The sequence below is a fragment of the Pan paniscus genome, chromosome 14 (assembly GCF_029289425.2).
Source record: "Pan paniscus chromosome 14, NHGRI_mPanPan1-v2.0_pri, whole genome shotgun sequence".
In the NCBI taxonomy this organism is placed as follows: domain Eukaryota; kingdom Metazoa; phylum Chordata; class Mammalia; order Primates; family Hominidae; genus Pan; species Pan paniscus.
In genome coordinates, this window is record NC_073263.2 from 788,596 (window position 1) to 860,684 (window position 72,089).

Genomic DNA, 72,089 nt, shown 5'->3' on the forward strand with positions numbered 1-72,089 from the left:
AGTTCTGATGTCACAATGCCCCCTTAGGCAGATCACAGACAAGGGCCTGTCACCTGGGTGAACAGTGCAGAGTTATGATGTCAGAATACACCCTTAGGCAGATCTCAGTCAAAGGCCTCTCATCTGGGTGCCGAGTGCAGAGTTATGATGTCACAATGCCCCTTACGCAGATCACAGACAAGGGCCTGTCTCCTCGCCGACGAGTGCAGACTTATGATGTCACAATGCCCCCTTACGCAGATCATAGACAAGGGCCTGTCACCTGAGTGCCCAGTACAGAGTTATGATGTCACATAACCCACTAAGGCAGATCACAGACAAGTGCCTTTCACATGGGTGACTAGTGCAGACTTATGATGTCACAATGCCCCCTTAGGCAGATCACAGACAAGGGCCTGTCACCTGGGTGACCAATGCAGAGTTATGATGTCACAATGCCCTGTTACGCAGATTACAGGCATGGGCCTGTCACCTGGGTTACCAGTGCAGAGTTATGATGTCACAATGCCCCTTACGCAGAAAACAGACAAGGGCCTGTCACCTGGGTGACTGGTGCAGAATTATGATGTCACAATGCCCCCTTAGGCAGATCACAGACAAGGGTCTGTCACCTGGGTGACCAGTGCAGAGTTATGATGTCACTATACCCCCTTAGTCAGATCACAGACAAGGGACTGTCACCTGGGTGCCCAGTGTAGGGTTATGATGTCACAATGCCCCCTTAGGCAGATCACAGATAAGGACCTGTCACCTGGGTGCCCAGTGCAGAGTTATCTTGTCACAATGACCCATTAGGCAGATCACAGATAAGGGCCTGTCACCTGGTTGACCAGTACAGTGTTATGATGCCACAATGCCCCCTTAGGCAGATCACAGACAAGGTTCTGTCACCTGGGTGCCTAATGCATAGTTATGGTGTCACAATGACCCGTTATGCAAATCACAGACAAGGTCCTGTCACGTCGGTAACCAGTGCAGACTTATGATGTCACAATGCCCCCTTTGGGAGATCGCAGACAAGGGCCTGTCACCTGGGAGACCAGTGCAGGATTATGATGTCACAATGCACCCTCAGGCAGATCACAGACAAAGGCCTGTCACCTTGGTGACCTGTGCAGAGTTATGATGTCACACTGCCCCTAAGGCAGATCAAAGGCAAGTGTCTGACACCTGGGTGACCAGTGCAGAGTTCTGATGTCACAATTCACCGTTAGGGAGATCAAAGGCAAGCGCTGGTCACCTGGCTCCCCAGTGCAGAGTTATAATGCCACAATAACCCCTTAGGCAGATCACAGACAAGGGCCTCTCACCTGGGTGCCCAGTGAAGAGTTATAATGTCAAAATGCCCCCTTAGGCAGATCACAGACAAGGGCCTGTCACCTGGGTGACCAGTGCAGAGTTATGATGTCGGAATACACCCTTAGGCAGATCTCAGTCAAAGGCCTCTCATCTGGATGCCGAGTGCAGAGTTATGATGTCACAATGCCCCTTACGCAGATCACAGACAAGGGCCTGTCTCCTCGCTGACTAGTGCAGACTTATGATGTCACATTGCCCCCTTATGCAGATCACAGACAAGGGCCTGTCACCTGAGTGCCCAGTACAGAGTTATGATGTCACAATACCCACTAAGGCAGATCACAGACAAGTGCCTTTCACATGGGTGACTAGTGCAGACTTATGATGTCACAATGCCCCCTTAGGCAGATCACAGACAAGGGCCTGTCACCTGGGTGACCAATGCAGGGTTATGATGTCACAATGCCCCGTTACGCAGATTACAGGCATGGGCCTGTCACCTGGGTTACCAGTGCAGAGTTATGATGTCACAATGCCCCTTACGCAGATAACAGACAAGGGCCTGTCACCTGGGTGACTGGTGCAGAATTATGATGTCACAATGCCCCCTTAGGCAGATCACAGACAAGGGTCTGTCACCTGGGTGACCAGTGCAGAGGTATGATGTCACTATACCCCCTTAGTCAGATCACAGACAAGGGACTGTCACCTGGGTGCCCAGTGTAGGGTTATGATGTCACAATGCCCCCTTAGGCAGATCACAGATAAGGACCTGTCACCTGGGTGCCCAGTGCAGAGTTATCTTGTCACAATGACCCATTAGGCAGATCACAGATATGTGCCTGTCACCTGAGTGACCAGTACAGTGTTATGATGCCACAATGCCCCCTTAGGCAGATCACAGACAAGGGTCTGTCACCTGGGTGCCTAATGCAGAGTTATGGTGTCTCAATGACCCCTTATGCAAATCACAGACAAGGTCCTCTCACGTCGGTAACCAGTGCAGACTTATGATGTCACAATGCCCCCTTTGGGAGATTGCAGACAAGGGCCTGTCACCTGGGAGACCAGTGCAGGGTTATGATGTCACAATGCACCCTCACGCAGATCACAGACAAATGCCTGTCACCTTGGGGACCTGTGCAGAGTTATGATGTCACACTGCCCCTAAGGCAGATCAAAGGCAAGTGTCTGACACCTGGGTGACCAGTGCAGAGTTCTGATGTCACAATTCACCGTTACGGAGATCAAAGGCAAGCGCTGGTCACCTGGCTCCCCAGTGCAGAATTATAATGCCACAATAACCCCTTAGGCAGATCACAGACAAAGGCCTCTCACCTGGGTGCCCAGTGAAGAGTTATAATGTCACATTGCCCCCTTAGGCAGATCACAGACAAGGGCCTGTCACTGGGTGACCAGTGCAGAGTTACAATGTCACAATGCCCCTTAGGCAGATCACAGAAATGGTCCTGTCACCTGGGTGACTAGTGCAGACTTATGATGTCACAATGCCCCCTTAGGCAGATAACAGACACGGGCCTGTCACCTGGGTTACCAGTGCAGAGACATGATGTCACAATGCCCACTCAGGCAGATTAAACACAAGGGCCTGTCACCTGTGTGACCAGTGCAGAGCTACGATGTCACAAAGCCCCCTTAGGCAGATCACAGTCAAAGGCCTGTCACCCGGGTGACCAGTGCAAAGTTATGATGTCACAATGTCCCCTTACGCAGATCACAGACAGTGGTCTGTCACAATGGTGACGAGTGCAGAATTATGATGTCACAATACCCCCTTAGGCAGATCACAGACAAGGGCCTGTCACCTGGGTGACCATTGCAGAATTATAATGTCACAACGCCCCCTTAGGCAGATCACAGGCAACGGTCTGTCACCTCGGTGACCAGTGCAGAGTTATGATCTCACAATGCACCGTTAGGCAGGTCTAAGACAAGGGCCGGTCACCTGGCCGCCCAGTACAGAGTTATGATGTCACAATACCCCCTTAGGCAGATCACAGACAAGGGACTGTCACCTAGGTGCCCAGAGCAGAGTTATGATGTCATAATGCCCCTTACGCAGATTACAGACAAGGGCCTGTAACCTGGGTGACTAGTGCAGACTTATGATGTCATAATGACCCCTTAGGCAGATGACAGACAAGGGTCTGTCACCTGGGTGACCAGTGGATAGTTATGATGTCACAATAACCACTTAGGCATATCACAGACAAGGGACTCTCACCTGGGTGCCCAGTGCACAGTGATGATGTCACAATGAACCCATAGGCAGATCACAGATAAGGGCCTGTCACCTGGGTGTCCAGTACAGAGTTATGATGTCACAATGCCCCCTTATGCAGATCACAGACAAGGGCCTGTTACCTGGGAGACCTGGGCAGAGTTATGATGTCACAATGCCCCCTTAGGCAGATCAGAGACAAAGGCCTGTCACCTGGGTGACCAGTGCAGAGTTATGATGTCGCAATGGCCACTCACGCAGGTAGCACACAAAGGCCTGACACCTGTGTGACCAGTGCAGGGTTATGATGTCACAGTGCCCCCTTAGGCAGATCATAGTCAAGGGTCTGTCACCTGGGTGACCAGTGCAGAATTATGATGTCACAATGCACCGTTAGGCAGAACAAAGACAAGGGCCGGTCACTTGGCTGCCTAGTGCAGAGTTATGATGTCACATTACCCCCTTAGGCAGATGACTGACAAGGTACTGTCACCTGGCTGCCCAGTGCAGGGTTATGATATCACAATGCCCCCTTAGGCAGATAACAGACAAGGGCCTGTCACCTGGGTTACCAGTGCAGAGACATGATGTCACAATGCGCACTCAGGCAGATTACACACAAGGGCCTGTCACCTGTGTGACCAGTGCAGAGCTACGATGTCACAAAGCCCCCTTAGGCAGATCACAGTCAAAGGCCTGTCACCCGGGTGACCAGTGCAAAGTTATGATGTCACAATGTCCCCTTACGCAGATCATAGACAGTGGTCTGTCACAAGGGTGACGAGTGCAGAATTATGATGTCACAATACCCCCTTAGGCAGATCACAGACAAGGGCCTGTCACCTGGGTGACCATTGCAGAATTATAATGTCACAACGCCCCCTTAGGCAGTTCACAGGCAACGGTCTGTCACCTCGGTGACCAGTGCAGAGTTATGATCTCACAATGCACCGTTAGGCAGGTCTAAGACAAGGGGCGGTCACCTGGCCGCCCAGTACAGAGTTATGATGTCACAATACCCCCTTAGGCAGATCACAGACAAGGGACTGTCACCTAGGTGCCCAGAGCAGAGTTATGATGTCATAATGCCCCTTACGCAGATTACAGACAAGGGCCTGTAACCTGGGTGACTAGTGCAGACTCTTGATGTCATAATGACGCCTTAGGCAGATGACAGACAAGGGTCTGTCATCTGGGTGACCAGTGGAAACTTATGATGTCACAATAACCACTTAGGCAGATCACAGACAAGGGACTCTCACCTGGGTGCCCAGTGCACAGTGATGATGTCACAATGAACCCATAGGCAGATCACAGATAAGGGCCTGTCACCTGGGTGTCCAGTACAGAGATATGATGTCACAATGCCCCCTTATGCAGATCACAGACAAGGGCCTGTTACCTGGGTGACCGGGGCAGAGTTATGATGTCACAATGCCCCCTTAGGCAGATCAGAGACAAAGGCCTGTCACCTGGGTGACCAGTGCAGAGTTATGATGTCACAATGCCCACTCACGCAGGTAGCACACAAAGGCCTGACACCTGTGTGACCAGTGCAGGGTTATGATGTCACAGTGCCCCCTTAGGCAGATTATAGGCAAGGGTCTGTCACCTGGGTGACCAGTGCAGAATTATGATGTCACAATGCACCGTTAGGCAGAACAAAGACAAGGGCCGGTCACCTGGCTGCCTAGTGCAGAGTTATGATGTCACATTACCCCCTTAGGCAGATGACTGAGGAGGTACTGTCACCTGGGTGCCCAGTGCAGGGTTATGATATCACAATGCCCCCTTAGGCAGATCAGAGACAAAGGCCTGTCACCTGGGTGACCAGTGCAGAGTTATGATGTCACAATGCCCACTCACACAGGTAGCACACAAAGGCCTGACACCTGTGTGACCAGTGCAGGGTTATGATGTCACAATGCCCCCTCAAGCAGATCACACACAAGGGCCTGTCACCTGTGAGACCAGTGCAGGGTTATAATGTCACAATGCCCCCTTAGGCAGATCACAGACAAAGGCCTGTCACCAGGGTGACCAGTGCAGGGTTATGATGTCACAATACACCCATAGGCAGATCACAGACAAGAACCTCTCACCTGGGGGCCCAATGCAGAGTTATGATATCACAATGCCCCTTTGGCAGATCACAGACAAGTGCCTGTCACCTGGGTGACTAGTGCAGACTTATGATGTCACAATGCCCCCTTACGCAGATCACAGACAAAGGCCTCTGACCTGGGTGCCCAGTGCAGAGTTATAGTGTAACAATGCCCCTTAGGCAGATCACTGACAAGGGTCTGTCAACTGGGAGACTAGTGCAGACTTATGATGTCACAATGCCCCCTTACGCAGATCACTGACAAAGGCCGCACACCTGGGTACCCTGTGCAGAGTTATGATGTAACAATGCCCCTTAGGCAGATCACAGACAAAGGTTTGTCACCTGGGTGACTAGTGCAGACTTATGATGTCACAATGCACCTTAGACAGATCACCGACATGGGCCTGTGACCTGGGGGACCGGTGCAGAGTTAGGATGTGACAGTGCCCCCTGAGGCAGATCACACCAAGGGCCTGTCACCTGTGTGAACAGTGCAGGGTTATGATGTCACAGTGCACTCTTAGGCAGATCACAGCAGTGGCCTGTCACCTGGGTGACTAATGCAGAGTCATGATGTCACAATACCCCATTAGGCAGATCACAGACAGTGGCCTGTCACCTGGCTGACCAGTGCAGAGTTATGATGTCACAGTGCCCCCTGAGGCAGATCACACCAAGGGCCTGTCACCTGTGTGAACAGTGCAGGGTTATGATGTCACAGTGCACTCTTAGGCAGATCACAGCAATGGCCTGTCACCTGGGTGACTAATGCAGAGTCATGATGTCACAATACCCCATTAGGCAGATCACGGACAGTGGCCTGTCACCTGGGTGACCAGTGCAGAGTTATGATGTCACAATGCCCCTTAGGCAGACAACAGGCAAGGACCTGTCACCTGGGAGACCATTAAAGGATTATGATGTCACAATGCCCCCTTAGGCAGATGACAGACAAGGGCCTGTCACCAGACTTACGAGTGCAGAGTTAAGATGTTACAATGCACTCTCAGGCAGATCACAGCCAAGGGCCTGTCACCTGAGTGACTAGTGCAGAGTTATGATGTCAAAATGCCCCCTAAGGCAGACCACACACGAGGGCCTGTCACCTGTGGGACCAGTGCAGGGTTATGGTGTCACAATGCCCCCTAAGGCAGATCACAGACAAAGGCCTGTCATCAGGGTGAACAGTGCAGAGTTATGATGTCACAATGTGCCCTTGGGCAGATCACAGACAGTGGCCTGTCACCTGGGTGACCAATACAGAGTTATGATGTCACAATGCCCCTTAAGAAGATCACAGGCAGGGGTCTGTCACCGGGGTGAGCATTGCAGAGTTATGATGTCACAATGCACCGTTAGGCAGATCAAAGACAAGGGCCAGTCACGTGGTGGCCCAGTGCTGAGTTATGATGTCACAATACCCCCTTAGGCACATCACAGACAAGGGACTGTCACCTGGGTGCCCAGTGGAGAGTTATGATGTCACAATGACACCTTAGGCAGATCCCAGTTAAGGGCCTGTAACCTGGGTGACCAGTACAGAGTTATGATGACACAATGCCGCCTTAGGCACATCACAGACAAGGGCCTGTCTCCTGGGAGCCAAATGCAGAGTTATGATGTCACAATGCCCCCTTAGGCAGATCACAGACAAGGTCATGTGGCCTGGGTTACCAGTGCAGTTATGATGTCACAATGCCCCTTATGCAGATCACAGACAAGTGCCTGTCACCTGGGTGACTAGTGCAGACTTATGATGTCACAATGCCCCCTTACGCAGATCACAGACAAAGGCCTCTGACCTGGGTGCCCAGTGCAGAGTTATAGTGTAACAATGCCCCTTAGGCAGATCACTGACAAGGGTCTGTCAACTGGGAGACTAGTGCAGACTTATGATGTCACAATGCCCCCTTACGCAGATCACTGACAAGGTCCTGTCACCTGGGTAACCAGTGCAGAGTTATGATATCTCAATTCCCCTTAGGCAGATCACAGACAAGGGCCTGTCACCTGGGTGACTAGTGCAGTCTTATGATTTCACAATGTCCCCTTCGGCAGATCGCACACAAGGGACTGTCACCTGGGTGACCAGTGCAGAGTTATGATATCACAATACCCACTTAGGCAGATCACAGACAAAGGCCCCTCACCTGGTTGCCCAGTACAGAGTTATGATGTCACAATGCTACTTAGGCAGATCACTGACAAGGGCCTGTCACCTGGGTGACTAGTGCTCACTTATGATGTCACAAAGCCCCCTTAGGCAGCTCAAAGACAAGGGCCTCTCACCTGGGTTGTCCACTGCAGAGTTATGATGTCAAAATGCCCCCTTAGGCAGATCACAGTCAGTGGCTTGTCACCTGGGTGACCAGTGTAGAATTATGATGTCACAATACACTCTTAGATAGATCACAGAGAAGCGACCCTCACCTGGGTGCCCAGTGTGGAGTTATGATGTCACAATGCCCCCTTAGGCAGATCACAGACAAGGGCCTGTCACCTGGGTGCCTAATGCATAGTTATGATGTCACAATGGCCCCTTAGGAAAATCACAGAGAAGGTCCTGTCACTTGGGTAACCAGTTCAGAGTTAGGATGTCAGAATGCCCCTTAGGCAGATCACAGACAAGGGCCTGTCACCTGGTTGTCTAGTGCAGATTTATGATGTCACAATGGCCCCTTAGGCAAATCACAGACAAGAGCTTGTCACCTGGGTGACCAGTGCAGAGTTATGATGTCACAATGCCCCTTAGGCAGATCAAAGGCAAGGGTCTGTCACCTGGGTGACCAGTGCAGAGTTCTGATGTCACAATTCACCGTTAGGCCAATCAAAGACAAGGGCCAGTCACCTGGATGCCCAGTGCAGAGTTATGAAGTCACAATATCCCTTTCGGCAGATAACAGAAAAGGAACAGTCACCTGGGTGTCCAGTGCAGAGTTACGATGTCACGGTGTCCCCTTAGGAAGATCACAGTCAAGGGCCTGTCAACTTGGTGTCCAGTGCAGAGTTATGGAAACACAATGTCGACCTAGGAAGATCACAGACAAGGGCCTGTCACCTGGGTGACTAGTGCAGACTAATGATGTCACAATGCCCACTTACGAAGATCACAGACAAGGGCCTGTCACCGGGGTGAACAGTACAGAGTTATGATGTCACAATGCCCCCTTAGGCAGATCACAGACAAAGGTCTCTCACCTGGGTGACCAGTGCAGTGTTATGACGTCACAATGCCCCCTCAGGCAGATCACACACAAGGGCCTGTCACTGTGTGACCAATGCTGGGTTATGATGTCACTATGCCCCCTTATTGAGATCACAGAAAAAGGCCTGTCACCAGGGTGATCAGTCCAGAGTTATGATGTCCCAATACCCCCTTATGCAGATCACAGACATTGGCCTTTCACCTGGGTGACCAGTGCAGAATTATTGTTTCACAATGCACCCTTACGCAGATAACAGACAAGGGCCTGTCACCTGGGTGCCCAGTGCAGAGTTATGATATCACAATGCCCCCTTAGGCAGATCACAGACAAGGGCCGGTCACCTGGGTGCCCAATGCAGAGTTTTGATGTCACAATGCCCCATTAGGGAGATCACAGACAAGGGCCTGTCACTCTGTGACCAATGCAGGGTTTTGATGTCACTATGCCCCCTTAGGGAGATCACAGACAAAGGGCTGTCACCAGGGTTACCAGTGTAGAGTTATGAGGTCACAATGCCCCTTACGCAGATCACAGACAAGGGCCTGTCACCTGGGTGACTAGTGCAGAATTACGATGTCACAAAGCCCCCTTACGCAGACCACAGAAAAGGGCCTGACACCTGGGTGACCAGTGCAGGGTTATGATGTCACAATGCCCCCTTAGGCAGATCACAGAAAAGGGACTGTCACCTATTTGCCCAATGCAGAGTTATGATGTCACAATGCCACCTTAGGCCGATCACAGACAAAGTCCTGTCACCTGGGTAACCATTGTAGAGTTATGATGTCACAATGCCCCTTAGGCAGATCACAGACAAGGGCCTGTCCCCTGGGTGACTAGTGCAGACTTATGAAATCACAATGTCCCCTTCGGCAGATAACAGAAAAGGACCTGTCACCTGGGTGTCCAGTGCAGAGTTACGATGTCACAGTGTCCCCTTAGGTAGATCACAGTCAAGGGCCTGTCACCTGGGTGTCCAGTGCAGAGTTACGGAGACACAATGTCCACCTAGGAAGATCACAGACAAGGGCCTGTCACCTGGGTGACTAGTGCAGACTAATGTTGTCACAATGCCCACTTACGAAGATCACAGAGAAGGGCCTGTCACCTGGGTGACCAGTACAGAGTTATGATGTCACAATGCCCCCTTAGGAAGATCACAGACAAAGATCTCTCACCTGGGTGACCAGAGCAGTGGTATGATGTCACAATGCCCCCTCAGGCAGGTCACACACAAGGGCCTGTCACTGTGTGACCAATGCTGGGTTATGATGTCATTATGCCCCCTTATTGAGATCACTGAAAAAGGCCTGTCACCAGGGTGTCCAGTCCAGAGTTATGATGTCCCAATACCCCCTTATGCAGATCACAGACATTGGCCTTTCACCTGGGTGACCAGTGCAGAATTATTGTGTCACAATACCCCCTTACGCAGATAACAGAGAAGGGCCTGTCACCTGGGTGACCAGTGCAGAGTTATGATATCACAATGCCCCCTTGGGCAGATCAGAGACAAGGGCCGGTCACCTGGGTGCCCAATGCAGAGTTTTGATGTCACAATGCCCCCTTAGGGAGATCACAGACAAGGGCCTGTCACTCTGTGACCAATGCAGGGTTTTGAAGTCACTATGCCCCCTTAGGGAGATCACAGACAAAGGCCTGTCACCTGGGTTACCAGTGCAGAGTTATGAGGTCACAATGCCCCTTACGCAGATCACAGACAAGGGCCTGTCACCTGGAAGACTAGTGCAGACTTATGATGTCACAATGCCCCCTTAGGCAGATCACAGACAAGGGCCTGTCACCTGGGTGCCCAGTGCAGAATTATGATGTCACAATGCCCCCTTAGGCAGATCACAGACAAGGGCCTGTCATCTGGGAGCCAAATGCAGAGTTATGATGGCACAATGCCCCTTTAGGCAGATCACAGACAACGTCATGTGGCCTGGGTTACCAGTGCAGTTATGATGTCACAATGCCCCTTACGCAGATCACACACAAGGGCCTGTCACCGGGGTGACTATTGCAGGGTTATGATGTCTCAATGCCCACTTAGATAGATCACAGACCAACGGCTGTCACCCGGGTGACCAGTGCAGTTATGATGTCACAATGCCCCCTTAGCGAGATCACAGTCAGTTGCTGTCACCTGGGTGACCAGTGCAGAGTTATGATGTCACAATGCCCCCTTAGGCAGGTCACAGACAAGGGACTGTCACCTGGGTGCCCAGTGCAGAGTTATGATGTCACAATGCACTCTTAGACAAATCACAGCCAAGGGCCTGTCACATGGTTGACCAGCACAGAGTTATGATGTCACAATGCCCCCTTAGGCAGACCAAAGGCAGGGGCCGGTCACCTGTATGCCCAGTGCAGAGTTATGATGTCAAAATACCCCTTTAGGCAGATCACAGAGAAGGGATTCTCACCTTGGTGCCCAGTACAGAGTTATGATGTAACACTGCACCCTTAGACAGATCGCAGATAAAGGCCTGTCACCTGTGTGGCCAGTACAGATTTATGATGTCCCAATGCCCTCTGAGGAAGATCACAGACAAAGGCCTGTCACCTGGGTGACCAGTGCAGAGTTATGATGTCACAATACACCCTTAGCCAGATCACAGACAAAGGCCTCTCACCTGGGTGCCCAGTGCAGAGTTATGATGTCACAATACACCCTTAGGCAGATCACAGACAAGGGCCTGTCACCTGCGTGCCCTGTGAAGAGTTATGATGTACCCATGCCCTCTTAGGCAAATCACAGACAAGGGCCTGTCACCTGGTTGACCAGTACAGACTTATGATGTCACAATGCCCCATTAGGCAGACCACAGAAAAGGGACTATCACCTAGGTGACCATGGCAGACTTACGATGTCACAATGCCCCCTTAGCAGGTCACAGACAAGGCCCTGTCACCTGGATGACCAGTGCAGGGTTATGATGTCACAATGCCCCCTTATGCAGATCACAGACAGTGGTCTGTCACCTGGGTTACCAGTGAACAATTATCAAGTCACAATGACCCCTTTGGGAGATCACAGGCAATGGTCTGTCACCTGGGTAACCAGTGCAGAGTTATGGTGTCACGATGCCTCTTTAGGCAGATCACAGACAAGGGACTGTCACCTGGGTGACCAGTGCAGACTTATGATGTCACAATGCCCCCTCAGCAGATCACGCACAATGGCCTGTCACCGGTGTGACCAGTGCATGGTTATGATGTCACAATGACCCCTTAGGCAGATCACAGACATGGGTCTGCCACCTGGGTGACCAGTGCAGAGTTATGATGTCACAATGGCCCCTTAGGCAGATCAAAGACAAGTGTCTTTCACCTGGGTGACAAGTACACGGTTATGATGTCACAATGCCCCATTACGCAGATCACAGACAGTGGTCTGTCACCTGGGTGACCAGTGCAGACTTATCACGTCACAATGACCCCTTACGCAGATCGCAGACAGTGGTCTGTCACCTGGGTGACCAGTGCAGAATTATGATGTCACAATGCCCCCTTAGGCAGATAACAAAAAAGGGCATGTCACCTGTGTGACCAATGCAGGGTTATGATTTCACAAGGTCCCCTTAGGCAGATCACAGACAAGGGTCTGTCACCTGGGTGACCAGTGCACAGTTACGTTGTCACAATGGCCCCTTAGGCAGATCAAAGACAAGGGTCTTTCACCTGGGTGACCAGTGCAGGGTTATTATGTCACAATGCCCCCTTACGCAGATCACAGACAGTGGTCTGTCACCTGGGTGACCAGTGCAGAGTTATCATGTCACAGTGGCCCCTTAGGCAGATCACAGACAATGGTCTGTCACCTGGGTGACGAGTGCACAGTTATTATGTCACGATGCCCCATTAGGCAGATCACAGACAAGGGACTGTCACCTGGGTGGCCAGTGCAGACTTATGATGTCACTATGCCCCCTTAGCAGATCACAGAAAAGGCCTGGTCTCCTGGGTGACCAGTGCAGGGTTATGATGTCCCAATGCCCCTTTAGGCAGATCACAAAAAAGGGCATGTCACCTGGGTGACCATTGCAGAGTTATGATGTCACAATTCCCCCTTAGGCAGATCACAGACAAGGGTCTGACACCTGGGTGTCCAGTGCACAGTTATGATGTCACAATGGCCCCTTAGGCAAATCACAGACAAGGGGCTGTGACCTGGGTGACCAGTGCAGTGTTACGATGTCACAATGCATCCACAGGCAGATCACAGACAAGGGCCTGTCACCTGGTTGACCAGTGCAGACTTATGTTATAACAATGCCCCCTCAGGCAGATCAAACACAAGGGCCTGTCACCTGTGTGACCAGTGCAGGGTTATGATGTCACAATGCCCCCTTAGGCAGATCACAGACAAGGGTCCGTCACCTGGGTGACCACTGCAGAGTGATGATGTCAAAATGGCCCCTTAGACAGATGAAAGACAAGGGCCTTTCACCTGGGTTTCCAGTGCAGAGTTATCTTCTCACAATGCCCCCTTAGGCAGATCACAGACAATGGTCTGTCACCTGGGTGACCAGTGCTTAGTTATGATGTCACAATGCCCCCTTAGGCAGATAACAAAAAAGGGCATGTCACCTGTGTTACCATGGCAGGGTTACGATTTCACAATGCCCCCGCAGGCAGATCACTGACAAGGGTCTGTCACCTGGGTGACCAGAGCAGAGTTATGATTTCATGATTGCCAATTAGGCAGATGACATACAAGGGATTGTCACCTGGGTGACAAGTGCAGACTTATGATGTCACAAGGCCCCCTCAGCAGATCACAGAGAAGGTCCTGTCACCTGGGTGACCAGTGCAGGGTTATGATGTCCCAATGCCTCCTTAGGCAGATCACAAAAAAGGGCATGTCACCTGTGTGACCAGTGCAGGGTTATGATGTCACAATGCCCCCTTAGGCAGATCACAGACAAGAGTCTGTCACCTGGGTAACCAGTGCTTAGTTATGATGTCACAATGGCCCCTTAGGCAGACCACAGACATGGGACTGTCACCTGGGTGACCAGTGCAGACTTACGATGTCACAATGCCCCCTTAGCAGATCACAGACAAGGTCCTGTCACCTGGATGACCAGTGCAGGGTTGTGATGTCCCAATGCCCCCTTAGGCAGATCACAAGAAAGGGCATGTCAGCTGGGTCACCACTGCAGTGTTATGATGTCACAAGGTCCCCTTAGGCACATCACAGACAAGGGACTGTCACCTGGGTGCCCAGTGCAGAGTTATGATGTCACAATGCACCCTTAAGCAGATCACAGACAAGGGTCTGTCACCTGCGAGCCCAGTGCAGAGTTATGATGTAACAATGCCTCCTGAGGCAAATCACAGACAAGGGCCTGTCACATGGTTGACCAGTACTGACTTATGATGTCACAATGCCCCATTAGGCAGATCACAGACAAGGGCCTGTCACCTGGGTTACCAGTGCAGACTTACCATATCACAATGCCCCCTTAGCAGATCACAGACAAGGCCCTGTCACCTGGATGACCAGTGCAGGGTTAAGATGTCCCAACGCCCCCGTAGGCAGATCACAAAAATGGGCATGTCTGCTGGGTGACCAGAGCACTGTTATGATGTCAAAGTGTCCCCTTAGTTAGATCACAGACAAGGGACTGTCACCTTAGTGCCCTGTGCAGAGTTATGATGTCACAATCCACCCCTAGGCAGATCACAGACAAGGGCCTGTCACCTGCATGCCCAGTGCTTTGTTATGATGTAACAATGCCCCTTAGGCATACCACAGACAAGGGCCTGTCACCTGGTTGACCAGTACAGAGTTATGACGTCACAATGCCCCATTAGGCAGATCACAGACAAGGGACTGTCACCTGCGTGACCAGTGCAGACTTATGATGTCACAATGCCCCCTTAGCAGACCACAGACAAGGCCCTGTCACCTGGGTGACCAGTGCAGTTTTATGATGTCCCAATGCTCCCTTAGGCAGATAACAAAAAAGGGCATGTCAGCTCTGTGACCAGTGCAGGGTTATGATTTCACAATGCCCCCTTAGGCAGATCACAGACAAGGGTCTCTCTCCTGAGTGACCAGTGCATAGTTACTTTGTCACAATGGCCCCTTAGGAAGATCAAAGACAAGGGTCTTTCACCTGGGTTACCAGTGCCGGGTTATCATGTCACAATTCCCCCTTAGGCAGATCACACACAATGGTCTGCCACCTGGGTGACTAGTAAAGAGTTCTGATGTCTCAATGCCCCCTTATGCAGATCACAGACAAGGGCCTGTCACCTGAGTGACCAGTGCAGAGTTATGATGTCACAATGCAACCTCAGGCAGATCACCGACAAGGGCCTGTAACCTGGGTGACCAGTGCAGACTTATGATCTAACAATGCCCCTTCAGGCAGATCACACACAAGGGCCTGTCACCTGTGTGACCAGTGCGTGGTAATGATGTCACAATGCCCTCTTAGGCAGATCACAGACAAGGGTCTCTCACCTGGGTGACCAGTGCAGAGTTATATTGTCACAATGCACCCTCAGGCAGATCACAGACAAGGGCCTGTCACATGAGTGACCAGTGCAGACTTATGATGTCACAATGCCCCATTTGGCAGATCACAGACAAGGGACTGTCACCTGGGTGAGCAGCGCAGACTTATGATGTCACAATGCCCCCTTAGCAGATCACAGACAAGGCCCTGTCAAATGGGTGACCAGTGCAGGGTTATCATGTCTCAATGCCCCCTTAGGTAGATCACAAAAAAGGGCGTGTCACCTAGGTGACCAGTGCAGTGTTATGATATCACGATGCCCCTTAGGCAGATCACAGACAAGGGCCTATAACCTGGGAGTTCAGTGCAGAGTTATGATGTCACAATAGCCCCCTCAGGCAGATAACACACAGGGTCCTGTCACCTGTGTCACCAGTGCATGGATATGATGTCACAATGCCCCCTTAGGCAGATCACAGACAAAGGCCTGTCACCAGGGTGACCAGTGCAGTTATGATATCACAATGCCCCCAAAGCCAGATCACAAACAGTTGCCTGTCACCTGGGTGTCCAGTGCAGAATTGTGATGTCACAATACCCCCTTAAGCAGATCACAGACAAGGACCTCTCACCTGGGTGCCCAGCGCAGAGTTATGATGACACAATGCCCCCTTGTGCATATCACAGAAAAGGGCCTGTCACCTGGGTGACCAGTGCAGACTTATGATGTCACAATGTCCCCTTAGCAGACCACAGACAATGCCCTGTCACCTGGGTGACCAGTGCAGGCTTATGATGTCCCAATGACCCCTTAGGCAGATAACAAAAAAGGGCATGTTACCTGTGTGACCAGTGCAGGTTTATGGTGTCACAATGCCCCCTTACGCAGATCACAGACAAGGGTCTTTCACCTGGGTGACCAGTGCAGTGTTATCATGTCATAATGCCCCCTTAGGCAAATCACAGACATGGGTCTGTGACCTGGGTGACCAGTGCAGTGTTATGATGTCACAATGCATCCTCAGGCAGATCACAGACAGAGGCCTTTCACCTGAGTGACCAGTGCAGACTTATATTTTAACAATACCCCCTCAGGCAGATCACAGACAAGGGCCTGTCACCTGTGTGACCAGTGCAGCGTTATGATGGCACAATGCCCCCTTAGGCAGATCATAGACAACAGTCTGTCACCTGGGTGACCAGTGCAGAGTTATGATGTCAAAATGGCCCCTTAGGCAGATGAAAGACAAGGGTCTTTCACTTGGGTGACCAGTGCAGGGTTATCATGTAACAATGCCCCCTTAGGCAGATCACAGAAAATGTTCTGTCACCTGGGTGACCAGTAGAGAGTTATGATGTCACAATGCCCCCTTATGCAGATCACAGACAAGGGCCTGTCACCTGGGTGACCACTGCAGAGTTATGATGTCACAATGCACCCTCAGGCAGATCACAGACAAGGGACTGTAACCTGGGTGACCAGTGCAGATTTATGATGTAACAACGCCCCCTCAGGCTGATCACACACTAGGGCCTGTCACCTATGTGACCAATGCATGGTTATGATGTCACAATGCATCCCCAGGCAGATCACAGACAAGGGCCTGTCACCTGGGTGACCAGTGCTGACTTATGTTGTAACAATGCCCACTCAGGCACATCACACACAGGGGCCTGTCACCAGGGTGGCCAGTGCAGTTATGATATCACAATGCCCCCGTAGCCAGATCACAGTCAGTTGCCTGTCACCTGGGTGACCAGTGCAGAATTGTAATGTCACAATACCCCCTTAGGCAGATCACAGAAAAGGGCCTCTCACCTGGGTGCCCAGTGCAGAGTTATGATGACACAATGCCTCCTTAAGCAGATCAGAGAAAAGGGCCTGTCACCTGGGTGCCCAGTGCAGAGTTATGATGTAACAATGCCCCCTTAGGCATATCACAGACAAGGGTCTGTCACCTGGTTGACCAGTACAGAGTTATTATGTCACAATGCCCCATTAGGCAGATCACAGACAAGGGATTTTCACCTGGGTGACCAGTGCAGACTTATGATGTCACAATACCCCCTTTGGAGACCACAGACAAGGCCCTGTCACCTGTATGACCAGTGTAGGTTTATGATGTCCCAATGCCCCCTTAGGCAGATAACAGAAGAGGGCATGTCCCCTGTGTGACCAGTGCAGGGTTATGATTTCACAATGCCCCCTTAGGCAGATCACAGACAAGGTTCTGTCACCTGGGTGACCAGTGCATAGTTACGATGTCACAATGACCCCATAGGCAGATCAAAGACAAGGGTCTTTCAACTGGGTGACCAGTGCAGGGTTATGATGTCACAGTACCCCCTTACGCAGATCACAGACAATGGTCTGTCACCTGGCTGCCCAGTGCAGAGTTATCATGTCAAAATGCCCCCTTAGGCAGATCACAGACAAGGGACTCTCACCTGGGTGACCAGTGCAGTGTTATGATGTCAGGATGCCCCATTAGGCCGATCACAGACAAGGGACTCTCACCTGGGTGGCCAGTGCAGACTTATGATGTCACAATGGCCCCTTAGCAGATCACAGAAAAGGCCCTGTCACCTGGGTAACCATTGCAGAGTTATGATGTCACAGTTCCCCCTTAGGCAGATCACAGACAAGGGTCTGACACCTGGATGTCCAGTGCAGAGTTATGATGTCACAATGGCCCCTAAGGCAGATCAAAGACAAGGGTCTTTCTCCTGGGTGACCAGTGCAGGTTTATGATGTCCCAATGCCCCCTTACGCAGATCACAGACAAGGGTATGTCACCTTGGTGACCAGTGCAGTGTTATGATGTCACAGAGCCCCCTTAGGCAAATCACAGACAAGGGTCTGTGACCTGGGTGACCACTGCAGTGTTATGATGTCAGAATGCATCCTCTGGCAGATCACAGACAAGGGCCTGTCACCTAGGTGACCAGTGAAGAGCTATGATGTCACAATGCCCCCTCAGGCACATGACACACAAGGGCCTGTCACCTGTGTGACCAGTGCATGGTTATGAAGTCACAATGACCCCTTAGGCAGATCACAGGCAAGGGTCTGTCGCCAGGGTGACCAGTGCAGAGTTATGATGTCACAATGGACCCTTAGGCAGATCAAAGACAATGGTCTTTCACCTGGGTGACCAGTGCAGGGTTATGATGTCACAATGCCCCTTTATGCAGATCACAGTCAGCGGCCTATCACCTGGGTGACCAGTGCAGACTTATCACGTCACAATGACGCCTTAGGCAGATCACAGACAATGATCTGTCACCTAGGTGACCAGTGCAGAGTTATGATGTCACAATGGCCCCTTAGGCAGATCACAGACAAGGGACTGTCACCTGGGTGACCAGCGCAGACTTATGATGTCACAATGCTCCCTTAGCAGATCACAGACAAGGCCCTGTCACCTGGGTCACCAGTGCAGGGTTATGATGTCCCAATGCCCCCATAGGCAGATCACAAAAAAGGGCATGTCACCTGGGGGACCATTGCAGAATAATGATGTCACAATTCCCCCTTAGGTAGATCACAGACAAGGGTCTGACACCTGGGTGTCCAGTGTAGAGTTATGAAGTCACAATGGACCCTTAGGCAGATCAAAGACAAGGGTCTTTCACCTGGGTGACCAGTGTAGGTTTATGATGTCAAAATGCCCCCTTATGCGGATCACAGACAAGGGTCTGTCACCTGGGTGACCAGTGCAGAGTTATCATGTCACAATGCCCCCTTAGGCAAATCACAGACATGGGTCTGTGACCTGGGTGACCAGTGCAGTGTTATGATATCACAATGCATCCTCAGGCAGATCACAGAAAAGGGCCTGTCACCTGGGTGACCAGTGCAGACTTATATTTTAACAATGCCCCCTCAGGCAGATCACACACAAGGGCCTGTCAACTGTGTGACCAGTGCAGTGTTATGATGTCACAATGCCCCCTTAGGCAGATCACAGACAAGGGTCTGTCACCTGGGTGACCAGTGCAGAGTTATGATGTCAAAATGGCCCCTAAGGCAGATGAAAGACAAGGGTCTTTCACCTGGGTGACCAGTGCAGGGTTATCATGTCACAATGCCCCCTTAGGCAGATCACAGACAATGGTCTGTCACCTGGGTGACCAGTAGAGGGTTATGATGTCACAATGCCCCCTTATGCAGATCACGGACAAGGGCCTGTCACCTGGGTGACCAGTGCAGAGTTATAACGTCACAATGCACCCTCAGGCAGATCACAGACACGGGCCTGTAACCTGGGTGACCAGGGCAGACTTATGATGTAACAACGCCCCCTCAGGCATATCACCCACAAGGGCCTGTCACCTGTGTGACCAGTGCAGGGTTATGATCTCACAATGCCCCCTTACGCAGATCACAGACAACGGTCTGTCAGCTGGGTGACCAGTGCAGAGTTATCATGTCACAATGCCCCCTTAGGCAAATCACAGACATGGGTCTGTGACCTGGGTGACCAGTGCAGTGTTATGATGTCACAATGCATCCTCAGGCAGATCACAGACAGTGGCCTGTCACCTGGGTGACCAGTGCAGATTTATGATGTCAAAATGCTCCTTACGCAGATCACTTACAAGGGCTTGTCACCTGGGTGACTAGTGCAGACTTATGATGTCACAAAGCCCCCTTAGGCAGATCACACACAAGGGCCTGTCACCTGGGTCACCAATACAGAGTTATGATGTCACAATCCCCCTTAGGCAGATCACAAACAAAGCCCTGTCACCAGGGGGACCAGTGCAGATTTATGATGTCACAATGCCCCCTTACGCAGATGACTAACAGTGGCCTGTCACCTGGGTGACCAGTGCAGAATTATGATGTCACACTACCCGCTTAGGCAAATCACAGACAAGGGCCTTACACCTGGGTGTCCAGTGCAGAGTTATTATATCACAATGCCCCTTTAGGCAGATAACAGACAAAGGCCTGCCACCTGGGTGACCACTGCAGAATTATGATGTCACAATGCACCCTTAGGCAGATAACAGAAAAGGGCCTGTCACCTGTGTGACCAGTGGAGGGTTATGATGTCACAATGCCCCCATAGGAAGATCACACAGAAGGGCCTGTCACCTGGTGAACTAGTGCAGGTTTATGATGTCACAATGCCCCCTTAGGCCGAACACAGACAAAGGCCTCCCACCTGGGTGCCCAGTGCAGAGTTATAATGTCACAATGCCCTTTAGGCAGATAACAGAAAAGGGCCTGTAACCTGGGTGACCAGTCCTGGGTTATGATGTCACAATGCCCCTTTTGGCAGATCACAGACAAGGGCCTGTCACCTGGGTGGCCAGTGCAGAGTTATGATGACACAATGCCCACCTAGGAAAATCACAGACAATGGCCTGTCACCAGGGTGACCAGTGCAGAGTTATGATGTCACAATGCCCCCTTAGGTAGATCACAGACAAGGGTCTGTCACCTGGGTGACCCGTGCAGAGTTATGATGTCACAATTACATGTTAGGCAGATTACAGACAAGGGTCTGTCACCTGGGTGGCCAGTGCAGAGTTGTGATGTCACAATGCCTCCTCCGGCAGTTCACACACAAGGGACTGTCACCTGTGTGACCAGTGCATAGTTATGAAGTCACAATACCCCCTTAGGCACATCACAGACAAAGGCCTGTCACCAGGGTGACCAGTGCAGAGATATGATGTCACAATGCCCCCTTAGGCAGATCACTGTCAGTGGCCTGTCACCTGGGTGACCAGGGCAGAATCATGATGTGACAATACCCCTTTAGGCAGATCACAGACAAGGGCCTCTGACCTGAGTACCCAGTGCAGAGTTTGATGTCACAGTGCCCCCTTACGCAGATCACAGAGAAGGGCCTGTCACCTGGTTGCTCAATGCAGAGTTATGAAGTCACAATTCCCCTTAGGCAGATCACAGACAAGGGCCTGTCACCTTGTTGACTAGTGCAGATTTATGATGTCACAATGCCCCCTTAGGCATATCACAGACAGAGGCCTGTCACCTGGGTGCCCAGTGCAGATTTATGATGTCACAATGCCTCTTAGGCAGATCACAGATAAGGGCCTGTCACCTCGGAGACCAGTACAGAGTTATGATGTCACAATGCCCCCTTAGGCAGATAACAGACCAGGGCCTGTCACCTGGGTGACCACTGCCGTATTATGATGTCACAATGCCTCCTCAGGCAGATCACACACGAGGGCCTGTCACCTGTGTGACCAGTGCACGGTCATGATGTCACAAAACCCCCTTAGGCAGATCACAGACAAAGGCCAGTCACCAGGGTGACCAGTGCAGAGTTATGATGTCACAATGCCACTTACGCAGATCACAGACAAGGGCCTGTCACCTGGGTGACCAGTGAATAGTTATGATGTGACAATCCCCCTTAGGCAGATAACAGACAATGGCATGTCACCTGGGGGACTACTGCAGAATTATGATGTCACAATGGCCCCTTAGGCAGATCACAGTCAGTGGCCTGTCACCTGGGTGACCAGTGCAAAATTGTGATGTCAGAATATCCCCTTAGGCAGATCACAGACAAGGGCCTGTCTCCTGGGTGCCCAGTGCAGAGTTATGATATCACAATGCGCCTTAGGCAGATCACACACAAGGGCCTGTCACCTGGGTGCCCAATGCAGAGTTATGACATCACAATGCCCCCTTAGGCAGATCACAGACAATGGCCTGTCACCTGGGTAACCAGTGCAGTGTTGTGATGTCAAAATGCACCATAGGTAGATCATTGACAAGTGCCTTTCACCAGGTTGACAAGTGCAGATTTATGATGTTACAATGCCCCCTTAGGATGATCACAGACAAAGGCCTCTCACCTAGCTGCCCAGTGCAGAGTTTTGACGTCAAAATGCCCCTTAGTCATATCACTCACAAGGGCCTGTCTCCTGGTTGATTAGTGAAGACTTATGATGTCACAATGCCCCCTTAGGCAGATCACACACAAGAGCCTGTCACCTGGGTGAGCACTGCAGAGTTATTATATCACAATGCCCCCTTAGGCAGATAACAGAAAAGGGCCTGTCACATGGGTGACCAGTGCAGAGTTATGATGTCACAATGCCCTCTTAGGCAGATCAGAGACATGGGCCTGTCACCTGGGTGTCCAGTGCAGAGTTATGATGAAAAAGTGCCGAATTAGGCAGATCACAGAGAAGGGTCTGTCACCTAGGTGACCATTGCAGAGTTGTGATGTCACAATGCCCCCTTAGGCAGAAAACAGACAAAGGCCTGTCACCTGGGTAACCAAGGTAGAGATATGATGTCACAATGCCTCCTTAGGTAGATCACGGACAGGTCCTGTCACGTGGGTGACCAGTGCAGAGTTATGATGTCACAATGACTCTTAGGTAGATGACACACAACGGCCTGTCACCTAGGTGACTAGTGTAGACTTAAGATGTCACAAAGCCTCCTTAGGCAGATCACAGACAAGGGTCTGTCACCTGAGTGGCCCGTGCAGAGTTATGATGTCACAACGCCTCCTCAGTCAGATCACACACTAGGGCCTGTCACCTGGGTGACCAGTGCAGAGTTATGATGTCACCATACGACCTTAGGCAGAACACAGAAAAAGGCCTCTCACCTGGGTACCCAGTGCACAGATATGATGTCACAATGCCCCTTAGGCAGATCACAGACAAGGGCCTGTCTCCTAGGTGACTAGTGCAGACTTATGATGTCACAGTGAGCTCTTAGGCAGATCACAGACAAGGGCATGTCACCTGGGTGACCAGTGCAGATTTATGATGACAAAATGCCCACTTAGGAAGATCACAGAAAAGAGCCGGTTACCTGGGTGACCAGTGAAGAGTTATGATGTCACAATGACACTTACGCAGATCACAGAAAATGGTCTGTCACCTGGGTGACTAGTGCAGATTTATGATGTCACAATGCCATCTTAGGCAGATCACAGAAAAGGGCCTGTCACCTGGGTGACCAGTGCAGACTTATGATGTAACAATGCACCCTCAGGCAGACCACACAAAAGGGCCTGTCACCTGTGTGACCAGTGCAGGGTTAAGATGTCACAATTCCCCCTTAGGCAGATTACAGACAAGGGCCTGTCACCTGGGTGACCAGTGCAGAGTTACGATGTCACAATGGCCCCTAAGGCAAATCAAAGACAAGGGTCTTTCTCCTGGGTGACGAGTGCAGGGTTATGATGTCACAACGTCCTCTTGGGCAGATCACAGACAAGGAACTGACACCTGGGTGACCAGTTCAGAGTTAAGATGTCACAATCCCCCTTAGCACATCAAAGAGAAGGCCCTGTCTCCTGGGTGAACAGTGCAGGAGTATGATGTCCCAATGTCCCCTTAGGCAGATCACAAAAAAGGGCATGTCATGTGCGTGACCAGTGCAGTGTTATGACGTCACAATGTCCCCTTAGGCAGATCATAGACAAGGGCCTGTCACCTGGGTGCCCAGTGCAGAGTTATGATGTCACAGTGCCCCCTTAGGCAGATCACAGACAAGGGCCTGTCACCTGGGTTCCCAGTGCAGTGTTATGATGTCACAATGCCGCCTTAGGCAGATCACAGGCCAGGGACTGTCACCTGGGTGACCCGTGCAGAGTTATTATGTCACAATGCCCCCTTAGGCAGATCACAGACTAGGCCTTGTATCATGGCTGACCAGTGCAGAGTTATGTTGCCACAATACGCCCTTAGGCAGATCACAGACAAGGGACTGTCACCTGGGTATCCAATGCAGATTTATGATGTCACAATGGTCCCTTAGGCAGATCACACACAAGGTCCTGTCACCTGTGTGACCAGTACAGGGTTATGATGTCACATTGCCCCCTTAGGCAGATCACAGACAAAGGCCTGGCACCTGGGTGAGCAGTGACGAGTTATGATGTGACAATACTCCCTAAGGCAGATCACAGACAAGGGACTGTCACCTGGGTGACCAGTGCAGAGTTATGATGGCACAATACTCCCTTAGGCAGATCACAGACAAGCGACTGTCACCTGGGTTCCCAGTGCAGAGTTATTATGTCACAATTACCCCTTAGGCAGATCACAGATAGGGGCCTGTCACCTTGGTGACCAGTACAGAGGTATGATGTAAAAATGCCCCCTTAGGCAGATCACAGACAAGGGCCTGTCACCTGGGTGACCACTGCAGAGTTATGATGTCACAATGCCCCCTTAGGGAGACCACAGACAAGGGCCTGTCACCTGGTTGCCCAGTGCAGAGTTATGATGTCACAATGCCCCCTTAGGCAGATTACTGACCAAGACCTGAAACATGGGTGTCCATTGCAGAGTTACGTTGTCACAATACGCCCTTAGGCAGATCACAGTCAAGGGACAGTCACCTGGGTGCCCAATGCAGATTTATGATGTCACAATGCTCCCTTAGGCAGATCACAGACAAGGTCCTGTCACCTGGGTGCGCAGTGAAGAGTTATTATGTCACAATAATCCTTTAGGCAGTTCATAGACTTCGGATAGTCACCTGGGTGCCCAGTGCAGATTAATGAGGCAAAAATGTCCCCTTAGGCAGATAACAGATAAGGGCCTGTCACCTGGTTGACCAGTACAGAATTATGATATCACAATGCCCCTGAGGCAGATCACAGACAAGGGCCTGTCACCTTGGTGACCAGTACAGAATTATGATGAAACAATGCCCCCTTAGGCAGATCACAGACAAGGGCCTGTCACCTGGGTGACAAGTCCAGAGTTATGATGTCAAAATGCCCCCTGAGGCAGACCATATACAAGGTCCTGTCACCTGTGTGACCAGTGCAGTGTTCTGAAGTCACATTGCCCCCTTAGGCAGATCACAGACAAAGCCTGGCACCAGGGTGAACAGTGCAGGCTTATGGTGTCACAATACTCCCTTAGGCAGATCACAGACAAGGGTCTGTCACCTGGGTGACCAGTGCAGAGTTATGATGTCACAATACTCCCTTAAGCAGATCACAGTCAAGGGACTGTCACCTGGGTGCCCAGTGCAGAGTTATGATCTCACAATGACCCCATAGGCAGATCATAGATAAGGGCCTGTCACCTGGGTGCCCAGTACAGAGTTATGGTGTCACAATGGACACTCAGGCACATCACAGAAAAGGGCCTGTCACCTGGGTGACCAGTGCAGAGTTATGATGTCACAATTCCTCCTCAGGCAAATCCCATACAAGGGCCTGTCACCTGTGTGACCAGTGCTGGGTTATGATGTCACAATGCCCCCTTAGGCAGATCACAGACAGTGTCCTGTCACCTGGGTGACCAGGGCAGAATTATGATGTCACAATACCCACTTAGACAGATCACAGAAAAGGGCCTCACAACTGGGTGCCCAGTAAAGAGCTATGATATCATAATGACCCCTTAGGCAAATAACAGACAAGGGCTTTTCACCTGGGTGCCCAATGCAGAGTTATGATGTCACAATGCCCCCTTAGGCAGGTCACAGACAAGGTCCTGTCACCTGGGTAACCAGTGCAGAGTTATGAATTCACAATGCCCCTTAGGCAGATCAAAGACAAGGGCCTGTCAACTGGGTGACTAGTGCAGACTTATGATGTCACAATGCCTCTTAGGCAGATCACAGACAAGGCTTCTCATCTGGATGATTAGTGCAGATTTATGATGTCACAATACCGCATTAGGCAGATCACACACAAGGGCCTGTCACCTGGGTGACCAGTGGAGAGTTATTATGTCACAATACGCCCTTAGGCAGAACACAGACTAAGGCCTGTCACCTGGCTTACCACTGAAGAATTCTGATGTCACAATGCACCCTTAGGCAGATCTCAGACAAGGGCCTGTCTCCTGGGTGACCAGTGGAGAGTTATGATGTCACAATATTCCCTTAGGCAGATCACAGAAAAGGCACTGTCACCTGGGTGCCCAGTGCAGAGTTACGATGTCACAATGTCCCCTTAGGCAGATCACAGATAAGGGCCTGCTACCTGGGTGACCAGTACAGAGTTATGATGTCACAAGGCCCCCTTTTGCAGATCACAGACAAGGGCCTGTCACCTGGGTGCCCAGTGCAGAGTTATTACGTCACAATGCCCCCTTAGGCAGATCACAGGCAAAGACCTGTAACATGGGTGACCAGTGCAGAGTTATGTTGTCACAATACGCCCTTAGGCAGATCACAGACATGGGACTGTCACCTGGGTGCCCAAAGGAGACTTATGATGTCACAATGCCCCCTTAGGCATATCACAGACAAGGTCCTGTCACCTGGGTGCCCAGTGCACAGTTATGATGTCACAATACTCCTCCACGCAGTTCATAGACATGGGATTGTCACCTGGGTGCTCAGTGCAGATTAATGATGTAAAAATGCCACCTTAGGGAGAAAGCAGATAAGGGCCTGTCACCTGGGTGACCAGTACAGAGTTACGATGTCACAATGCCCCCTGAGGCAGATCACAGGTAAGGGCCAGTCTCTTGGGTGACCAGTACATAGTTATGATGTCACAATGCCCCCTTAGGCTGATCACAGTCAAGGGCCTGTCACCTGGGTGACCAGTCCACAGTTATGATGTCAAAATGCCCCCTGAGGCAGATCACAAACAAGGTCCTGTCACCTGTGTGTCCAGTGCAGGGTTATGATGTCACATTGCCCCCTTAGGCAGATCACAGACAAAGGCCTGGCACCAGGGTGACCAGTACAGAGTTATGATGTCACATTACTCCCTTAGGCAGATCACAGACAAGGGTCTGTCACCTGGGTGACCAGTGCAGAGTTATGATATCACAATACTCCCTTAAGCAGATCACAGACAAGGGGCTGACACGTGGGTGCCCAGTGCAGAGTAATCATCTCACAATGACCCCATAGGCAAATCAAAGATATGGGCCTGTCACCTGGGTGACCAGAGCAGAGTTATGATGTCACAATGCACACTCAGGCACATCACAGAAAAGGGCCTGTCACCTGTGTGAGCAGTGCAGAGTTATGATGTCACAAAGACCCCTTCGGCAGGTCACAGACAAAGTCCTGTCACCTGGGTAACCAGTGCAGAGTTATGAAGTCACAATGCCCCTTAGGCAGATTACAGACAAGGGCCTGTCACCTGGGTGACTATTGCAGACTTATGATATCACAATGCCTGTTAGGCAGATCACAGAGAAAGGCCTGTCATCTGGATGACTAGTGCAGATTTATGATGTCACAATACCCCATTAGGCAGATCACACACAAGGGCCTGCCACCTGGGTGACCAGTGGAGAGTTATGATGTCACAATACGTCCTTAGGCAGAACACAGACAAAGGCTTGTCACCTGGCTGACCACTGCAGAATTCTGATGTCACAATGCCCCCTTAGGCAGATCACAGACAAGGGCCTGTCACCTGGATGACCAGTGCAGAGTTATGATGTCACAATATTCCCTAGGAAGATCACAGACAAGGGACTGTCACCTGGCTGCCCTGTGCAGAGTTATGATGTCACAATGACCCCTTAGGCAGATCACAGATAAGGGCCTGTCACCTCGGTGACCAGTACAGAGTTATGATGTCACAATGCCCCCTTTTGCAGATCACAGAAAAGGGCCTGTCATCTGGGTGACCAGTGCAGAGTTATGATGTCACAATTTCTCCTCAGGTACATCCCATACAAGGGCCTGTCACCTGTGTGAACAGTGCTGGGTTATGTTGTCACAATGCCCCCTTACGCAGATCACAGACAGTGTCCTGTCACCTGGGTAACCAGGGCAGAATTCTGATGTCACAATACCCAATTTTGCAGATCGCAGAAAAGGGCCTCACAACTGGTTGCCCTGTACATAGCTATGATATCACAATGCTCCCTGAGTCAGATAACAGACAAGGGCTTGTCACCTGGGTGACCAGTGCAGACTTATGATGTCACATGGCCCCCTCAGGCAGAACACACACAAGGGCCTGTCACTTGTGATACCAGTGCAGGTTTATGATGTCACAATGACCCCTTAGGCAGATTACAGACATTGTTCTGTCTCCTGGGTGACAAGTTCAGGGTTACGATGTCACAATGGCCCCTTAGACAGATCAAAGACAAGGGTCTTTCTCCTGGGTGACCAGTGCAGGGTTATGACGTCACAATGCCCCTTTAGGCAGATCACAGGCAAGGTTCTGTCACCTGGGTGACAAGTGCAGGTTTATGATGTCACAATGCCCCCTTTGGCAGATGACAGACAAGGGACTCTCACCTGGATGACCAGTGCAGAGTTATGATGTCACACTGCCCCCTTAGCACATCACAGAGAAGGCCCTGTCACCACGGTAACCAGTGCAGGATTATGATATCCCAATGCCCCCTAAGGCAGAACACAAAAAAGGGCATGTCACCTGGGTGACCAGTGCAGTGTTATGATGTCACAATGCCCCCTTAGGCAGATCACAGACAAGGGCCTGTCACCTGGATGCCCAGTGCAGAGTTATGATGTCACAATGCTCCCTTAGGCAGATCACAGAGAAGGGCCTGTCACCTGGGTGAACAGAGCAGAGTTATGATGTCACAATGCACACTCAGGCACATCACAGATAACGGCCTGTCACCTGGGTGACCAGTACAGAGTTATGATGTCACAGTTCCTCCTCACGCAGATCCCATACAAGGGCCTGTCACCTGTGTGACCAGTGCTGGGTTATGATATCACAATGCCCCCTTAGGCAGATCACAGACAGTGTCCTGTCACCTGGGTGACCAGGGCAGAATTATGATGTCACAATACCCACTTAGGCAGATCACAGAAAAGGGCCTCTCAACTGGGTGCCCAGTACAGAGCTATGATACCACAATGCCCCCTTAGGCAGATAACAGACAAGGGCTTATCACCTGGGTGCCCAATGCAGAGTTATGATGTCACAATGCCCTCTTAGGCAGGTCACCGAGAAGGGCCTGTCACCTGGGTAACCAGTGCAGAGTTAGGATGTCACAATGCCCCTTAGGCAGATCACAGAGAAGGGCCTGTCACCTGGGAGCCCAATGCAGAGTTATTACATCACAGTGCCCCCTTAGGCAGATCACAGACAAAGACCTGTAACATGGGAGACCAGTGCAGAGTTATATTGTCACAACACGCCCTTAGGCAGATGACAGACAAGGGACTCTCACCTGGGTGCCCAATGTAGATTTATGATGTCACAATGCCCCCTTAGGCAGATCACAGACAAGGTGCTGTCACCTGTGTGCCCAGTGCAGAGTTATGATGTCGCAATACTCCTTTAGGCAGTTCATAGACATGGGATTGTCACCTGGGTGCCCAGTGCAGATTAATGATGCAAAAATGCCCCCTTAGGCAGATAACAGATAAGGGCCTCTAACCTGGGTGACCAGTACAGTGTTAGAATGTCACAATTCCGAATGAGGCAGATCACAGAAAAGGGCCAGTCACCTGGGTGACCAGTGAAGAGATATGATGTCACAGTGCCCCCTCAGGCAGATCACACTCAAGGTCCTCTCACCTGTGTGACCAGTACAGGGTTATGATGTCACAATGCCCCCTTAGGCAGATCACAGACAAAGGCCTCGCACCTGGGTGACCAGTGCCGAGTTATGATGTCACAATAATCCCTTAGGCAGATCACAGACAAGGGCCAGTCACCTGGGTGACCAGTACAGAATTATGATGTCACAATGCCCCCTCAGGCAGATCACACACAAGATCCTGTCACCTGTGTGACCAGTACAGGGTTATGATGTCACATTGCCCCCTTAGGCAGATCACAGACAAAGGCCTGGCCCCTGGGTGAGCAGTGACGAGTTATGATGTCACAATACTCCCTTAGGCAGATCACAGACAAGGGTCTGTCACCTGGGTGACCAGTGCAGAGTTGTGATGTCACAATACTCCCTTAGGCAGATCACAGACAAGGGACTGTCACCTGGGTGCCCAGGGCAGTGTTAAGATGTCACAATTACCCCTTAGTCAGATCACAGATAAGGGCCTGTCACCTGGGTGACCAGTACAGAGTTATGATGTAACAATGCCCACTTAGGCAGATCACAGACGAGGGCTTGTCACCTGGGTGACCAGAGCAGAGTTATGATGTCACAATGGACATTAAGGCACATCACAGAAAAGGGCCTGTCACCTGGGTGACCAGTGTAGAGTTATGATGTCACAATTCCTCCTCAGGCAGATCCCATACAAGGGCCTGTCACCTGTGTGACCAGTGCTGGGTTATGATGTCACAATGCCCCCTTAGACAGATCACAGACACTGTCCTGTCACCTGGGTGACCAGGGCACAATTATGATGTCACAATACCCACTTAGGCAGATCACAGAAAAGGGCCTCACAACTGGGTGACCAGTACAGAGCTAAGATCTCACAATGCCCCCATACGCAGATCACAGACAAGGGCTTGTCACCTGGGTGACCAGTGCAGGTTAAGATGTCACAATGCCACTTACGCAGATCACAGACAAGGGCCTGTCACCTGTGTGACTAGTGCAGACTTATGATGTCACAATTCCCCCTTAGGCAGATCACAGACAAGGGCTTGTCACCTGGGTTACCAGTGGGGAGGCATGATGTGACAATGCCCCCTTAGGCAGATAACAGACAAGGTCCTGTCACCTGGGTGACCACTGCAGATTTATGTTGTCGCAATGCCCCCTTAGGCAGATGACAGACAGGGGTCTGTCACCGGGGTGACAATTGAAGAGTTATGGTGTCAGAATACACCCTTAGGCAGATCACAGACATGGGACTGTCAACTGGGTGCCCAGTGCAAGTTAAGATGTCACAATGACCCTTTAGGCAGATCACAGATAAGGGCCTGTCACCTAGGTGACCAGTACAGAGTTATGATGTCACAATGCCCCCTTATGCAGATCACAGACAAGGGCCAGTCAGCTGGGTGACCAGTAGAGAGTTATGATGTCACAATGCCCCTTTATGCAGATCACAGACAAAGGCTTGTCACCTGGGTGACCAGAGCAGAGTTATGATGTCACAATGGACATTAAGGCACATCACAGAAAAGGGCCTGTCACCTGGGTGACCAGTGCAGAGTTATGATGTCACAATTCCTCCTCAGGCAGATCCCATACAAGGGCCTGTCACCTCTGTGACCAGTGCTGTGTTATGATGTCACAATGCCCCCTTAGGCAGATCACAGACACTGTCCTGTCACCTGGGTGACCAGGGCACAATTATGATGTCACAATACCCACTTAGGCAGATCACAGAAAAGGGCCTCACAACTGGGTGACCAGTACAGAGCTAAGATCTCACAATGCCCCCATACGCAGATCACAGACAAGGGCTTGTCACCTGGGTGACCAGTGCAGGTTAAGATGTCACAATGCCACTTACGCAGATCACAGACAAGGGCCTGTCACCTGTGTGACTAGTGCAGACTTATGATGTCACAATTCCCCCTTAGGCAGATCACAGACAAGGGCTTGTCACCTGGGTTACCAGTGGGGAGGCATGATGTGACAATGCCCCCTTAGGCAGATAACAGACAAGGTCCTGTCACCTGGGTGACCACTGCAGATTTATGTTGTCGCAATGCCCCCTTAGGCAGATGACAGACAGGGGTCTGTCACCGGGGTGACAATTGAAGAGTTATGGTGTCAGAATACACCCTTAGGCAGATCACAGACATGGGACTGTCAACTGGGTGCCCAGTGCAAGTTAAGATGTCACAATGACCCTTTAGGCAGATCACAGATAAGGGCCTGTCACCTAGGTGACCAGTACAGAGTTATGATGTCACAATGCCCCCTTATGCAGATCACAGACAAGGGCCAGTCAGCTGGGTGACCAGTAGAGAGTTATGATGTCACAATGCCCCTTTATGCAGATCACAGACAAAGGCTTGTCACCTGGGTGACCAGAGCAGAGTTATGATGTCACAATGGACATTAAGGCACATCACAGAAAAGGGCCTGTCACCTGGGTGACCAGTGCAGAGTTATGATGTCACAATTCCTCCTCAGGCAGATCCCATACAAGGGCCTGTCACCTCTGTGACCAGTGCTGTGTTATGATGTCACAATGCCCCCTTAGGCAGATCACAGACACTGTCCTGTCACCTGGGTGACCAGGGCACAATTATGATGTCACAATACCCACTTAGGCAGATCACAGAAAAGGGCCTCACAACTGGGTGCCCAGTACAGAGCTATGATCTCACAATGCCCCCTTACGCAGATCACAGACAAGGGCTTGTCACCTGGGTGACCAGTGCAGGTTAAGATGTCACAATGCCACTTACGCAGATCACAGAAAAGGGCCTGTCACCTGTGTGACTAGTGCAGACTTGTGATGTCACAATGCCCCCTTAGGCAGATAACAGACAAGGGCCTGTCACCTGGGTGACCACTGCAGATTTATGTTGTCACAATGCCCCCTTAGGCAGAAGGCAGACAGGGGTCTGTCACCTGGGTGACAAGTGCAGAGTTATGGGGTCAGAATACACCCTTAGGCAGATCACAGACATGGGACTGTCAACTGGGTGCCCAGTGCAAGTTAAGATGTCACAATGACCCCTTAGGCAGATCACAGATAAGGGCCTGTCACCTAGGTGACCAGTACAGAGTTATGATGTCACAATGCCCCCTTATGCAGATCACAGACAAGGGCCAGTCAGCTGGGAGTCCAGAAGAGAGTTATGATGTCACAATGCCCCCTTATGCAGATCACAGACAAGGTACTGTCACGTGGTTGACTAGTGCAGAGTTATGATGTCACAATGACCCCTTAAGCAGATCACAGACAAGGGTCTGTCACCTGGGTTACCATTGCAGTGTTATGATGTCACAATTCCCCCTTAGGGAGATCACAGAAAATGGTGTGTCACCTGGGCGACCAGTGCAGAGTTATGATGTCACAATGCCCCCTTAGGCAGATCACAGAAAAGGGTCTGTCACCTTGGTGACAAGTGCAGAGTTATGCTGTCACAATGCCCCCTTAGGCACATCACAGACAAGGGACTGTCACCTGGGTGAGCAGTGCAGACTTATGATGTCACAATGCCCCCATAGCAGATCACAGACAAGGCCCTGTCACCTGGGTGACCGGTGCAGGGTTATGATGTCCCAATGCCCCTTAGGCAGATCACAAAAATGGCATGTCACCTGGGTGACCAGTGCAGTGTTATGAAGTCACAATGTCCCCTTAGGCAGATCACAGACAAGGGCCTGTCACCTGGGAGCCCGGTACAGACTTATGATGTCACAATGCCACCTTAGGAAGATCTCAGACAAGGTCCTGTCACCTGGGTGACCAGTGCAGAGTTATGATGTCACAATGCCCCCTCAGGCAGATCACACACAAGCTGCTGTCACCTGAGTGACCAGTGCATGGTTATGATGTCACAATGCCCCTAAGGCATATTACACACAAGGGTCTGTCACCTGTGTGGCCAGTGCAGAGTTACGGTGTCACAATGGCACCTTAGGCAGATCAAAGACAAGGGTCTTTCTCCCTGGTGACCAGTGCAGGTTTATGATGTCACAAAGCCCCCTTAGGTAGAACTCAGACAAGGTTCTGTCAACTGGGTGCAAAGTGCGGAGTTATGATGTCACAATGCCCCCTTAGGCAGAACACAGACAAGGGACTCTCTCTTGGGTGACCAGTGCAGATTTATGATGTCACAATGCCACCTTAGCACATCACAGAGAAGGCACTGTCACCTGGGTGACCATTGCAGGATTATGATGTCCCAGTGATCGCTTAGGCAGATCACAAAAAAGGGCATGTCACCTGGGTGACCAGTGCAGTGATATGATGTCACAATGTCCCTTTAGGCAGATCAGAGACAAGGGCCTGTCACCTGGGTGACCAGTGCAGAGTTATGATGTGACAATGCCCCCTTAGGCAGATCACAGAAAAGGATCTGTCACCTGGGTGCACAGTGCCGAGTTATGATGTCACAATTCCCCCTTAGGCAGATCACAGACAAGGGCCTGTCACCTGGGTGCCCAGTGCAGAGTTATTACATCACAATGCCCCCTTAGGGAGATCACAGACAAGGACCTGTAAAATGGGTGACCAGTGCAGAGTTATGTTGTCACAATACGCCCTTAGGCAGATCACAGACAAGGGACTGTCACCTGGGTGACCAATGCAGATTTATAATGTCAAAATGCCCCCTTAGGCAGATCACAGACAAGCTCCTGTCACCTGGGTTCTCAGTGCAGAGTTATGATGTCACAATACCACTTTAGGCAGATCATACACATGGGATTGTCACCTGGATGCCCAGTGCAGAGTAATGATGTAACAATGCCCCCTTAGGCAGAAGAGAGTAAAGGGCCTGTCACCTGGGTCACCAGTACAGAGTCATGATGTCACAATGATCCCTGAGGCAGACCACAGTGAAGGGCCTGTCACCTTGGTGACCAGTGCAGAGTTATGATGTCACAATGCACTCTCAGGCAGATCACAGACAAGGGCCTGTCACCTGGGTGAACAGTGTAGAGTTATGATGTCACAATGCCCCCTCAGGCAGATCACACACAAGGTCCTGTCACCTTTGTGACCATTGCAGGGTTATGCTGTCACATTGCCCCCTTAGGCAGATCACAGACAAAGGCCTGGCACCAGGGTGACCAGTGCAGAGTTATGATGTCACAATACTCCCTTAGACAGATCACAGACAAGGGTCTGTGACTTGGGTGACCAGTGCAGAGTTATGATGTCACAATACTCCCTTAGGCCGATCACAGACAAGGGACTGTCACCTTGTTGCCCAGTGTAGAGTTATGATGTCACAATGACCCCTAAGGCAGATCAGAGATAAGGGCCTGTCACTTGGGCGACCAGTACAGAGTTATGATGTCACAATGCCCCCTTAGGCAGATCACTGACAAGGGCCTCTCACCTGGGTGACCAGTGCAAAGTTATGATGTCATAATGCCACCTCAGGCAGATCACATACAAGGGCCTGCCACCTGTGTGACAAGTGCAGGGTTCTGATGTCACAATGCCCCCTTCGGCAGTTCACAGACAGTGTCCTGTCACCTGGGTCACCAGAGAAGAATTATGATGTAACAATTCCAACTAAGGTAAATCACAGAGAAGGGCCTCTCAGCTGGGTGCCCAGTGCAGGTTTATGATATCACAATGCCCCCTTAGGGAGATCAAAGACAAGGGCCTGTCACCTTGGTGCCCAATGTAGAGCTATGATGTCACAATGCCCCTTAGGCAGGTCACAGACAAGGTCCTGTCACCTGGGTGATGAGTGCAGAGTTATGATGTCACAATACGCCCTTAGGCACAACAAAGACAGGGGCCTCTCACCTGGTTGCCCAGTGTAGAGACATGATGTCAGAATGCCCCTTAGGCAGATCACAGACAGGGGCCTGTCTCCTAGGTGACTAGTGCACACTTATGATGTCACCATGCCCCCTTAGGCAGATCACAGACAAGGGCCTGTCACCTGGGTGACCAGTGCAGAGTTATGATGACAAAATGCCCACTTAGGAAGATTACTGACAAGGGCCTGTCACCTGGGTGACCAGTGCAGAGTTATGCTGTCACAATACTCCCTTAGGCACACCACAGACAAGGGACTGTCACCAGGGTGACCAGTGCCGAGTTATGATGTCACTATGTCCCCTTAGGCAGATCACAGACAGTGGCCTGTCACCAGGGTGACCAGTGCAGAATTATGATGTCACAATACCCCCTTAGGCAAATAACAGAGAAGGGCCTCTCACCTGGGTGCCCAGTGCAGATTTATGATATCACTACGCCCTCTTAGGGAGATAACAGACAAGGGCCTGTCACCTGGGTCCCCAAAGCACCGTTATGATGTCACAATGCCCCCTTAGGCAGATCACAGACAAGGGCCGGTCTCCTGGGTGACCAGTGCAGAGTTACGATGTCACAATGCCCACTTAGGAAGATTACTGACAAGGGCCTGTCACCTGGGTGACCAGTGCAGAGTTATGATGTCACAATGCCCACTTAGGCAGATCACAGACAAGGGCCGGTCACCTGGGTGACCAGTGCAGAGTTACGATGTCACAATGCCCCTTAGGCAGATCACAGACATGGGCCTGTCACCTGGGTGACTAGTGCAGACTTATGATGTCACAATGGCCCCTTAAGCAGATCACAGACTAGGGCCTGTCACTTGGGAGACAAGTACAGAGTTATAATATCACAATGCCCCCTTAGGCAGGTCACAGACAAGGTCCTGTCACCTGGGTGACGAGTGCAGAGTTATGATGTCAAAATACGCCCTTAGGCACAACAAAGACAGGGGCCTCTCACCTGGTTGCCCAGTGTAGAGACATGATGTCACAATGCCCCTTAGGCAGATCACAGACAGGGGCCTGTCTCCTAGGTGACTAGTGCACACTTATGATGTCACCATGACCCTTAGGCAGATCACAGACAAGGGCCTGTCACCTGGGTGACCAGTGCAGAGTTATGATGACAAAATGCCCACTTAGGAAGATTACTGACAAGGGCCTGTCACCTGGGTGACCAGTGCAGAGTTATGATGTCACAATACTCCCTTAGGCACACCACAGACAAGGGTCTGTCACCAGGGTGACCAGTGCAGAGTTATGATGTCACTATGTCCCCTTAGGCAGATCACAGACAGTGGCCTGTCACCTGGGTGACCAGTGCAGAATTATGATGTCACAATACCCCCTTAGGCAAATAACAGAGAACGGCCTCTCACCAGGGTGCCCAGTGCAGATTTATGATATCACAACGCCCTCTTAGGGAGATAACAGACAAGGGCCTGTCACCTGGATCCCCAAAGCACCGTTATGATGTCACAATGCCCCCTTAGGCAGATCACAGACAAGGGCCGGTCTCCTGGGTGACCATTGCAGAGTTACGATGTCACAATGCCCACTTAGGAAGATTACTGACAAGGGCCTGTCACCTGGGTGACCAGTGCAGAGTTATGATGTCACAATGCCCACTTAGGCAGATCACAGACAAGGGCCGGTCACCTGGGTGACCAGTGCAGAGTTACGATGTCACAATGCCCCTTAGGCAGATCACAGACATGGGCCTGTCACCTGGGTGACTAGTGCAGACTTATGATGTCACAATGGCCCCTTAAGCAGATCACAGACTAGGGCCTGTCACTTGGGAGACAAGTACAGAGTTATAATATCACAATGCCCCCTTAGGCAGATCACAGACAAGGGTTTCTCACCTGGGTGACCAGTGCAGAGTTATGATGTCACAATGCCCCCTCAGGCAGATTACACACAAGGGCCTGTCACCTGTGTGACCAGTGTAAGGTTATGATGTCACAATGCTCCCTTAGGCAGATCACAGGCAAAGGCCTGTCACCAGTGGGACCAGTGCAGATTTGTGATTTTACAATGCACCCTTACGCAGATCACAGACAGTGGCCTGTCACCTGGGTGACTAGTGCAGACTTATGATGTCCCAAATGCCCCCTTAGGCCATTCACAGTCAAGGGCCTGTCACCTGGGTGACCACTGCAGAGTTATGATGTAACAATAGCCCCTTAGGCAGATCACAGGGAAATGCCTCTCACCTGGGTGCCCAGTGCAGCCTTATGATATCACAATGCCCCTTAGGCAGATCACAGTCAAGGGCCTGTCACCTGGGTGCCCAGTGCAGAGTAATGATGTCACAATTCCCCCTTAGGCAGATAACAGACAAAGGCCTGTCACCTGGGTGACCACTGCAGAATTATGATGTCACAATGCCCCCTTAGGCAGATTACAGACAAGGGTCTCTCACCAGGGTGACCAGTGCAGGGTTACGATGTCACAATGGCCCCTTAGGCAGATCACAGACGAGGGTCTGTCACCTGGGTGACTAGTGCGGACTTATGATGTCACAATGGCCCCTTAAGCAGATCACCGACAAGGGCCTGTCACCTGGGAGACCAGTACGGAGTTATGATGTCACAATGCCCCCTTAGGCAGACCACAGACAAGGGTCTCTCACATGGGTGACCAGTGCAGAGTTATGAGGTCACAATGCCCCCTCAGGCAGATTACACACAAGGGCCTGTCACCTGTGTGACCAGTGCAGGGTTATGATGCCACAATGCCCCCTTAGGCAGATTACAGACAAAGGCCTGTCACCAATGGGACCAGTGCAGATTTATGATTTTACAATGCCCCTTACACAGATCACAGACAGTGGCTTGTCACCTGGGTGACTAGTGCAGACTTATGATGTCACAATGCCCCCTTAGGCAGATCACAGGCAAAAGCCTCTCACCTGGGTGCCCAGTGTAGCGTTATGATACCACAATGCCCCTTTGGCAGATCACAGACCAGGGCCTGTCACCTGCCTGCCCAGTGCAGAGTTATGATGTCACAGTGCCCACTTAGGGAGAAAACAGACAAAGGCTTGTCACTTGGGTGACCACTGCAGAATTATGATGTCACAATGCCCCCTTAGGCAGATAACCGAAAATGGCCTGTAACCTGGTTGCCCAGTGCGGAGTTATGATGTCACAATGACCCCTTAGGCAGATCACAGTCAAGGGCATGTCACCTGGGTGCCCAATTCAGAGTTATGATGTCACAATGCCTCCTTAAGCATATCACAGACAAGGTCATATCACCTGGGTAACCAGTGCAGATTTATGATGTCACAATGCCCCCTTAGGCAGATCACAGACAAGGCCCTGTCACCTGGGTGACAAGTGCAGAGTTATGATGTCACAATACGTCCTTAGGCAGAACATGGACAAAGGCGTCTCACCTGGGTGCACAGTGCAGTGATATGATGTCACAATGCCCCTTAGGCAGATCACAGACAAAGGCCTGTCCCCTAGGTGACTAGTGCAGACTTATGATGTCACAATGCCCCCTTAGGCAGATGACAGACAAGGGCCTGTCAGCTGGGTGACCAGTATAAATTTATGATGACAAAATGCCCACTTAGGATGATCACAGACAAGAATCTGTCACCTGGGTGACCAGTACAGAGTTGTGATGTCACAATGCACACTCAGGGAGATCACACACAAGGGCCTGTCACCTGGGTGACCAGTGCCGACTTATGATGTCACAATGCCCCCTTAGGCAGATCACAGACAAGGGACTGTCACCTGGGTGACCAGTGCAGAGTTATGATGTCACACTGTCCCTTTAGCACATCGCAGACAAGGCCCTGTCACCTGGGTGACCAGTGTAGGACTATGATGTCCTAAGGCCCCCTTAGGCAGATCACAAAAAAGGGCATTCCACCTGGGTGACCAGTGCAGTGTTATGATGTCACAATGCCCCCTTAGGCAGATCACAGACAAAGACTTGTAAAATGGGTGACCAGTGCAGAGTAATGTTATAACAATACCCCCCTTAGGCAGATCAAAGACAACGGACTGTCACCTGGGCGCCCAATGCAGATTTATATTGTCACAATGCCCCCTTAGGCAGATCACTGACAAGGGCCCGTCGCCTGGGTGACCAGTGCAGAGTTACGACGTCACAATGCCCCTTAGGCAGATCACAGACAAAGTCCTGCCACCTGGGTGACTAGTGAAGACTTATGATGTCACAATGGCCCCTTAAGCAGACCACAGACAAGGGCCTGTCACCTTGGAGACCAGTACAGAGTTATGATGTCACAATGCCCCCTAAGGCAGATCACAGACAAGGGTCCCTCACCTGGCTGACCAGTGCAGAGTTATGATGTCACAATGCCCCCTCAGGCAGATTACACACAAGGGCCTGTCACCTGTGTGACCAGTGCAGGGTTATGATGCCACAATGCCCCCTTAGGCAGATCACAGACAAAGGCCTGTCACCAGTGGGACCAGTGCAGATTTATGATTTTACAATGCCCCCTTATGCAGACCACAGACAGTGGCCTGTCACCTGGGTGACCAGTGCAGACTTATGATGTCACAATGCCCCCTTAGGCCGTTCACAGACAAGGGCCTGTCACCTGGGTGCCCAGTGCAGAGTTGTGATGTCACAATGCCCCCTTAGGCAGATCACAGTCAAGGACATGTCACCTGGGTGCCCAATTCAGAGTTATGATGTCACAATGCCTCCTTAACCATATCACAGTCAAGGGCCAGTCACCTGGGTGACCAGTGCAGAGTTGTGATGTCACAATGCCCCTTTAGCTAGATCACAGACATGGGCCAGTCACCTGGGTGTCCAGCACAGAGTTATGATGTCGCAATTCCCCCTTAGGCAGATCGCAGACAAGGGTCTGTCAGCTGGGTGATCAGAGCAGAGTTTTGATTTCACAATGGCCCCTTAGTCAGATCAAAGACAAGGGTCTTTCAGCTGTTTGACCAGTTCAGGGTTATGTTGTCACCATGCCCCCTTATGCAGATCACAGACAAGGGTGTGTCACCTTGGTGACCAGTGCAGAGTTATCATATCACAATGCCCCCTTAGGGCGATTACAGACAAGGGTCTGTGACCTGGCTGACCACTGCAGGATTATGATGACACAATGCCCCCTTAGGCACATCACAGACAAGGGACTGTCACTTGGGTGACCAGTGCAGAGTTATGATGTCACAATGACCCCTTAGCAGGTCACAGATAAGGCCCTGTCACCTGGGTGACCAGTGCAGGGTTATGATGTCCCAATGCCCCTTAGACAGATCACAAATAAGGCATGTCACCTGGGTGACCCATGCAGTGTTATGATGTCACAATATCCCCTTAGGCAGGTCACAGACGAGGGCCTGTCACCTGGGATCCCAGTACAGAGTTATGATTTCACAATGCCCCCTTAGGAAGATCACAGATAAGGGCCTGTCACCTGGGTGACCAGTACAGAGTTATGATGTCACAATACCCCCTTTTGCAGATCACAGACAATGGCCTGTCATCCAGATGTCTAGTGCAGATTTATGATGTCACAATGCCCCCTTAGACAGATCACATACAAGGTCCTGTCACCTTGGTGACCAGTGCAGAGTTACGATGTCACAATACGCACTTAGGCAGAACACAGACAAACGCATCTCACCTGGGTGCCCAGTTCAGAGATACGATGTCACAATGCCCCTTAGGCAGATCACAGACAAGGGCCTGTCTCCTAGGTGACTAGTGCAGACCTATGATGTCTCAATGCCCCCTCAGGCAGATCAAAGACAAGGGACTGTCACCAGTGTGCCTAATGCAGATTTATGTTGTCACAAGGCCCCCTTAGGCAGATCACAGACAAGGTCCTGTTACCTGGGTGCCCAGTGCAGAGTTATGATGTCACAATACCCCTTTAGGCAGATCACAGACATGGGATAGTCTCCTGGGTGCCCAGTGCAGAGTAATGATGCAATAATGCCCCCTTAGGCAGATCACAGATAAAGGCCTGTCACCTAGGTGACCAGTACAGAGTTATGATGTCACAATGCCCCCTGAGACAGATCATAGACAAGGGCCTGTCACCTGGGTGCCCAGTACAGAGCTATGATATCACAATGCCCCCTTAGGCAGATCACAGAAAAGGGCCTGTCACCTGCTTGCCCAATGCACAGTTATGATGTCACAATGCCCCCTTAGGCAGATCACAGGCAAGGTCCTGTAACCTGGGTAACCAGTGCAGAGTTATGATGTCACAATGCACCTTTGCCAGATCACAGACAAGGGCCTGTCACCTGGGTGACTAGTGCAGTCTTCTGATGTCACAATGCCCTCTTAGGCAGATCAGACAAGGGTCTGGCACCTGGGTGACCAGTGGAGACTTATGATGTCACAATACGCCCTTAGGGAGAACACAGACAAAGGCCTCTCACCTGGGTGCCCAGTGCAGAGATATGATGTCACAATGCTCCTTAGGCAGATCACAGATTAGGGCCTGTCTCCTAGGTGACTAGTGCAGACTTATGATGTCACAATGCCCCCTTAGGCGGATCACAGACAAGGGCCTGTCAGATGGGTGACCAGTGCAGAGTTATGATGACAAAATGCCCACTTAGGAATATCACAGACAAGGGCCTCTTACCTTGGTGACCAGCGCAGAGTTATGATGTCACAATGCCCCCCTAGGCAGATCACAGTCAGTGGCCTGTCACCTGGGTGTCCAGTGCAGAATTATAATGTCACTATACACTCTTAGGCATATCAAAGACGAGGGCCTCTCACCTGGGTGCCCAGTGCAGAGTTATGATGTCACAATGCCCCGTTAGGTAGATCACAGTCAAGGGCCTGTCACCTGGGTGCCCAATTCAGAGTTATGATGTCTCAATGACTCCTTAAGCATATCACAGACAAGGCCCGGTGACCTGGGTGACCAGTACAGAGTTATGATGTCACAATGCCTCCCTTTGCATATCACAGACAAGGGCCTGTCACCGGCATGATCAGTGCAGATTTATGATGTCACAATTCACACTCAGGGAGATCACAGACAAGGGCCTGTCACCTGGATGCCCAGTGCAGAGTTATGATGTCACAATGCGCCCTCAGGCAGGTCACAGACAACGGCCTGTCACCTGGGTGACCAGTGCAGATTTATGATGCAACAATGACCCCTGAGGCAGATCACACACAAGTGTCTGTCACCTGTGTGACCAGTGCAGGTTTATGATGTCACAATGCCCCCTTACGCAGATCACAGGCAAGGGTCTGTCACCTGGGTGACCAGTGCAGAGTTATGATGTCACAATGGACTCTTACGCAGATCAAAGACAAGGGTCTTTCACCTGGGTGACCAGTGCAGACTTATGATGTCAGAATGCCCCCTTAGCAGATCACAGACAAGGCCCTGTCACCTGGGTGACCAGTGCAGGGTTATGATTTCCCAATGCACCCTTAGGCATATAACAGAAAAGGGCCTGTCACCAGGGTGACAAGTACAGGGTTATGATGTCACAATGCCCCATTACGCAGATCACAGACAGTGGTCTGTCACCTGGGTGACCACTGCCGACTTATCACGTCACAATGACCCCTTAGGCAGATCGCAGACAATGGTCTGTCACTTGGGTGACCAGTGCAGAATTATGATTTCACAATGCCACCATAGGCAGATAAGAAAAAAGGGCATGACACCTGTGTGACCAGTGCAGTGTTATGATTTCACAATGCCCCTTTAGGCAGATCACAGACAAGGGTCTGTCACCTGGGTGACCAGTGCAGAGTTATGATGTCACAATGGACACTAACGCAGGTGAAAGACAAGGGTCTTTCACCATGGTGACCAGCACAGTGTTATGGTGTCACAATGCCCCCTTACGCATATCACACACAATGGTCTGTCCCCTGGGAGACCAGTGCAGGGCTATCATGTCACAATGCCCCCTTAGGCAGATCACAGACAATGGTCTGTCACCTGGGTGACCAGTGCAGACTTATGATGTCACAATGCCCCCTTAGCAGATCACAGACAAGGCCCTGTCACCTGGGTGACCAGTGCAGGGTTATGATGTCCCAATGCCCCCTTAGGCAGATAACAGAAAAGGGCCTGTCACCTGGGTGACAAGTGCAGGGTTATGATGTCACAATGCCCCATTACGCAGATCAGAGACAGTGGTCTGTCACCTGGGTGACCAGTGCAGGGTTATGATGTCACAATGCCCCCTTAGGCAGATCACAAAAAAGGGCATGTCACCTGTGTGACCAGTGCAAGTTTATGATGTCACAATGCCCCCTTAGGCAGATCACAGACAAAGGTCTGCCACCTGGGTGACCAGTGCATAGTTATGATGTCACAATGGCCCCTTAGGCAGATCACAGACAAGGGACTGTCACCTGGGTTACCAGTGCAGACTTACGATGTCACAATGCCCCATTAGCAGATCACAGACAAGGCCTTGTCACCTGGATGACCAGTGCAGGGTTATGATGTCCCAATGCTCCCTTAGGCAGATCACAAGAAAGGGCATGTCAGCTGGGTCACGAGTGCAGTGTTATGATGACACAAGGTCCCCTTAGGCAGATCACAGACAAGGGACTGTCACCTGGGTGCCCAGTGCACAGTTATGATGTCACAATGCACCCTTAGGCAGATCACATTCAAGGGCCTGTCACCTGCATGCCCAGTGGAGAGTTATGATGTAACAATGCCTCCTGAGGCAAATCACAGACAAGGGCCTGTCACCTGGTTGACCAGTACAGAGTTGTGACGTCACAATGCCCCATTAGGCAGATCACAGTCAAGGGACTGTCACCTGGGTGACCAGTGCAGACTTAAGACGTCACAATGCCCCCTTAGCAGACCACAGACAATGCCCTGTCACCTGGGTGGCCAGTGCAGTTTTATGATGTCCCAATGCCCTCTTAGGCAGATAACAAAAAAGGGCATGTCAGCTCTGTGACCAGGGCAGGGTTATGATTTCACAATGCCCCCTTAGGCAGATCACAGACAAGGGTCTGTCACCTGGGTGACCAGTGCATAGTTACGTTGTCACAATGGCCCCTTAGGCAGATCAAAGACAAGGGTCTTTCACCTGGGTGACCAGTGCACGGTTATGATGTCACAATGCCCCCTTACGCAGATCACAGACAATGGTCTGTCACCTGGATGACCAGTGCAGTGTTATCATGTCACAATGGCCCCTTAAGCAGATCACAGACAATGGTCCGTCACCTGGGTGACCTGTGCACAGTTATGATGTCACGATGCCCCATTCCGCAGATCACAGGCAAGGGACTGTCACCTGGGTAGCCAGTGCAGACTTATCATGTCACAATGCGCCTTTAGCAGATCACAGAAAAGGCCCTGTGACCTGGGTGACCAGAGCAGGGTTATGATGTCCCAATGCCCCCTTAGGCAGATGACAAAAAAGGGCATGTCACATGGGTGACCTTTGCAGAGTTATGATGTCACAATTCCCCCTTAGGCAGATAACAGACAAGGGTGTGACACCTGGGTGTCCAGTGCACAGTTATGATGTCACCATGGCCCCTTAGGCAGATCAAAGACAAGGGTCTTTCACCTGGGAGACCAGTGCAGGTTTATGATGTAACAATGCCTCCTTACGCAGATCACAGACAAGGGTCTGTCACCTGGGTGGCCAGTGCAGAGTTATCATGTCACAATGCCCCTTTAGGCAAATCACAGACAAGGGTCTGTGACCTGGGTGACCAGTGCAGTGTTATGATGTCACAATGCATCCACAGGCAGATCACAGACAAGGGCCTGTCACCTGGGTGACCAGTGCAGACCTATGTTATAACAATGCCCCGTCAGGCAGATCAAACACAAGGGCCTGCCCCCTGTGTGACAAGTGCAGGGTTATGATGTCACAGTGCCCTCTTAGGCAGATCACAGACAAGGGTCTGTCACCTGGGTGACCAGTGCAGAGTTATGATGTCAAAATGGCCCCTTAGTCAGATGAAAGACAAGGGTCTTTCACCTGGGTGTCTAGTGCAGGATTAACATCTCACAATGCCCCCTTAGGCAGATCATAGACAATGGTCTGTCACCTGGGTGACCGGTACAGAGTTATGATGCCACAATGCCCCCTCATGCAGATGACAGACAAGGGCCTGTCACCTGGGTGACCAGTGCAGATTTATGATGTCACAATGCACCCTCAGGCAGATCACAAGAAAGGGCATGTCAGCTGGGTCACCAGTGCAGTGTTATGATGTCACAAGGTCCCCTTAGGCAGATCACAGGCAAGGGACTGTCACCTGGGTGCCCAGTGCAGAGTTATGATGTCACAATGCACCCTTAGGCAGATCACAGACAAGGGCCTGTCACCTGCGTACCCAGCACAGAGTTATGATGTAAAAATGCCTCCTGAGGCAAATCACAGACAATGGCCTGTCACCTAGTTGACCAGTACAGACTTATGATGTCACAATGCCCCATTAGACAGATCACTGACAAGGAACTGTCACCTGGGTGAACAGTGCAGTCTTACGATGTCACAATGCCCCCTTAGCAGAGCACAGACAAGGACCTGTCACCTGGGTGACGAGTGCAGGTTTATGATGTCCCCATGCCCCCTTAGCAGATAGCAAAAAAGGGCAGGTCACCAGTGTGACCAGTGCAGGGTTATGATTTCACAATGCCCCCTTAGGCAGATCACAGACAAGGGTCTGTCACCTGGGTGACCTGTGCATAGTTACGATGTCACAATACCCTCTTAGGCAGATCAAAGGCAAGGGTCTTTCACCTGGGTGACCATTGCAGAGTTATGATGTCACAATTCCCCCTCAGGCAGATCACAGACAAGGGTCTGACACCTGGGTGTCCAGTGGAGAGTTATGATGTCACAATGGCCCCTTCGGCAGATCAAAGACAAGGGTCTTTCAACTGGGTGACCAGTGCAGGTTTATGATGTCACAATGCCCCCTTAGGCAGATCACAGACAAGGGTCTGTCACCTGGGAGACCAGTGCTGAGTTCTCATGTCACAATGCCCCCTTAGGCAAATCACAGACATGGTTCTGTGACCTGGGTGACCAGTGCAGTGTTATGATGTCACAATGCATTCTCAGTCAGATCACAGACAAGAGCCTGTCACCTGGGTGACCAGTGCTGACTTATGTGGTAACACTGCCCCCTCAGGCCCATCACACAAAAGAGCCTGTCACCTGTGTGACCAGTGCAGGGTTATGATGTCACAATGACCCCTTAGGCAGATCACAGACAAGGGTCTGTCACCTGCGTGACCAGAGCAAAGTTACGATGTCACAATGGCCCCATAGGCAGATCAAAGACAAAGGTCTTTCCACTGTGTGAACAGTGCAGGGTTATGATGTCACAATACCCCCTTAGGCAGATCAGACACAATGGTCTGTCACCTGCGTGACCAGTGCAGAGTTATCATGTCACAATGCCCCCTTAGGCAGATCACAGACAATGGTCTGTCACCTGGGTGACCTGTGCAGTGTTATGATGTCACGATGCCCCATTAGGCAGATCACAGACAAGGGACTCTCACATGGGTGGCCAGTTCAGACTTATGATGTCACAATGCCCCCTTAGCAGATCACAGACAAGGCCCTGTCACCTGGGTGACCAGTGCAGGGTTATGATGTCCCAATGCCCCCTTAGGCAGATCACAAAAAAGGGCATGTCACCTCGGTGACGATTGCAGAGTTATGATGTCACAGTTCCCCCGTCGGCAGATCACAGACAAGGGTCTGACACCTGGGTGTCCAGTGCAGAGTTATGATGTCACAATGGACCCTTAGGCAGATCAAAGACAAGGGTCTTTCTCCTGGGTGACCAGTGCAGGTTTATGATGTCACAATGCCCCCTTACGCATATCACAGACAAGGGTATGTCACCTGGGTAACCAGTGCAGGGTTATGATGTCACAATGCCCCCTTAGGCAAATCACAGAAAAGGGTCTCTGACCTGGGTGACCAGTGCAGTGTTATGAAGTCAGAATGCATCCTCAGGCAGATCACAGACAAGGGCCTGTCATCTGGGTGACCAGTGCAGAGTTATGATGTCACAATGCCCCCTCAGGCACATCACACACAAGGGCCTGTCACCTGTGTGACCAATGCATGGTTATGATGTCACAATGACCCCTTAGGGAGATCACAGACAAGGGTCTGTCACCTGGGTGATCAGTGCAGAGTAATGATGTCACAATGGCCCCTTAGGCAGGTCAAAGACAATGGTCTTTCTCGTGGGTGACCAGTGCAGGGTTATGATGTCACAATTCCCCCTTATGCAGATCACAGGCAGCGGTCTATCACCTGGTTGACCAGTGCAGACTTTTCACGTCACAATGACCCCTTAGGGAGATCACAGACAATGGTCTGTCACCTGGGTGACCAGTGCAGAGTTATGATGACACAATGCCCCCTTAGCACACCTCAGACAAGGCCCTGTCACCTGGGTGACCAATGCAGGGTTATGATGTCACAATGAATCCTCAGGCAGATCACTTGCAAGAGCCTGTCACCTGGGTGACGAGTGCATAGTTACGATGTCACAATGCCCCATAGGCAGATCAAAGACAAGGGTCTTTCCACTGGGTGACCAGTGCAGGGTTATGATGTCACAATACCCCCTTACGCAGATCACAGACAAGGGACTCTCACCTGGGTGGCCAGTGCAGACTTATGATGTCACAATGCCCCCTTAGCAGACCACAGACAAGGCCCTGTCACCTGGGTGACCAGTGCAGGTTTATGATGTCCCAATGCCCCTTAGGCAGATCTCAAAAAAAGGGAATGTCACCTGGGTGACCAGTGCAGTGTTATGATGTCACAATGTCCCGTTAGGCAGAACACATACAAGGGCGTGTCTCCTGTGGGACTAGTGCAGACCTATGATGTCATAATGCCCCCTTAGGCAGATCACAGACAAGGGCCTGTCACCTGGGTGACCAATGCAGAATTATGATGTCACAATGACCCCTGAGGCAGCTCACAGAGAAGGGCCTGTCACCTGCGTGACCAGTGCGCGGTTATGATGTCACATTTCCCCCTTAAATAGATCACACCCAAGGGACTGTCGGCAGGGAGACCAGTACAGGGTTATGATGTCACATTGCCCCCTTAGGCAGATCACAGACAGTGGCCTGTCACCTGGTTGACCAGGGCAGAATTATGATGTCACAATACCCCCTTAGGCAGATCACAGACAAGGGCTTTTCACCTTGGTGCCCAGTACAGAGTTATGATGTCACAATGCCCCTTAGGGAGATCGCAGACAAGGGCCTGAAACCAGGGTGACCAGTGCAGAGTTATGATGTCACATTGCCCCCTTAGGCAGATTACAGTCAGTTGCCTGTCACCTGGTTGACCAGTGCAGAATTATGATATCACAACACCCCCTTAGGCAGATCACAGACAAGGGCCTCTCACCTGGGTGCCCAGTGCAGAGTTATGATGTCACAATTCCCCCTTAGGCAGATAACAGAACTGGGCCTGTCACCTGGGTGTCCAGTGCAGAGTAATGATGTCACAATGCCCTCTTAAGGAGATCACAAACAAGGGCCTGTCACCTGGGTATCCAGTGCAGAGCTATGATGACAATATGCCCACCTAGTAAGATCAGAGACAAGGGCCTGTCACCTGGGTGTCGTTTGCAGAATTATGATGTCACAATGCCCCCTTATGCAGATCACAGGCAAGGATCTGTCACCTGGGTTACCATTGCAGAGTTATGATGTCACGATGCCACCTTAGGCAGATCACAGACAAGGTTCTGTCACCTTGGTGACCAGTGCAGAGTAATGATGTCACAGTACTCCCTTAGGCAGATCAGAGACAAGGGACTGTCACCTGGGTCCCCAGTGCAGACTTATGATATAACAATGCCCCCTCCAGCAGATCACAAACAAGGGCCTGTCACCTGTATTACCAGTGCAGGGTTATGATATCACAATTCCCCTTAGGCAGATCACAGACAAGGGTGTGTCACCTGGGTGACCAGTGCAAGTTATGATGTCACAAAGGCCCCTAAGGCAGATCAAAGACAAGGGTCTTTCACATGGGTGACCAGTGCAGAGTTATCATGTCACATTTCCCCCTTAGGCAGATCACAGACAATGGTCGGTCACCTGGGTGACCGGTAGAGAGTTACGATGTCACAATTCCCCCTTAGGCAGATCACAGACAAGGGTCTGTCAGCTGGATGACTACTGCAGATTTATGATGTCACAGTGCCCACTGAGGCAGATCACAGAAAAGGGCCTATCACCTGGGTGACCTGTGCAGAATTATGATGTCACAATACAACCTTAGGCAGACCACAGACAAAGGTCTCTCACCTGGGTGCCCAGTGCTGAGTTATGATGTCACAATGCCCTTTAGGCAGATCACCGACGTGGGCCTGTCTCCTGGGTGACTAGTGCAGACTTATGATGTCAAAATGCCCCCTTAGGCAGATAACAGACAAGGGCCTGTCACCTGGGTGACCAGTGCAGAGTTATGATGTCACAATGCCCCCTTAGGCAGATAAAAGAAAAGGGCCTGTCACCTGGGTGTCCAGTGCAGAGTTATGATGTCACAATGCCCTATTAGGGAGATCACAGACAAGGGCCTGTCACCTGGATGTCCAGTGCAGAGTTATGATGACAAAATGCCCACTTAGAAAGATCACAGGCAAGGGCCTGTCACCTGGGTGACCATTGCAGCATTATGATGTCACAATGCCCACTTACACAGATCACAGACAATGGTCTTTCTCCTGGGTGACCATTGCAGAGTTATGATGTCACAATTCCCCCTTAGGCAGATCACAGACAAGGGTCTGTGACCTTGGTGACGAGTGCAGAGTTATGATGTCACAATGCGACCTTAGGCAGATCACAGACAAGGGACTGTCAGCTGGGTGCCCAGTGCAGAGTTATGATGTCACAGTGACCGCTTGGGCAGATCACAGATAAAGGCCTGTCACCTGGGTGACCAGTACAGAGTTATGGTGTCACAATGCCCCTTATGCAGATCACAGGGACGGGCCTGTCACCTGGGAGGCCAGAGCAGGGTGATGATGTCACAATGCACCCTCAGGCAGATCATAGAAAAGGGCCTGTCACTTGGGTGACCAGTGCACACTTATAATGAAACAATGCCCCGTCAGGCAGATCACACACAAGTGTCCGTCACCTGTCTGACCAGTGCAAGGTTATGATGTCACAATGCCCCCTTAGGCAGATCACAGACATGGGTCTCTCACCTGGGTGACCAGTGCAGAGTTATGATGTCACAATGGCCCCTTTGGCAGGTCAAAGACAAGCGTCTTTCTCCTGGGTGACCAGTGCAGGATTATGATGTCACATAGCCCTCTAAGGCAGATCACAGAAAAAGGCCTGTCACCAGGGTGACCAGTGCAGAGTTATCATATCAGAATACTTCCTTAGGCGGACCGCAGACAAGGGTCTGTCACCTGGGTGACCACTGCAGAGTTATGATGTCACAATACTCTCTTACGCAGATCACAGACAAGGGTCTGTCAGCAGGGTGACCAGTGCAGAGTTATGATGTCACAGTGCCCCCTTAGGCATATCACAGACAGTGGCCTGACACCTGGGTGACCAGGGCAGAATTATGATGTCACAATACCCCCTTAGAAAGATCACAGATAAGGGCCTCTCACCTGGGTGCCCAGTACAGGGTTATGATGTCACAATGCCCCCTTAGGCAGATCACAGACAAGGGCCTGTCACATGGTGGCCCAGTGCAGAGTTATGATGTGACAATGATCACAAAGGCAGATCACAGACAAGGGCCTGTCACCTGGGTGTCCACTGCACAGTTATGATGTCACAATGTACCCTCAGGCACATCACACACAAGAGCCTGTCACCTGTGTGACCAGTGCAGAGTTATGATATCAGAATACTCCCTTAGGCAGACTGCAGACAAGGGTCTGTCACCTGGGTGACCACTATAGAGTTATGATGTCACAATACTCTCCTACGCAGATCACAGACAAGGGACTGTCAACAGGGTGACCAGTGCAGAGTTATGATGTCACAGTGCCCCCTTAGGCAGATCACAGACAGTGGCCTGACACCTGGGTGACCAGGGCAGAATTATGATGTCACAATACCCCCTTAGGCAGATCACAGACAAGGGCCTCTCACCTGGGTGCCCAGTACAGGGTTATGATGTCACTATGCCCCCTTAGGCAGATCACAGACAAGGGCCTGTCACATGGTGGCCCAGTGCAGAGTTATGATGTCACAATGACCCCAAAGGCAGATCACAGACAAGGGCCTGTCATCTGGGTGACCAGTGCAGAGTTATGATGTCACAATGTACCCTCAGGCAGATCACACACAAGAGCCTGTCACCTGTGTGACCAGTGCAGGGTTATGATGTCACAATGCCCCCTTAGGCAGATCACAGACAAAGGCATGTCAGCAGGCTGACCACTACAGTGTTATGATGACACAATGCCCCCTTAGGCAGATCTCAGACAAGGGCCTATCACCTGGGTGACCTGTGCAGAATTATGATATCACAATACACCCTTAGGCAGATCACAGACAAAGGCCTCTCACCTGGGTGCTCAGTGCAGGGTTGTGATGTCACAATGCCCCTTAGGTAGATAACAGAGAACGGCCTGTCACCAGGGTGCCCAGTGCAGAGTTATGATGTCACAATGCCCCCTTAGGCAGATCACAGACAAAGGCCTTTAACATGGGCGACCAGTGCAGAGTTCTGTTGTAACAACACGGCCTTACGCAGATCACACACAAGGGACTGTCACGTGGGTGCCCAGTGCAGGGTTATGAAGGCAAAATGACCCCCTTGGCACATCACAGACAAGGTCTTGTCGCCTCGTTGACCAGTACAGAGTTATGATGTCACAATCCCCCCTTAGTCAGATCAAAGACAATGGCCGGTCACCTGGCTGCCCAGTGCGGAGGTATTATGTCACAACGCCCCCTTAGGCAGATCACACACAAGGGCCTGTCACCTGGGTGACCAGTGCAGGGTTATGACGTCACAATGCCCCTTAGGCAGATCACAGACAAAGGCCTGTCAACAGGGTGACCTGTGCAGAGTTATGATGTCACAATGCCCACTTAGGCAGATCACAGACAAGGTTCTGCGACCTGGGTGACCAGTGCAGATTTATGATGTCACAATGCCCCCTTAGGCAGATCACAGACAAGGGACTATCACCTGGGTGACCAGTGCAGAATTATGATCGCACAATACACCCTTAGGCAGATCACAGACAAAGACCTCTCACCTGGTGGCCCAGTGCAGAGTTATGATGCCAGAATGCCCCTTAGGCAGATCACAGACGAGGGCCAGTCTCCTTGGTGACTAGTGCAGACTAAGATGTCACAATGCCCCCTTAGGCAGATAACAGATAAGGGCCTGTCACCTGGGTAACCAGTGCAGAGTTATGATGTCACAATGCCCCCTTAGGTAGATAACAGAAAAAAGGCCTGTCACCTGGGTGACCAGTGCAGAATAATGATGTCACAATGCCCTCTTAGGCCGATCACACACAAGGGCCTGTCTCCTGGGTGTCCAGTGCAGCCTATGATGACAGAATGCCCACTTAGGGAGATCAGAGACAAGGGCCTTTCACCTGGGTGACCTTTGCAGAATTATGATGTCACAATGCCCCCTTATGCAGATCACAGGCAAGGGTCTGTCAAATTGATTACCATTGCAGAGTTAGGATGTCACGATGCCCCCTTAGGCAGATCACAGACAAGGTTCTGTCACCTTGGTGACCAGTGCAGAGTTATGATGTCACAATACCCGCTTAGGCAGATCAGAGACAAGGGCCTGTCACCTGTGTGACCAGTGCAGGGTTATGATGTCACAATGCCCCTAAGCAGATCACAGACAAGGGTTTGTCACCTGGGTGACCAGTGCAAGTTATGATGTCACAATGGCCCCATAGGCAGATCAAAGACAAGGGTCTTTCACATGGGTGGCCAGTGCAGATTTATCATGTCACATTGCCCGCTTAGGCACATCACAGACAACGGTCTGTCACCTGGGTGACCAGTACAAAATTATGATGTCAAAATGCCCCCTTATGCAGATCACAGACAAGGGCCTGTCACCTGGTTGAGCAGTGCAGGGTTATGATGTCACAATGTACCCTCAGGCAGATCACAGACAAGGGCCTGTAACCTGGGTGTCCAGTGCAGACTTATGATGTTACAATAAACCTTCAGGCAGATCACACACAAGGGCCGGTCACCTGTGTGACCAGTGCAGGGTTATGTTCTCACAATACCCCCTTAGTCAGATTACAGAAAAAGGAGTGACACCTGCGTGCCCAGTGTAGAGTTATAAAGTCACAATGCCCCTTTAGGCAAAACACAGACAAGGGCCTGTCACCTTGTTGACCAGTACAGAGTTACGATGTCACAATGCCCCGTTAGCCAGATAAAAGACAATGGCCGGTCACCTGGCTGCCCAATGCAGGGTTATTATGTCACAATACCCCTTCAGGCAGATCACAGACAAGGCATTGTCACCTGGGTGCCCAGCGAAGAGTTATGATATAACAATGCCCCCTTAGGCAAATCACAGACAAGGGTCTCTCACCTGGGTGTCCAGGGCAGGATTATGATGTCACAATGCCCCCTCAGGCAGATCACACATAAGGGCCTGTCATCAGTGTGAAAAGTGCAGGGTTATTAATCTCACAATGCCCCCTTAGGCAGATCGCATGCCAAGGCCTGTCACCAGGTGGCCAGTGCAGAGTTATGATGTCACAAGGCGCCCTTAGGCAGAAAACAGACATGGGCCTCTCACCTGGGTGACCACTGCAGAATTATGATCTCACAATGCCCCCTTAGGCAGATCACTGACAAGGGTCTGTCACCTGGGTGACCAGTGCAGAGTTATGATGTCATAATACTCTCTTAATCAGATCACACACAAGGGACTGTCACCTGGGTTCCCAGTGCAGAGTTATGCTGTCACAAGGCCCCTTAGGCAGATCACAGATAAGGACCTGTCACCTGGGTGACCATTACAGAGTTATGATATCAGAATACCCCCTTATACAGACCACAAACAAGGGCCTGTCACCTGGGTGACCAGTGCAGAGTTATGATGTCAAAATGCCCCCTCAGGCAGATCACAAACAAGGGCCGGTCACCTGTATGACCAGTGCATGGTTATGAAGTCACAATGCCCCCTTAGGCAGCTCACAGACAGAGGCCAGTCACCAAGTGATCAGTGCAGAGTTATCATGTCACAATGCCCCCATACGCCGATCACAGCCTGTGGCCTGCCACCTGGGTGACCAGTACAGAATTATGATGTCACAATACCCCCTTAGGCAGATCACAGACAAGGGCCTGTCACCTTGGTGCCCAGCGAAGAGTTATGATGACACAATGCCCCCTTAGGCAGATCACAGACAAGGGTCTGTCACCTGGGTGACCAGTGCAGAGTTATGATGTCACAATGCCCTCTCAGGGAGATCACACACAAGGTCCTGTCACCTGTGTGACCATTGCAGTGTTATGATGTCACAATGCCCCCTTAGGCAGATTACAGGAAAAAGCCTGTCACCAGGGTGATCAGTGCACAGTTATGATGTCACAATGCACCCTGAGGCAGATCACAGACAAGGGTCTGTCACCTGGGTGACCAGTGCAGAGTTATGATGCCACAATGCCCCTTAGGCACATCACAGACAAGGTCCTGTCCCCTGGGTGACTAGCGCAGACTTACGATGTCACAATGCCCCCTTAGGCAGATCACACGCAAGGGCCTGTCACCTGGGTGACCACTACAGAGTTATGATGTCAAAATGCCGTCTTAGGGAGATCACAGACAAGCGTCTGTCACCTGGCTGTCCAGGGCAGAATTATAATGTCACAATACCCCCTCAGGCAGATCACACACAAGGGCCTGTCACCTGTGTGACCAGTGCAGGGCTATGATGTCACAATGCAACCTAAGGCAGATCACAGAAAATGGCTTGCCACCAGGGTGACCAGTGCAGAGTTATGATTTCACAATGCCCGCTTAGGCAGATCACAGACAAGGGACTGTCACCTGGGAGACCAGTGCAGATTTATGATGCCACAATGCCCCTTAGGCAGATCACAGAGAAGGTCCCGTAACCTGGGTGACTAGTGCAGACTTATGATGTCACAATGCCCCCGTAGGGAGATCACAGACAAGGTCCTGTCACCTGGGTTGCCAGTGCAGAGTAATGATGACACAATGCCCCTTAGGCAGATCACAGTCAAGGGCCTGTCACCTGGGTGTCTAGTGCAGACTTATGATGTCACAATGCCCCCTTAGGCAGATCACAGACAAGAGACTGTCACCTGGGTGACCAGTGCAGAGTTATCTTGTCACAATACCTCCTTAGGCAGATCACAGACAAAGGCCACTCACCTGGGTGCCCAGTGCAGAGTTATGATGTCAAAATGCCCCTTACGCAAATCACAGACAAGGGCCTGTCACCCGGGTGAATAGTGCAGAATTATGATGTCACAATGCCCCCTTAGGCAATTCACAGACACGGGCCTGACACCTGGGTGACCAGTGCAGAATTATGATGTCACAATGTCCCCTGAGGCAGATCACACACAAGGGCCTGTCACCTGTGTGACCAGTGCAGGGTTATGATGTCACAATGCACCCTTAGGCAGATCACAGACAAAGGCCTGTCAGCAGGTGACCAGTGCAGTGTTATGATGTCACAATGCCCCCTTAGGCAAATCACAGACAGTGGCCTGTCACCTGGGAGACCAGGGCAGAATTATGATGTAACAATACTCCCTTAGGCAGATCTCAGACAAGGGCCTCTCACCTGGGTTCCCAGTACAGATTTATGATGTCACAATGCCCCCTTAGGCAGATCACAGACAAGGTCCTGTCACCTGGGTAACCATTGCAGAGTTATGATGTCCCAATGCCCCTTAGGCAGATCACAGACAAGGGCCTGTCACCTGGGTGACTAGTGCAGACTTAACATGTCACAATGCCCCCTTAGGCAGATCACAGACAAGGGCCTGTCACCTGGGGGACCAGTGCAGAGTAATGATGTCAAAATACCCCCTTAGGCAGATCACAGACAGAGGCCTCTCACTTGGGTGCCCAGTGCAGAGTTATGATGTCACAATGCCACTTAGGCAGATCACAGACAAAGGCCTGTCTCCTGGGTGACCAGTGCAGAGTTATGATATCACAATGCCCCCTTAGGCAGATCACAGAAAAGGGCCTGTCACCTGGGTGTCCAGTGCAGAGTTTTGATGTCACAATGACCCTTTCGCTGATCACAGACAAGGGCCTGTCACCTGGGTGACCAGTGCAGAATTATGATGTCTCAATGCCCCCTTAGGCAGATTAAAGACAAGGGCCTGTCACCAGTGTGACCAGTGCAGAATTATGATGTCACAATGCACACTCAGGCAGATCACAGACAAGGGCCTGTCCCCTGGGTGACCAGTGCAGAGTTATGATGTCACAATGCCCCGTCAGGCACATCACACAGAAGGGCCTGTCACCTGTGTGACCAATGCAGGGTTATGATGTCACAATGCCCCCTTAGGCAGATCACAGACAAAGGCCTGTCAGCAGGTGACCAGTGCAGAGTTATGATGTCACAATTCCCCCTAAGGCAGATCACAGGCAGTGGCCTGTCACCTGCGTGCCAAGTGCAGAGTTGTGATGTCACAATGCCCGCTTAGGCTGATCACAGACAAGGGCCTGTCACCTGGGTGCCTAATGCACAGCTATGATGTCAAAATGCCCCCTTAGGCACATCACAGACAAGGTCCTGTCACCTGGGTAACCATTGCAGAGTTACGTTGTCACAATACACCTTAGGCAGATCACAGACAAGGGCCCGTCAGCTGGTTGACTAGTGCAGATTTATGATGTCACAATGCCCCCTTAGGCAGATTACAGACAAGGGCCTGTTTCCTGAGTGACCAGTGCAGAATTATGATGTCACAATACCCCGTTAGGCAGATCACGGACAAAGGCCTCTCACCTGGGTGCCCAGGGCAGACTTACGATGTCACAATGCCCCTTAGGCAGATCACAGATAGGGGCCTGTCTCCTGCGTGACCAATGCAGAATTATGATGTCAAAATGCACCCTTAGGCAGATCACAGACAAGGTCCTGTCACCTAGGAAACCAGTGCAGAGTTATGATGACACAATGCCCACCTAGGAAGATCACAGTCAAGGGCTTGTCACCTGGGTGACCATTGCAGAATTATGATGTCATAATGTCCCCTTAGGCAGATCACAGACAAAGGCCTGTCACCTGTGTGACCAGTGCAGAATTATGATGTCACAATACACCCTCTGCAGATCACAGACAAGGGCCTGTCACCTGGGTGACCAGTGCAGAGTTATGATGTCCCAATGCCCCCTCAGGGAGATCACACACAAGGGCCTGTCACCTGTGTGACCAGTGCAGGGTCATGATGTCACAATGCCCCATTAGGCAGATCACAGACATTGGCCTGTCTCCTCTGTGACCAGTGCCGAATTATGATGTCACAATACCCCCGTAGACAGATCACAGTCAAGGCCCTGTCATCTGGGACCATTGCAGAATTATGATGCCACAATGCCCCCTTAGGCAGATCACAGGCAAGGGTCTGTCACCTGGGTGAGCAGTGCAGAGTTATGATGTCACAATGCACCGTTAGGCAGATCAAAGGCAAGGGCCAGTCACCTGGCAGTCCACTGCAGAGTTATGATGTCACAATGCCCCCTTAGGCAGATCACAGACAAGGTCCTGTCACCTGGGTGCCCAGTACAGAGTTTTGATGTCACAATACCTCTTTAGGCCGACCACAGACATGGGATTGTCACCTGGGTGCCCAGTGAAGAGTTATGATGTAACAATACCCCTTTCGGCATACCAAAGATAAGGGCCTGTCACCTGGGTGAGCAGTACAGAGTTATGATGTCACAACGCCCCCTGAGGCAGATCTCAAACAAGGGCCTGTCACCGGGGCGAGCAGCGCAGAGTTATGATGTCACAATGCACACTCAGGCAGATTACCCAAAAGGGCCTGTCACCTGTGTGAGCAGTGCAGTGTTATGATGTCACAATGCTCCCTTATGCAGATAACACACAGTGGCCTGCCACCTGGGTGACGAGGGCAAAATTGTGATGTCACCATACACCCGTAGGCAGATCACAGACAAGGGCGACTAACCTGGGTGCCCAGTACAGAGTTATGATCTCAAAATGCCCCCTCACGCGGATCACACACAAGGGCCTGTCAACTGGGTGACCAGTACAGAGTTATGGTGTCACAATGCCCCCTTATGCAGATCACAGACAAGGGCCTGTCACCTGGGTGACAAGCACAGAGTTATGATGACACAATTCCCACTTATGCAGATCCCAGACAAGGTCCTGTCTCCTGGGTGCCCAGTGCAGAGTTATGCTGTCACAATGCACCCTCAGGCAGATCAGAGACAAGGGCCGGTCACCTGTGTGACCAGTGCATTGTTATGATGTCACAATGCCCACTCAGGCAGATCACACACAAGGGCCTGTCACCCGTCTGACCAGTGCAGGGTTATGATGTCACTATGCACCATCAGGTAGATCACAGACACAGGCCTCTCACCAGGGTGACCATTGCAGAGTTATGATGTCACAATGCCCTCCTAGACAAATCACAGACAGTGGCCTGTCACCTGGGTGACCAGTGCAGAATTATGACGTCACAATACCCCCTTAGGCAGATCACAGAAAAGGGCTTCTCACCTGGGTGACCAGTGCAGAGTAATGATGTCAAAATACCCCCTTAGGCAGATCACAGACAGAGGCCACTCACTTCGGTGCCCAGTGCAGAGTTATGATGTCACAACGCCATTTAGGCAGATCACAGACAAGGGCTTGTCACCTGGGTGACTAGTGCAGACTGATGATGTCACAATGCCACTTAGGCAGATCACAGACAAGTGCTTGTCACCTGGGTGACTAGTGCTGACTTATGGTGTCACAATGCCCCCTTAGGCAGGTCACAGACAAGGGCCTGTCACCTGGTTGACCAGTGCAAAATTATGATGTCTCAATGCCCCCTTAGGCAGATTAAAGACAAGGGCCTGTCGCCTGGGTTTCCAGTGCAGATTTATGATGACACAATGCCCACCTAGGAAGACCATAGACAAGGGCCTGTCACCTGGGTGACCATTGCAGAATTATGATGGCTCAATGCCCCCTGAGGCAGATCACAGACAAGGGCCTGTCACCTGGGTGACCAGTGCAGTTATGATATCACAATGCACCCTTAGGCAGATCACAGAAAAGGGCCTGTCACCTGGGTGTCCAGTGCAGAGTTTTGATGTCACAATGACCCTTACGCACATCACAGACAAGGGCCTGTCACCTGGGTGATTAGTGCAGACTTATGATGTCACAATGCCCCCTTAGGCAGATCGCAGACACGGGCCTGTCACGAGTGTGACCAGTGAAGAATTATGATGTCACAATGCACACTCAGGCAGATCACAGACAAGGGCCTGTCACCTGGGTGACCAGTGCAGACTTATGATGTCACAATGCCCCTTTTGCAGATCACAAACAAGGTCCAGTCACCTGGGTAACCAGTGCAGACTTATGATGTCCCAATGCCCTTTAGGCAGATCACAGACAAGGGCCTGTCACCTGGGTGACTAGTGCAGACTTAACATGTCACAATGCCCCCTTAGGCAGATCACAGACAAGAGCCTGTCACCTGGGGGACCAGTGCAGAGTAATGATGTCAAAATACCCCTTAGGCAGATCACAGACAGAGGCCTCTCACTTGGGTGGCCAGTGCAGAGTTATGATGTCACAATGCCATTTAGGCAGATCACAGACAAGGGCCTGTCACCTGTGTGACCAGTGCAGAATTATGATGTCACAATACACCCTCTGCTGATCACAGACAAGGGCCTGTCACCTGGGTGACCAGTGCAGAGTTATGATGTCCCAATGCCCCCTCAGGGAGATCACACACAAGGGCCTGTCACCTGTTTGACCAGTGCGGGGTTATGATGTCACAATGCCCCCTTAGGCAGATCACAGACAGTGGCCTGTCACCTCTGTGACCATTGCAGAATTGTGATGTCACAATACCCCCTTAGACAGATCACATTCAAGGCCCTGTCACCTGGGACCATTGCAGAATTATGATGTCACAATGCCCCCTTAGGCAGATCACAGGCAAGGGTCTGTCACCTGGGTGAGCAGTGCAGAGTTATGATGTCACAATGCACCGTTAGGCAGATCAAAGGCAAGGGCCGGTCAACTGGCTGTCCACTGCAGAGTTATGATGTCACAATGCCCCCTTAGGCAGATCACAGACAAGGTCCTGTCACCTGGGTGCCCAGTACAGAGTTTTGATGTCACAATACCTCTTTAGGCCGTCCACAGACATGGGATTGTCACCTGGGTGCCCAGTGCAGAGTTATGATGTCACAATGCCCATTTAGGCATGTCACAGATAAGGGCCTGTCACTTGGGTGAGCAGTACGGAGTAATGATGTCACAACACCCCCTGAGGCAGATCTCAAACAAGGGCCGGTCACCGGGGCGAACAGTGCAGAGTTATGATGTCACAATGCACACTCAAGCAGATTACACAAAAGGGCACAATGCTCCCTTCGGCAGATAACACACAGTGACCTGCCACCTGGGTGACCAGGGCAAAATTATGATGTCACCATACACCCGTAGGCAGATCACAGAGAAGGGCCACTCACCTGGGTGCCCAGTACAGAGTTATGATGTCACAATGACCCCTTAGGCAGATCACAGACAAGGGCCTGTCACCTGGCTGCCCAATGCATAATTATAATGTCACAAAGCCCCCTTAGGGAGATCAGAGACATAGTAGTATCACCTGGGTAACCAGTGCAGAGTTATGATGTCAGAATGCCCCTTAGTCAGATCACAGTCAAGGGCCTGTCACCTGGGTGACTAGTGCAGACTTATGTTGTCACAATGCCCCCTTAGGCAGATCACAGACAAGGGACTGTCACCTGGGTGACTAGTGCAGACTTATGGTGTCACAATGCCCCCTTAGGGAGATCACAGACAAGGGCCTGTCACCTGGGTGACCAGTGCAGAATTATGATGTCTCAATGCCCCCATAGGCTGATTAAAGACAAGGGCCTCTCGCCTGGGTTTCCAGTGCAGATTTATGATGACACAATGCCCACCTAGGAAGATCATAGACAAGGGCCTGTCACCTTGGTGACCATTGCAGAATTATGATGGCTCAATGCCCCCTGAGGCAGATCACAGACAAGGGCCTGTCACCTGGGTGACCAGTGCAGTTATGATATCACAATGCACCCTTAGGCAGATCACAGAAAAGGGCCTGTCACCTGGGTGTCCAGTGCAGAGTTTTGATGTCCCAATGACCCTTACGCAGATCACAGACAAGGGCCTGTCACCTGGGTTATTAGTGCAGACTTATGATGTCACAATGCCCCCTTAGGCAGATCGCAGACACGGGCCTGTCACCAGTGTGACCAGTGCAGAATTATGATGTCACATTGCACACTCAGGCAGATCACAGACAAGGGCCTGTCACCTGGGTGACCAGTGCAGAGTTATGATGTCACAATGCCCCATCAGGCACATCACACAGAAGGGCCTGTCACCTGTGTGACGAGTGCAGGGTTATGATGTCACAATTCCCCCTTAGGTAGATCACAGACAAAGGCGTGTCAGCAGGTGACCAGTGCAGAGTTATGATGTCACAATTCCCCCTTAGGCAGATCACAGAGAGTGGCCTGTCACCTGAGTGACCAGTGCAGAATTATGATGTCACAATACCCCCTTAGGCAGATCACAGACAAGGGCCTGTCACCTGCGTGCCAAGTGCAGAGTTGTGATGTCACAATGCCCGCTTAGGCTGATCACAGACAAGGGCCTGTCACCTGGGTGCCTAATGCACAGTTATGATGTCAAAATGCCCCCTTAGGCACATCACAGACAAGGTCCTGTCACCTGGGTAACCATTGCAGTGTTACGTTGTCACAATACCCCTTAGGCAGATCACAGACAAGGGCCCGTCAGCTGGTTGACTAGTGCAGATTTATGATGTCACAATGCCCCCTTAGGCAGATTACAGAGAACGGCCTGTCGCCTGAGTGACCAGTGCAGAATTATGATGTCACAATACCCCCTCAGGCAGATCACGGACAAAGGCCTCTCACCTGGGTGCCCAGTGCAGAGTTACGATGTCACAATACCCCTTAGGCAGATCACAGATAGGGGCCTGTCTCCTGCGTGACCAATGCAGAGTTATGATGTCAAAATGCACCCTTAGGCAGATCACAGACAAGGTCCTGTCATCTAGGAAACCAGTGCAGAGTTATGATGACACAATGCCCACCTAGGAAGATCACAGTCAAGGGTTTGTCACCTGGGTGACCATTGCAGAATTATGATGTCACAATGTCCCCTTAGGCAGATCACAGACAAGGGCCTGTCACCTGTGTGACCAGTGCAGAATTATGATGTCACAATACACCCTCTGCAGATCACAGACAAGGGCCTGTCACCTGGGTGACCAGTGCAGAGTTATGATGTCCCAATGCCCCCTCAGGGAGATCACACACAAGGGCCTGTCACCTGTGTGACCAGTGCGGGGTTATGATGTCACCATGCCCCCTTAGGCAGATCACAGACAGTGGCCTGTCACCTCTGTGACCATTGCAGAATTGTGATGTCACAATTCCCCCTTAGACAGATCACATTCAAGGCCCTATCACCTGGGACCATTGCAGAATTATGATTTCACCATGCCCCCTTAGGCAGATCACAGGCAAGGGTCTGTCACCTGGGTTAGCAGTGCAGAGTTATGATGTCACAATGCACCGTTAGGCAGATCAAAGGCAAGGGCCGGTCAACTGGCTGTCCACTGCAGAGTTATGATGTCACAATGCCCCCTTAGGCAGATCACAGACAAGGTCCTGTCACCTGGGTGCCCAGTACAGAGTTTTGATGTCACAATACCTCTTTAGGCCGTCCACAGACATGGGATTGTCACCTGGGTGCCCAGTGCAGAGTTATGATGTCACTATGCCCCTTTAGGCATATCACAGATAAGGGCCTCTCACCTGGGTGAGCAATACAGAGTAATGATGTCACAACACCCCCTGAGGAAGATCTCAAACAAGGGCCTGTCACCGGGGCGACCAGTGCAGAGTTACGATGTCACAATGCACACTCAAGCAGATTACACAAAAGGCCCTGTCACCTGTGTGAGCAGTGCAGGGTTATGATGTCACAATGCTCCCTTCGGCAGATAACACACAGTGGCCTGCCACCTGGGTGACCAGGGCAAAATTATGATGTCACCATACACCCGTAGGCAGATCACAGACAAGGGCCACTCACCTGGGTGCCCAGTACAGAGTTGTGATGTCCCAATGACCCCTTAGGCAGATCACAGACAAGGGCCTGTCACCTGGCTGCCCAATGCATAATTATACTGTCACAAAGCCCCCTTAGGGAGATCAGAGACATAGTAGTGTCACCTGGGTAACCAGTGCAGAGTTATGATGTCACAATGCCCCTTAGTCAGATCACAGTCAAGGGCCTGTCACCTGGGTGACTAGTGCAGACTTATGTTGTCACAATGCCCCCTTAGGCAGATCACAGACAAGGGACTGTCACCTGGATGACCAGTGCAGAGTTATGATGTCACAATACCTCCTTAGGCAGATCACAGACAAAGGCCACTCACCTGGGTGCGCAGTGCAGAGTTATGATGTCACAATGCCCCTTACCCAAATCACAGACAAGGGCCTGTCACCTGGATGACTACTGCAGACTTATGATGTCACAATGACCCTTTAGGCAGATAACAGAAAAGGCCCTGTCACCTGGGTGTCCAGTGGAGAGTTACGATGTCACAATGCTCCCTTAGGCAGATCACAGACAAGGACCTGTCACCTGGGTGTCCAGTGCAGAGTTATGATGTCGCAATGCCCCTTACACAGATCACAGACTAGGGCCTCTCACCCGGGTGATTAGTGCAGAGTTATGATGTCACAATGCCCCCTTAGGCAATACACAGACACGGGCCAGACACTTGGGTGACCACTGCAGAATTATGATGTCACAATACCCCCTTAGGCAGATCACAGACAAGGGCCTGTCACCTGCGTGCCAAGTGCAGAGTTGTGATGTCACAATGCCCGCTTAGGCTGATCACAGACAAGGGCCTGTCACCTGGGTGCCTAATGCACAGTTATGATGTCAAAATGCCCCCTTAGGCACATCACAGACAAGGTCCTGTCACCTGGGTAACCATTGCAGTGTTACGTTGTCACAATACCCCTTAGGCAGATCACAGACAAGGGCCCGTCAGCTGGTTGACTAGTGCAGATTTATGATGTCACAATGCCACCTTAGGCAGATTACAGACAACGGCCTGTCGCCTGAGTGACCAGTGCAGAATTATGATGTCACAATACCCCCTCAGGCAGATTACGGACAAAGGCCTCTCACCTAGGTGCCCAGTGCACAGTTACGATGTCACAATACCCCTTAGGCAGATCACAGAAAGGGGCCTGTCTCCTGCGTGACCAATGCAGAGTTATGATGTCAAAATGCACCCTTAGGCAGATCACAGACAAGGTCCTGTCATCTAGGAAACCAGTGCAGAGTTATGATGACACAATGCCCACCTAGGAAGATCACAGTCAAGGGTTTGTCACCTGGGTGACCATTGCAGAATTATGATGTCACAATGTCCCCTTAGGCAGATCACAGACAAGGGCCTGTCACCTGTGTGACCAGTGCAGAATTATGATGTCACAATACACCCTCTGCAGATCACAGACAAGGGCCTGTCACCTGGGTGACCAGTGCAGAGTTATGATGTCCCAATGCCCCCTCAGGGAGATCACACACAAGGGCCTGTCACCTGTGTGACCAGTGCGGGGTTATGATGTCACAATGCCCCCTTAGGCAGATCACAGACAGTGGCCTGTCACCTCTGTGACCATTGCAGAATTGTGATGTCACAATTCCCCCTTAGACAGATCACATTCAAGGCCCTGTCACCTGGGACCATTGCAGAATTATGATGTCACAATGCCCCCTTAGGCAGATCACAGGCAAGGGTCTGTCACCTGGGTGAGCAGTGCAGAGTTATGATGTCACAATGCACCGTTAGGCAGATCAAAGGCAAGGGCGGGTCACCTGGCTGTCCACAGCAGAGTTATGATGTCACAATGCCCCCTTAGGAAGATCACAGACAAGGTCCTGTCATCTGGGTGCCCAGTACAGAGTTTTGATGTCACAATACCTCTTTAGGCCATCCACAGACATGGGATTGTCACCTGGGTGCCCAGTGCAGAGTTATGATGTCACAATGCCGCTTTAGGCATATCACAGATAAGGTCCTGTCACCTGGGTGAGCAATACAGAGTAATGATGTCACAACACCCCCTGAGGCAGATCTCAAACAAGGGCCTGTCACCGGGGCGACCAGTGCAGAGTTACGATGTCACAATGCACACTCAAGCAGATTACACAAAAGGCCCTGTCACCTGTGTGAGCAGTGCAGGGTTATGATGTCACAATGCTCCCTTCGGCAGATAACACACAGTGGCCTGCCACCTGGGTGACCAGGGCAAAATTATGATGTCACCATATACCCGTAGGCAGATCACAGACAAGGACCTGTCACCTGGGTGTCCAGTGCAGAGTTATGATGTCGCAATGCCCCTTACACAGATCACAGACAAGGGCCTCTCACCTGGGTGATTAGTGCAGACTTATGATGTCACAATGCCCCCTTAGGCAATACACAGACACGGGCCAGACACCTGGGTGACCACTGCAGAATTATGATGTCACAATGCCCCTCAGGCAGATGACACACAAGGGCCTGTCACCTGTGTGACCAGTGCAGGGTTATGATGTCACAATGCACCCTTAGGCAGATCACCGACAAAGGCCTGTCAGCAGGTGACCAGTGCAGTGTTATGATGTCAGAATGCCCCCATAGGCAGATCACATACAGTGGCCTGTCACCTGGGTGACAAGGGCACATTTATGATGTCACAATACTCCCTTAGGCAGATCACACACAAGGGCCTCTCACCTGGGTGCCCAGTACAGAGATATGATATCACAATGCCCCCTTAGGCAGATCGCAGACAAGGGACTGTCACCTGGGTGCACAATGCAGAGTTATGATGTCACAATACCCCTTTGGCAGATCACAGACAAGGTCCTGTCACCTGGGTAACCAGTGCAGAGTTATGATGTCCCAATGCCCCTTAGGCAGATCACAGACAAGGGCCTGTCACCTGGGTGACTAGCGCAGACTTAAGATGTCACAATGCCCCCTTAGGCAGATCACAGACAAGGGCCTGTCACCTGGGGGACCAGTGCAGTGTTATGATGTCACAATACCCCTTTGGCAGATCACAGACAGAGGCCTCTCACTTGGGTGCCCAGTGAAGAGTTATGATGTCACAATGCCACATAGGCAGATCAGAGACAAGGGCTTGTCACCTGGGTGACTAGTGCAGACTTGTGATGTCACAATGCCACTTAGGCAGATCACAGAAAAGGTCTTGTCACCTGGGTGACTAGTGCAGTCTTATGGTGTCACAGCGCCCCCTTAGGCAGATCACAGACAAGGGCCTTTCACCTGGGTGACCAGTGCAGAATTATGATGTCTCAATGCCCCCTTAGGCAGATTAAAGACAAGGGCCTGCCGCCTGGGTGTCCAGTGCAGACTTATGATGACACAATGCCCACCTAGGAAGATGACAGACAAGGGCCTGTCACCTGGATGACCATTGCAGAATTATGATGTCTCAATGCTCCCTTAGGCAGATCACAGACAAGGGCCTGTCACGTGGGTGACCAGTGCGGAGTTATGATGTCACAATGCCCCCTCAGGCAGATCACACACAAGGGCCTGTCATCTGTGTGACCAGTGCAGCGTTATGATGTCACAATGCCCCCTTAGGCAGATCACAGACAAAGGCATGTCACCAGGGTGACCAGTACAGATTTATGATGTCACAATGCCCCTAAGGCAGATCACAGACAAGGCTCTGTCACCTGGGTGACCAGTGCAGAGTTTTGATGTCACAATGCCCCCTTAGACAGATAACAGGCAAGGGCCTGTCAGCTGGGTGACAAGTGCAGAATTATGATGTCACAATGCCCTCTCAGGCAGATCACACGCAAGGGCCTGTCACCTGGGTGACCATTGCAAAATTATGATATCACAATGCCCTCTTAGGCAGATCACAGGCAAGGGTCTGTCACCTGGGTGTCCAGTGAATACCTATGATGTCACAATAATTCCATAGGCAGATCACAGACAAGGTACTGTCACATGGTGCCCATTGCCGACTTATGATGTCACAATGACCCCCTTGGCAGATGACACATAGGGGCCTGTCACCTGGGTGACCAGTACAGATTTATGATGTCACAATGCACCCTTATGCAGATCACAGACAAGGGCCTGTCAACTGTGTGACCAGTGCAGAGTTATGATGTTATAATGCCCCCTCAGGCAGATAACTCACAAGGGCCTGTCACCTGTGTGGCCAGTGCAAGGTTATTATGTCACAATGCCCCCTTAGGCAGATCACAGACAAGGGCCTGTTACCAGTGTAACCAGTACAGGGTTATGATGTCACAATTCCCCTTAGGCAGATCACAGACAAGGGCCTGTCAGCTGGTTGACTAGTGCAGATTTATGATGTCACAATGCCTCCTTAGGCAGATCACAGACAAGGGCCTGTCACCTGAGTGACCAGTGCAGAGATATGATGACACAATACCCCCTTACGCAGATCACAGAAAAAGGCCTCTCACCTGGGTGCCCAGTGCAGGGTGATGATATCACAATGACCCCTTAGGCTGATCTCAGATAAGGGCTTGTCACCTGGGTGACCAGCAAAGAATTATGATGACACAATGCCCACTTAGGCAGATCCCAGAAAAGGGCCTGTCACCTGGGTGACCAGTGCAGGGTTATGATGTCACTATGCACACTCAGGCAGATCACAGACAAAGGCTTCTCACCAGGGTGACCATTGCAGAGCCATAATGTCACAGTGCCCCCTTCGGCAGATCACAGACAGTGGCCTGTCACCTGGGTGACCAGTGCTGAATTATGACGTCACAATACCCCCTTAGGCAGATCACAGAAAACGGCCTCTCACCTGGGTGACCAGTGCAGAGTTATGATGTCACAATGCCCCTTAGGCAGATCACAGACAAGAGCCTGTCACCCGGGTGACTAATGCAGAGTTATGATGTCACAATATCCCTTAGGCAGATAACAGTAAAGAGCCTGTCACCTGGCTGACCACTGCAGAGTTTCGATGTCACAATGCCCCCTTAGGCAGATTACAGACACGGGCCTGTCACCAGTGTGACCAGTGCAGAATTATGATGTCACAATGCCCACTCAGGCAGATCACAGACAAGCGCCTGTCACCTGTGTGACCAGTGCAGGGTTATGATGTCACAGTGCCCCCTTAGGCAGATCACAGAAAAAGGCCTGTCAGCAGGTGACCAGTGCAGAGTTATGATGTCACAATACCACCCTAGGGAGATCACAGACAGTGGCCTGTCACCTTGGTGACCAGTGCAGAATTATGATGTCACAATACCCCCTTAGGTAGATCACAGACAGGGGCCTGTCACCTACGTGCCCAATGCAGAGTTATGATGTCACAAAGCCCCCTTAGGCTGATCACAGACAAGGGCCTGTCACCTGGTTGCTTAATGCAGAGTTATGATGTCGAAATGCCCTCTTAGGCAGATCACACACAAGGGCTTGTCACCTGTGTGACTAGTGCAGGGTTTTGATGTCACAATGCCCCCTCAGGCAGATTACAGGCAAGGGTCTGTCACCTGGGTGACCAGTGCAGAGTTACGATGTCACAATGGCCCCTTAGGCAGATCAAATACGTGGGTCTTTCTCCCGGGTGACCAGTGCAGGGTTATGATGTCACAATGCCCCCTTAGGCAGATCACAGACAAGGTTCTGTAACCTGGGTGACAAGTGCAGGGTTATGATGTCACAATGCCCCCTTAGGCAGATCACAGACAAGGGACTCTCACCTGGAAGACCAGTGCAGAGTTATGATGTCACAATGACCCCTTAGCACATCACAGAGAAGGCCCTGTCACCTGGGTGTCCAGTGCAGGATTATGATGTTCCAGTGCCCCCTTAGGGAGATCACAAAAAAGGGCATGTCACCTGCGTGACCAGTGCAGTGTTATGATGTCACAATGTCCCCTTAGGCAGATCACTGACAAGGGCCTGTCACCTGGGTGACCAGTACAGAGTTATGATGTCACAATGCCCCCTGAGGCAGATCACAGACAAGGGCCAGTCACCTGGGTGACCAATACAGAGTTATTACGACACAATGCCCCCTTAGGCAGATCACAGAGAAAGACCTGTAGCATGGGTGACCGGTGCAGAATTATGTTGTCACAATACGCCCTTAGGCAGATCACAGACAAGGGACTGTCACCTGGGTGCCCAATGCAGATTTATGATGTCACGGTGCTCCCTTAGGCAGATCACAGACAAGGCCCTGTCACCAGGGTGCCCAGTGCAGAGTTATGATGTCACAGTACCCCTTTAGGCAGTTCATAGAAATGGGATTGTCACCTGGGTGCCCAGTGCAGATTAATGTTGTAAAAATGCCCCATTAGGCAGATAACAGGTAAGAGCCTGTCACCTGGGTGACCAGTACAGAGTTATGATGTCACAATGCCCCCTGAGGAAGATCACAGACAAGGGCCACTCACCTGGGTGACCAGTGCAGAGTTATGATATCACAATTCCTCCTCAGGCAGAACCCTTTCAAGGGCCTGTCACCTGTGTGACCAGTGCTGGGTTATGATGCCCCAATGCCCCCTTAGGCAGATCACAGACAGTGTCCTGTCTCCTGGGTAACCAGGGCAGAATTATGATGTCACAATACCCACTTAGGCAGATCACAGACAAGGGCCTATCAACTGGGTTCCCAGTACAGAGCTATGATGTTACAATGCCAACTTAGGCGGATCACAGACAAGGTCACATCATCTGGGTTACCAGTGCAGAGTTTTGATGTCACAATGCCGCTTACACAGATCACAGACAAGGGCCTGTCACCTGTGTGACTTGTGCAGACTTATGATGTCAAAATGCCCCCTTAGGAAGATCACAGACATCTGCCTGTCACCTGGGTGACCAGGGCAGAGTTATGATGTGACAATGCCCCCTTAGGCAGATAACCGACAAGGGCCTGTCACCTGGGAGTCCACTGCAGAATTATGATGTCACAATGCCCCCATAGGCAGATCACAGACAAGGGTGTGTCACCTGGGTGACCAGTGCAGAGTTATGATGTCAGAATACACCCTTAGGCAGATCACAGACAAGGGACTGTCAACTGGGTGCCCAGTGCTAGTTGTGATGTCAAAATGACCACTTAGGCAGACCACAGAGAAGGGCCTGTCTCCTCGGTGACCAGTACAGAGTTATGATGTCACAATACCCCCTTATGCAGATCACAGACAAGGTCCTGTCACATGGGTGAAAAGTGCAGAGTTATGATATCACAATGCACCCTTCAGGCAGATCACAGACAAGGGACTGTCACCTGGGTGACCAGTGCAGAGTTATGATGTCACAATGACCCCTTAGGCCGATCACAGATAAGGGCCTGTCACCCGGGTGACAAGTACAGAGTTATGATTTCACAATGCCTCCTTTTGCAGATCACTGACAAGGGCCTGTCACCTCGGTGACCAGTACAGAGTTATGATGTCACAATGCCCCCTTATGCAGAACACTGACAAGGGCCTTTCACCTGGGTGCCCAGTGCAGAGTTATGACGTCCCAATGCCCCCTTAGGCAGATCACAGAAAAGGGCCAGTCACCTGGGTGCCCAGTGCAGAGCTACGATATCACAATGCCCCCTTTGGCAGATCAGAGACAGGGACCTGTCACCTGGGTGCCCAGGGCAGAGTTATTACGTCACAATGCCCCCTTAGGCAGATCACAGACAAAGACCTGTAACATGGGTGACCAGTGCAGAGTTACGTTGTCACAATACGCCCTTAGGAAGATCATAGACAAGGGACTGTCACCTGGGTGCACAATGGAGATTTATGATGTCGCGATGCCCCCTTAGGCAGATCACAGACAAGGTCCAGTCACCTGGGTGACCAGTGCAGAGTTATGATTTCACAATGCCCCTTTAGGCAGATCATAGACAGGAGATTGTTACCTGGGTGCCCAGTGCAGAGTAAAGATGAAACAGTGCCCCCTTAGGCAGATCACAGATAAGGGCCTGTCACCTGGGTGACCAGTACAGAGTTATGATGTCACAAGGCCCCCTGAGGCACATCACAGTCAAGGGCCTGTCACATGGGTGACCAGTGCAGAGTTATGATGTCACAATGCACACTCAGGCAGATCACAGACAAGGGCTTGTCACCTGGGTGACCAGTGCAGAGTTATGATGTCACAA